The sequence below is a fragment of the Enhydra lutris genome, unplaced genomic scaffold, assembly GCF_002288905.1.
Source record: "Enhydra lutris kenyoni isolate GAN:26980312 unplaced genomic scaffold, ASM228890v2 scaffoldscaffold43, whole genome shotgun sequence".
Taxonomy (NCBI): domain Eukaryota; kingdom Metazoa; phylum Chordata; class Mammalia; order Carnivora; family Mustelidae; genus Enhydra; species Enhydra lutris.
Genome location: NW_019154127.1, coordinates 12,919,530 through 12,971,570, shown reverse-complemented (window position 1 = coordinate 12,971,570; position 52,041 = coordinate 12,919,530). Strand labels below are relative to the sequence as shown.

General features: G+C 56.2%; 1 protein-coding gene across 4 annotated transcripts; it reads left to right on the top strand.

Annotated features, from left to right (window-relative positions):
- Nucleotides 1-3,560: 3,560 nt before the first annotated feature.
- On the top strand, nt 3,561-25,844 carry LOC111155741 (WD repeat domain 4). Of its 4 annotated transcripts, none has more exons than XM_022516114.1 (12): nt 3,561-3,685; nt 5,339-5,404; nt 6,130-6,273; nt 10,244-10,400; nt 11,104-11,216; nt 12,737-12,797; nt 16,404-16,494; nt 17,211-17,215; nt 18,181-18,245; nt 19,311-19,494; nt 20,402-20,471; nt 22,995-25,844. In XM_022516114.1, the coding sequence occupies exons 1-12, from the start codon at nt 3,597-3,599 to the stop codon at nt 23,177-23,179; spliced, it is 1,230 nt and encodes a 409-aa protein (XP_022371822.1). In that variant the 5' UTR covers nt 3,561-3,596; the 3' UTR covers nt 23,180-25,844. The 4 variants fall into 4 exon arrangements, with proteins under 4 accessions (XP_022371822.1, XP_022371821.1, XP_022371820.1 ...); XM_022516112.1 differs by lacking the exon at nt 17,211-17,215 and adding an exon at nt 4,271-4,342 and having other exon boundaries at nt 3,587-3,685; nt 16,404-16,502; XM_022516113.1 differs by lacking the exon at nt 17,211-17,215 and having other exon boundaries at nt 16,404-16,502.
- Nucleotides 25,845-52,041: the final 26,197 nt, after the last annotated feature.

Sequence of the window (52,041 nt, the reverse complement as noted above, 5' to 3'; positions counted from 1 at the left end):
AGTGTGTAAACCTGGCGATTCACAGACCTGTACCCCTGGGGATAAAAAGATATTATATGTTTATAAAAAATAAAATTAAAAAAATAATAATAAATAAATAAATAAATATTAAAAAAATATATATGCAATATCTAGTGGAACATCAATCAACATTGTGGCAGCTTTACAATACTTTGTGCTGTATTAAAAGAAACATGGCAGTTGGAATATTAAATTCTGCTTTCAAATAAAAAAAAAAAAAAAAAAAAGAGGGCCACCTCCGAGGAGCCACATTCAACCCAGTATAGATCATGAGACCCTGCGCCTTGAGCCTGGTACTGGGATTGGGCGAGACTTCTGGGGATCTTGGGAGGAGGTGAGGTTTTTTTTTTTTTGTGTGTGTGTGTGTGTTTTTTTTTTTTTTAATGGAGAGATGTGAATATTGGGGCCAAAGGGTGGACTATAATGGATTTGACCACAAAAATGGCCTCAATTCTCCGCCCCTCCCTTTACTCACGCCCTTTGTAATGTGACTTTGATGCTCCTATCACCAAGTTGAGGGGTTTATCTCCTCCCCTCACTTTGGATCTTGTTGCCCTTGTGTCGTGCTTTGGCCAACGGGTTGTGTCGGACAGTACACTGGTTCTTTTTTTTTTTTTTTTTAAGATTTTATTTATTTGATAGAGATCACAAGTAGGCAGAGAGAGGGAAGCAGGCTCCCTGCTGAGCAGAGAGCCTGATGTGGGGCTCGATCCCAGGACCCTGGGATTATGACCCGAGCCGAAGGCAGAGGCTTAACCCACTGAGCCACCCAGGCGCCCAGCACACTGGTTCTTGACTATGCTTACCACATAGCTAAGCCCCAGTATCCTCCTGCAGGATCACAGGGTGTAGGGACAAGTTGTCCCAGGCCATCCTGGACCAGCTAGTTCTCTTCCAAGCAGGTGGCAGGCCACAGACAACATGAGCAAAGACCAGCCAACTAAGACCAGCCCAAATGGCCAAATCACAGAATTGTTAGCTAAGTAAATGATTACTGTTTCAGGTTACACAACTGGTTGTCATACAATACTTGTTATGTATTTATTAGTATTATTATGACAACAGAAAACAGATACAGTTACTAATAACAGTTGCTGAAACAGTTACTAATTACAGCTACTATTGACACAGCTGACTCCTTTGAGAAAATTACCAGAAGAAATGGTACAAAACCCAAATGGCTCTCCATTTTTATCCAAGCTGTAAACAACGACTATGCCCTCATCATTTTGTAAATTTCAGAGCAGTAAAAGCTCAGTTATAACCTTAGTAGCTACATTAACAAATTACAAAAAAACAAAAAAAAAAACCCAAAAAACCAAAAAATAACCCAGCCAAATTATACAGAAATGAAATTTGAGTTGTGGGCTTGGGGTAATAAGCTAAGAATATTAGACAGTAAAAGATCAACACATCATATTAATGCTGAAATATAGAAAGATAACGATGGGGAATGAGTCCCCAGACCACACGTTCATGGGCCTGTGTTAACATCTGATAGCACGCACAAAGTAAAAAGTAGCACCAGAGGAGACATGTGAAAATAAAAATAAGCTTAAAACCATTTCAATTCAGACTGGATTAAAATGAAAAAGTTTGGGTTATCCCGCAATTTACTGAGAAAAAGATCTTCAGGCAAATAAATCTTGTTGGCACAAGTACTGTAAGAATTCAGAGCATGAGGCACATGATTCATCACCGCAAAAAGATGAGAATGACCAGGCTGTGCTTAGTCTAATCCTTGAGCATGATTCTGTGTTTTCATTTACAAATGTTCTGCATCTTGTGATCTAATGGACGAGTTTCCTTAAATCTTTGCTATTCAGTCTCCACGGTTTAAAAGAAATTGTCCTTACTTCCCAAGGTTGTAACTTAAAACGTGAAGGCAAACTTCAAGGTCAGATCAAATAGGTATATTATAGCTTTGTCTATTCGAGTGTGTGTCATGGAACATTTTAGAAGATGTAAAGGACGACTGGAAAGGAAGCTGAATCTGTTCATGAGCCTCATGATGACTGGCCCCCGTCTGGGATCTCTGTGGTCTTAGTATCACTATCCTGCCCAGCACAGACACTGTGAACTCACTTGCATGCCTGAAAAACATCCCAGACCATGCGTATGGACTTCCACTGTCCCGGCTAGATCCGTCTAACAGAAATGTTTGCAGATTCATTCTCAGAAACTCTGGGAAGTCTCCTGCCTCCCCTGAAGTTACTACCCAGCAGCAACCCCTCTGTGGGTACTCCCTTGCTTTTGCCTCCTCTACCTCTTTTCCCCAAACTCTGTGCCCTTTGTCCTCCCAGCTTCCTCCATGAAAATCCTTTAGCAGCACTGCCTTTAAGGAAGTCTGGTTTTCTCCCATGCATTCTGCTCTGCCAGCAGCAGGCGCTCCCGATTTCAGGTAATAAATTCATCCTTGATTCATGCAGGAGGTGGGGTCAGGGTCAGCATTCTCCCGGTTTCCTACGCCTCCTGCCCATCGTCATTCCTTCACTTTTCCGTGACAGTAGCTGCTCATTTAAGAGAGTTACTTGTCCCATTCATGTGCTTAGCAAATCGTGATTGGGCATGGACTTTTCCCCAGGTATTGTGCTGCAAGCTGGGATGACCACAGCCTTCCAGATTAGGCATTTGTAGTGTGCAGAGGCATTAAACCAATCAGCATGAATACAAATAATGGAAAGGCAGGGAAGGCTTCCCTGACTGATGAGGCCACTGAAATGAAACTGAGTGACCATCATTAACTAGTTACAGCGAATGGATGGGGTGCTGGGGAGAACATTTCAGGCAGAAAGAATGGCATGTGCTAAGGCCCTGGGGTGAGTGCACCATGCCAGTGCGTGGGACGGGTCACCGCGTGAAGAAAGGGCCTGCCCCGAGGAGGCTGCGGAGCGGACGGACGGGAGCCAGACATAGGCAGTTGCTAGAGCATGATTAGGACTCCGGTCTTTGCCGTGGAGCAACGAGAAGCCCCGTCGGTTTTACGCGGGGGCGCGCGACGATCAGACTTGCGTTGGGCGAGGAGCCGCTGGCTTCAGCGTGGCAGCGATCCGCGGGGACAAGGGCGGCGGCAGGCCCGCCGTGGTTCGGATGGCGACGGAGGGAAGGGGATCTGAGTGACTGGGTGCACAGGATGGGGTGCGAGACCATCCCCGAGGGTGGGGGAGGGGAGGCCGCGGAGGGTCCCTCCCCGCGCCCGAGCTCCGAGCACCCCGGGGCTGCAGGGGGTTCACCCCGCCCGCCTCCTGCGGGAACGTGTACTGGGAGCCCAGCAGGTACCCGCAGGAGCACGTCGCCCGGCGGCGGCGGAGAAAGATCCAGAAGCGGGCCCCCCAACTCTCCGCCTGCCTTCCCTCGAGGGCGTCCGCGCTCCCCGCACCCGCGACGACCCACCGAGCAGACGCCACCGAGAGGGAGAGGGCGGAGAGCACCTTCTGCGCACGCCTCGGCTCCGCCACCGCGGGGGCGGGCCGAGGGACGTCATTGTGCGGCGCCGGCGCGTGACGTCACTGTGCAGCGCCGGCAGGAAGCGGGGCTCGGCGGCGCACGTGGGGGGTGGCGCGGCGGGCAGGCGCATGGCGAGCTGCGCGGGGCTGGCGCTGTGCGGGCAGGCGCTGGTGGTGCGGGGCGGCAGCCGGTTCCTGGCCACCTCCACCGCGAGCAGGTGAGGGGGCGGGGCCTGCCGCGGGGAGCCCGGGCTGCGGACGCGCGGCGCGGCCTGCACAGTCCGATCCCTCGCGCCGCCGGGGCGCCCCTCGACGGCGCCGTCTGTCAAGACCCGCGGTCTCGGCCGGGGCGGCGCCGGCGCTGGGGGGCGGGTCACGGGGGCGGCGCGGGCCGGGGGTGGGCCCTCCGCGGCCTCCCGTCTGGGGGCGGGCGGCGGGCCTTGCTGGCGGGCGCGGGGGGGAAGGCTGCTTGAGTCCGGGCGCCGGCCGCCTCTCCCGCTCTCGGGGCGTGGGCCCGCCCCCCTCGCCAGCCGGCCGCGCCCGCTCCTCGGGGCTCCGGGGATTCCCCTCCTGGTGCGGCCGCTCCCGGCTCAGGCTCCTCCCCCGCCCGGCCCGGGGTTCCGTAGGTGCGGATCCCAGAGTCCTGTCTTGGGCAGCGTCGGCGCCTCCGCCTTCTCCCGGTTTGGCTCGTGCTTGCAGGGGCCGTGCGTCCCACGTAGACGCGGCCTCTCGGCTCGAAGCCGGAAACCCCGCTCTCTTAGTTTTCCCCGAAAACTCACTCACAAACTTGCGGTGTGTTCCAGGGATGTGCAGAGGCTCGCGGTACCTCGTGCTCCTGGGACACGCGGTATCACACTTGATAGGACGCTTGATAGGTAACAAGTGCACTAAATCCCTCGTTTTTTTAAAGATTTGTTTTTATTTGTTAGAGAGCGCGCGCGCACAAGCGGGGGTGGGGGGGGAGGAGGGGACTCCGTGCTTAGCGGAGAACCGCACCGGGGGCTCCATCCCAGGCCCCCGGAACATGACCTGAGCCCAAGGCAGACACTTCATGGAGGAAGCGTTTTTTGTTGTTGTTGTTTTTTTTTTTTAAGATTTTTATTTATTTGATACAGAGATCACAAGCAGGCAGAGAGGCAGGCAGAGAGGAGGAAGCAGGCTCCCTGCTGAGCAGATGGGGGGCTTGATCCCAGGACCCTGAGAGCATGACCTGAGCTGAAGGCAGAGGCTTAACCCACTGAGCCACCCCGGTGCCTCTGTTTTTTTTTTTTTTTAAATACGATTTCTCCTTTGTGCCTCTTGTGGAAGTAGAGTGATGGTGGCAGACTTTGTGACTCAGAGAACTACTTTTTCCAGCACCACAGTGTTCCATGGGCAGAGTCCCAGCGCATTACTGCAGAGGCCATGTAGTAGGGAGGAGATGGGCATAAACTCGCCAGCGCTTAGGGTCTCACTCCTGTGCTGGCAGGTGCTTGACAGCCACAAGCTTTCTTGGGTAGTTGAGACATTTTTAAGCGGTGGCCGCTTAATTTGGATGCAGGAATCTTACCAAAAAACATGAACCATCTTGCATTGGTTTTCTAGGGTGTGAAAGAAGAATGTATTACTTCCTGTTGAGTTTTTGTCCTCGTTTGTTTTGCTTAACCGATTTTTTGGGTACGGAACCATGCCAGTTGTGTATGGCCCACCTGGAAAGATGAAGCAGGTAAAGCTCTGTAGCGTTTCTCTGCAGTACTGTGCCCGGACAATTTCTTGCCGTGGATAAGACCCTTACTTTATCGGGTATGAGAATATTGGTGCTCCAGAGGAAAAAAAATCTCACATTTTTACTCATAAAGTGCTCTGTTTAAAATCTTTCTGTTTTCTCTTAGTGACGATGACGTCCCTTTCACATATGATTGCAGTACTGCGGAAAAGAAGTCCCAGGAGAATAAAGGGTGAGATGATGGGGCAGACTCTTAAGGCCTGATCGTGCTCGGACTAAATGGGACGGGGTAGCCTGAGAGGTAAATTGTTGCACTGAGTAAGTTGCCTTGGCACCGAATTCTTCATTTCTGTGGATGAGTTTCTGCCCTGTGGATGAACCAAGTAGGACCACAGGAAGGAAATGTGGAGCTAAGTTTAAATTTGGCCTTAAGAATAGTAGGTTTTTTCTCAAGACCTCCAGTTTCTGTCCGTAATTAACTCCTGTGGACATCTTGAAATAATGCAGTGGAACTTGCTGTGTGTCGAAGTTAGCTGTAGTTAATTGAAAGATAAGGGAAGCAGAGTGTGATCATTTTGTATGGTGCCTTTTTCTACTAGAATGGTCTTAAAGGCTCAGTTTTTTTTAATGTGACTTAGTTCTTGACTCTGGTCTTTGATTCGTTCTTGGCCGTGAGGGAGTGGGCTGTGTGCTCTCTGACGGTCTTTCTGGCTCAGCTCTTTGGATTCCGGTGTGTGTATGCTGAGAGATTCTTCTGTTTAACTAGATTTATTCCTTAAAAATTACGGCTGTCCTGAGCCTCCCCTAGTCTGCTTAAAACGCGTTTGTATTCTGGCTCCCTGAACCTCATGCCGTTTTCTGTCTCTGCTCGTGCCATAAACGCACAAGGCCAGCTTGAAGGAGTGCGGCCTTGTTTACTCAGGTAGGCCCTAATGGTCCTTGTCCTCTTTTCCTCAGGGAGGACGGGCAGCCCGTGGAGAAGGGGAGTGACACGATCCTGGCGTCCGCCTTCTCCAAGTCTGGTGGTTATTTTGCTTTAACTGATGACAGTAAGCGCCTGATTCTTTTCCGTACAAAACCGTGGCAATGTCTGAGTGTCAGGTATGAAATGCTCACGTTGGATCATTACCATGTTGAACGCACAGCTTACACTTGCATGCCCACAGCAGTAGTGACCGTGACGTAGCGAAAGAGCAGCTCACACGCCGCCTCGGCCGTGTGCCAGGCAGTCTTGTCGACGCCTTATGTGTGTTGACCGACTGAGTCCTTGAAACAGCCGTCTGCGGGGGTGGGGGCGCTCTCACCCACACGCCTGGCGGGAGTCGGGGCGCTGATCCCGGTCCGTCAGCTCAGAGGGCAGACCGGGCCCTGCCCCTGGTCCCTCCGGGTCCAGTCGGTGTCCCTGGCCACCGTGGCATCCTGCTTTCCAGGGTCCTCCAGCCTTGCGCTGGCAGAAATGAAGAAAGTCAGCAGCCTTAGAGCAGGTGGGGGCTGCTGGGGCAGGTCCCGGGCAGGCGTGCACTTCTCTTGCTCCGACAGAGTCCCGGTAGTAAGTTCTTTATTTCCTCTCGTGGGTGAGGGCTGGCGTTACGGGACAAATACCCACGTGGAGCAGAGTCAGCCCGCATCCTTGCCTCCCCCAGGCCGCACGGCTTAGCTGTCCCTGGAGAGTAAGCGATAAACTCGCGCAGGTCGTAGTGTTTGAACTACCTAACAGCCGAGGTTAAAGGGTTCCACTTTGTAGCTGGCTCGCAGCTGTACTGCGGAGAACTTCCTCGTCTTACTCTCTAGGAGGAGAGTAAAAGGGGCAGGTGCAGGTGGCGGTCTGTGTGGTGTGTGCATGCGGCTTAGGGGTAGCGTTTCATCCTGCACTTGGGGCCAGCGGCCGCCTGCACAGCCTGCCGACTCACCCCTGCCTCCTGTCGTGGGGCTTGCACCTTGACCGAAGGGCGGGTGCCCGGGGCTCCTGGCGGGGCTCTGGCCCTTCCCCGAGCGCTCCTGGCATGGTGCAGGGTCTGCAGGGGAGGAAGCCTTCTCTTGACCAGCAGCGGGTCTCTGTGCCTGTCAGGCTGTTGGGGAACGCAGGGCAGGGTCTGTGGTGTGTGAGGCCCAGGATGGGTGTCCAGGCACAGAGTCCTGTGTGTATCTGTCCAGTTCCCTCCGCACCGTGGCCCATGGGTGTTTGAGGGGAAGATGCTGTGTTTTTGTTTTGTCTTTGGAAGGTAGTGTGTTGGCGACTTCGGTTGGAGATCTAGGAGCGCTCAGGGGGGGCATGCAGCGGTTGGCACCTGGTTTCTTCCCCCATAATTGGTTTTTACGTTGACATCAGCAGACCAGCTTTGTGTTGGAGACCTCTGCGTTGGGTGTGCAGGGCCTCTCGTGTTGCCTGTGGGGGTCCATGGTGCGTGCAGACACTGCTCTCGGGACCCCGGCAGCTCCCATCCCGTCTGCGTCAGCCACTGGATGGAGGGGTCGGGCCAGATTCGCGGGTCTAGGGGCTGCATTTCTCAGGTTGCCTTGTCCTGTGGGCGTTCACTGAGCTCAGTGTAGGGTGCGTGCTGCCTGGTCTGGTGGCCGTTAACGCTGGTCAGGGGCACACCCAGACGGACCCCTTGCTCAGATAAACAGCCACCCTCCACGCAGCTGACTCTCAGTTCAGCGGTGCAGGTGTCCCGGGCCCCCGAGATCCACGTGGGACCGGGAATTGCTCACAGCTCGCTGTCTGGAGGCTTTAATATTAATCACGCAGGGTTCTAAGGAAAAGCCCAGATGGAAACGGTGGGTAGCAGCACTTGGTTTAAGGTTTCTGTTTGCAATGACAAAGGCCCAGAACCGAGGCCAGGTTTTCCGAGTTAAAGATAGGGTACTTGGGGTGACATGATATTTTCTGCTGTGATGTGTGTGTTTGTTAGTGAAAAATGTCACGTAGGAAATCACAGCATTTCAGAAAATTGCCTGTACTGAAATGCTGCATGTGCGGAAGGGCAGAGCCCCAGGAAATGAGGTGGTTCTCCCGGAGCTGCTTGGCAGCTGGAGGTGTGTGGCATTGGGGAGCTGGGTGTCTTCAGTGCCCGGCAGGGCCTGGCGGGCCACACACTCAGTCCGTGGAACAAGTGTGGCTCTCCGGAGGGGGGCTTGAGTGGGCACTAAGTGTGGGGGATTTCAGGGCTCAGTTAGCTACCTGACCAGCGGCGATCCGCTTGGAGGTGGCAGAGGGGAGAGGGTCAGGCTGGCCCCGGGGGGTGTGAGGATGGGAACGCTGGGCTGTGAAACCCGTGACTCTGGAGGGAAGGGGGAGTGCAAAGATCCTGACAAATGGTGAGGCCCGTGTCTTCTGATGGCGCAAAGTGGCCAGACCACCTGCTGTCCAGTCTCATGACGTGCTTGCCCACGCCTGTGACCCGACCCCTCAGGTCCTCACCCCCACCTGCTCCGTGCAGCATCCTGGAATCCCCCCAGGACTGACTTGGCCTGAGAAGATGAACGTCTCCCTAACCCCCCCCCCCCCCCCCCGCCACTGGCAGAGGACAAAGGGCCAAGATTCTGGAGGGTGCTGGGGCGAGTGCGTGCTGCATCCTGCTGTGGGCCTGGCCCAGGCCGTCCTTCTGGATTGGTGGCTGTGTGGCCGCGTGAGTGCCTCTGAATGCACAATGGCGTTCAGTGACGCGTGCACGGAGAGGTGGTGAGTCTTGCCAGAGCCCGTGCTCGCTCTTGTGTTGTTTCTCCGTGTTAAGTTGCTCCTTGTCTTTCCGTCCGCTGTGCCCCGGCTCAGGGAAGTGCGGGAGCAGGTTCCACCGCTGGGGGTGGCGGAGCCTGGGGACACGGCTGCGGGCCCCCTGCCCTGGGTTTCCCGTCCTCCGTCCTTCTGCTCCCGAGAATGTGGGCGGTCTTCGGTCCTCGTGCTGGACATGTGGCTTCTTCTAGCTTTGGTTTCCATTTCAAGGGATGTGTGGGGCTCCAGCAGCGGGGAGCTGGGGGGCCCCGTGTGCACGGACACTGGGGAAGGTGAGTCCCCTTCCACACCCTCTGGGGACAGAGGAAGGCAGGGACCCCGCTTTCTGGAGGAGAGCCGCAGACGTAGGCGGTGCAGACAGGCTGCTGTTGATGGGTGAAGTAGGGTCACGCGTGGCATCTTCTGTGGGGTGAGAAGTTCAGGCCTGTTGCCCTGTGGAGACGCCAGTGGAAAAGAGGTGGACTGTGTGAGCGCTGCGGGCAGGAAGCTGCGTGGCCCCTGTGCCCTGCCAGTAGTGAGACCCGGTGGGATCGGAAGGGTCGCCATGTGTGTATGTCAGGGGCCGTAACTTTGTTTCTTAGGCTGGTGCAGTGTGGAAGCAACTGGCACATGTGACTGATCTGGTGAATCTGGCCCAAGTGTTTGTATTTAGGAGTGTGTTAACCGTCCCGCAGCCTGAGCCGGGACGTGGCCCCCTCAGCAGTGCGTTCCCTCGTGGTCGCTTGCCCTCCTCCGGAGTCGTCCCTGTGGAGAGGGACCGTGAGTGCCACGCCTGCCGCCAGGTGTGTTGCCCCATCTTCAGGGGCGTGTGCATGAGCCGCACGTGGATTCCCGCCCGGCTGCCCTCCCCTTCTCCTGGGCTGGGGCATGGACTCGGTGGTCCTGGACGGGAAGCTGTAAGGGTAGGAGGCCCTGCGTGGTGTGCGCTCTTCTGGTTCTGATTGGAGCACGTTGGGTGTTTGTGAAGCTGTCCTCCCCCGAAGGCACCGTAGAGGCGCTGGGGTCAGAGGGCAAATAAAGGGGAATTTTCCCGACATTTTATTATGACCATCTTCAAACAGAGCAAATGTGAGATGATTTCGTACCGGACGCCTGAAGTGTCCACCACCCGGATTCCGCTATCACAAAAGCAAAGATATTCCAAAGTTAAATTGGCCCAAGTCATTGGCTTTGTTTCCGTTCTCTTAATTACTTGATTTTTTTGACATCACCTGTGGTGACTGGAAGGGGCGACGTGGCGTGGAGCTGACCCGCCAGCAGCAGGACCAGCCTGCAGGTCTGTTGGCCCGCCTCGTGCCGACCTGTGCAGGCCAACGGCGGGCATCTCTTGCCTTCCAGGACCGTGGTGAGGAGATGCACGGCTTTGACCTTCACGGCCTCCGAGGAGAAGCTTTTGGTGGCCGACAAGTCTGGGGACGTGTATTCCTTTTCTGTGTCCGACCCACAGGGATGTGGCAGGCTTGAGCTTGGGCACCTGTCGATGTTGCTGGATGTGGTACGTGGGTGGTGGGCCCCGTTAAACCTGCTGCAGCCCGCTGGGTCCAGGGGCAGGGCGTCCGATGGGGGGTGAGGCTGGGTCTGTGAGCCCAGCTGTCAGGGTTCGGGCTCTGGAGCAGGGACAGCTCCGCAGATCCGTGGGCGGGGCTTTGTGGGAGCGACATTCGGGAAGGTGAGGCTGACAGGGTGAATGTCTGGGCCACTTGGGAGGTGGCTGGTTACTTCTGCATGTAAGGGACAGCCGGGTTGGGTGACCAGGTAGAGGGGGCGTGTGGGAGGGCAGTCACCGTCTCAAGGCCCAAGCTTGTTCCCAAGCTTTATGGGCCTCACCTGAGTGTCTTTGCAACCCTGAGCCAGGAGCGGTTTCCCCGAGAGGCCCAGCGAGGCCCCGGGCAGCCGGTGGGAGGTGCAGCTGGGGTAGGACCCAATGAGAGGCAGGGACAATGACAGAGGGGTCCTTGAAGGAAAGCCCCCAGGACTTGGTGACTGGCTGGCCATGGGGACACTTGAAGGAGGAAGGAGAGGGAGGGTGCTGGAGGCCGGGGGGTGCGGCAGGAGCAGGGAGGGGCCGCACTGAGTTGGGCATCTGGACGCCACCGTGGCACAATGTAGAGCTGGGGACAGGTTCCAGGGGTCGGGGTGGGCGGGCCAGCTGTGGCTTCCTTCACCAGCAGGTCTGTCCTTTCTGACCCCGTGTGCAGGCCGTGAGTCCTGACGACCGCTACGTCCTCACCGCCGACCGGGACGAGAAGATCCGGGTCAGTTGGGCTGCGGCGCCACACAGCATCGAGTCCTTCTGCCTCGGGCATGCCGAGTGAGTCCCCTTCCTGCCCCCCAGGATGAAGCTCGGGCTCGGAGCGCGGGTGGGCCGCTCGGCTTGGGCACCGGTGGTGGAGCCGGCACCACCTGCCCCTTGGCCAGGGCCTCGCAGGAGACAGACAGCCGGGCATGCGCAGCACTGCCCAGCGAGGCCCCGTTCGGGGCAGGGTTCCACCCGGGGCTGTCAGGACCCCTGCCGCGTCCTTCCCTTCCCTTCCCGTGTGTTTTGGGGAGAGGTTTCCTTGTCGGCACCGAGGTCTCGGAGCCCAGGGCGTGCCCACGGGAGCCAGCGTAGCCCGCGTTGTGAGAGGCCTTCACTCCGAGCCCACTGCCTCCCGCCCTAAGCACTCACCAGTGGTCCTCACGTTGGCCTCCAGCCAAGGGCTTGTTTCCAGAATGCTTCTTCCTTGGTGTAGACATCTGTCAGCGCCAGCGGTGGTGGGCAGCCAGGAGAGGGGTGCGTGCTGGGGGGAAACATACTTCAATAATTTGAGTGGTCTGGGACTTATCATCGCCTCTGAGTCTGGGCGGTGGTCCGTCCTTTATGACCTCTTCTGGCGAGCGGGAGCTGTTCCATAATTGAATTTTGACATCTTGCAGGGAGGCATTTCTGAGGAACACTGCTGTTCTCGGGCACGAGCCTAATTACAGCGTGTGGACGGGGGAGCCCTTTGTTTTGTTTGCTGAAGCGTTTAACGTTTAATTACTGGAGGCAGGGGAACACGTTGGAGAGACTTAATTTAATTCTGAGATTGCTTCTGAGTCTTTGGATTTGAATGGAATGTAAGGTGACCTCTGCGAAGGTCGCTGGTGGCCTGGTTTGTAGCTCCTTATGGCGGATGTGGGCGTTGATGCAGCTGTCCAGTAACCCAGCACCCAGACTTAGGCCCTGTGAACCTCACGGGCCTTCCATGAGGTGACTCACGGGCTCTGGAATGGCCGTCCCTGCGTCAGGGGAGTCCTTGGGCCAGCCGGTCGCGGGCCTTGCCTGGAGCTGGAGAGAAGCGGGGAAGGCTGGTCCTGCGGGGCTAGAGGCTGGCTCACAGCTGGCAGACTCCGGGGGGCTTCTGGGGTCCGCTGGGTGCGGGGCTGCCCTGGGGTAAAGGACAGGAAGTCTGAGTCTGTCTACGGGCCAGTGTTGCTGCTCGTCCTCCGTCCCTGCTCCTTCCTGCTCGTCTGTCCCCGAGGCTCCCTGCCGTCACGGACCTTCAGGGAAGGTTTCGGGTGTGAGCAGGGCCGCTGGAGTGAGCAGCACAGGCGCTCCGGGATCTCTCCACCAGCGTGGCAGGGCCACTCCTGTTTGTCACGTCATGGCTCTTGGGGCCTGGAGAATGACGTGGTGCGGTCCTCACGCTCGCTCGGTGCTGTCTCGCTACATGTGGGAGTCGTGGCCGTTTTTGTGGGGGGTCAGGGGTTTAGGAGGGGGCGGCTTCTCTCTCATGACCGGTGGGCCGAGCAGACGCCACAGCAGCAGCCTGGAGCCGGGCTCCCTCTGCGCCTCTCTCTCCACTGTAGGTTCGTGAGCCGCATCCTCGTGCTGCCCGACCACCCCGAGCTGCTGTTGTCCTCCTCCGGGGTAAGTGTTTCACTCTGCTGTGTGCACCTGCGGGCGCCTTTCAGCAGGGGAGCCGTGCGGAGCCGTGCGGAGCCCCGGCCCGCCCTCCACGAGCTCTTCTGGTCCCCGCTCGGGCGCTTTCACTCAGCGGCTGGCCACTAGATGGGGCCTGTTCTCCGAGTTTTGGAGCCGACTGCGGCTGGCTCCTCCTCAGGGCCTTCCGTGGAGGGCGCGTGCGTGCGTGCGTGTGTGTGTGTGTGTGTGTGTGTGTGTGTGTGTGTGTGTCACACACTGCAGTGGGGTGTGAGGACTGTGTCCTCAGAGCTGTCACATCCGTACCAGCATCATGAGCTCTGTTCCGGCAGTAGCTGGGAAGACCCCTTCTGCGTCCCGGGGACCTGGCTTCCGTGCCGCTCTTCATCCTGGCCCTCGGGCAGGGCCCCTGGCCTTGGTGGGGCTCTGATCGGTAGCGAAAACCTACGTGTCCCGGCAGTGGGGACAGTGGTTCAGTGATCGGAGACTCGGGCCTAAGGACTAATCTGTAAAACGATCGTTAAGCAGTAGCTCTCGCCGAAGCGAAGGTTTTGAGTTACTGATTGTGTCTCATTCTTTCATCCAGCTCTGTCCTGTCCCTCCTCTTGTTTTTCCTGTCCTTTCCCGTTTTATGGGACTCAGGTGCCTGGCAGCGGGGGCGGCGGGGTGCGCGGAAGCCCCCTCCGGACCTCCTGAGAGTGGGGGTTTCTGGGCGGGCGCTGTGGCCTCCCTGGGCCGCTGCAGGCGGCCGGCCACCACGTGGCTGTGCTTTGCTCCCTCCCCACGCCTGTGTCCCTGCAGCGTCTGCCGTCCCATGTGTGGTCCAGCGACAGCAGACCGGAGAGTGCGTGTGGCTGGGGCCCCCAGAGGCGGCAGGTTTTGTGGATTTTGCTGTACCTGTGTCTTGAAGTCTTTTTTACGATTAAGAAAATATTTAAGCGCCCAGAAAAGCAGAACAGACACCTTTGACTTTGGCACCAGTTTGGCCGGCTTGGGCATTTTGCTCGTGATCCTGTTTGAGGACGCAGCAGGGCTGGTGCTCAGGCCGTGGTGGGGCAGGGGGTGCGCTGCCCGCCGTGTGCCCGCACCCGCAGTTCGTTTCCGGTGGAAGCACCTGTACCTGGCAAGTGGAATTCTGCCATTCGGCCGGCAGCGGAAGATGGCCGTGGCGCCCTGCAAGGTGTGCCCATGGGCCCCGCGGCCTTGTAACGGCCCTGCAGTTACAGAGAGTATCCAGAGAGCAGCGAGAAACAAGAGCACATGTTTCCCGCGAGCTCTCCCGCCGTCTCCGTGGTGGGGACGCCGTCTTGCCCATCGTCTTTTTCTTTCCTGGTAGGCTGCACCTCCCCTGTTCCTGTTGATCCTCTGTGTGCCTGTCTGTCCTGCTGTGTCGGGAGCAGTGCCTCTGAAGGGGGAGGGACGGTGTATCGTGAGGCTGCTGTCCTGGGTTCTGGAAGTGCCCCTAACCCCCAGCCCTCGAGCCCGAGGTGAGAGCTCCTCCCAGCGGTTGGGTGGCTTCTCTGGTCGCTGTCTGTGCTCGGCAGGCTCCGTACTTGGGCTTGAGCATCTGTGGCCGTTCCGAGTGGGTTCTTGCTGCAGGATCTGTTTCTCCTTCTCTGGATGTTTTCGGGGCCCTCTCGCCCCGTGCTCTGAAGTTGGGGATGATGGGGGCCAGGCTCTGCACACCGGCTCACTCGGTCAGTGGCCCCTGCGGCTCAGGGTCCTTGGTCCCAGGAGTGTCGTCACTGAGCACTTCTCCCCCAGTCTGTGTTGTGGGATGTTGGGCTACGTTGGTTGCCTGGTTTGTTTTCTTTCCCTTGGCCTCTCTTGTGCTCTGCTCTGCTTCTGGGACTTCTCCTCAGCTCTGTTTTGCCGTGTCCTGTGGGGATTCCGTTTTGCTGTTCCCGGTAACCGTCAGGAGCCTTTTCTTGTCCTCAAAGTGTCCTCCTCTTATAGTGCCCTGGTCGTGGGTCCCGACTGCAGGACCTTTGCTCTCCCCGAGCTCGCATGTGTGTTTCCTTCCCCCGTGTGCTGTCCGCCTTGTGTGGTGGAGGTTTCCTACAGATATCCGGTGATCGCGTCTGTCCACGTTTGATGGGGACAGGGCACTGGCCGGCATGGTGGAGACTGGATCTGGGGGCCCGCGGTGTTGGAGTCAGGCACCCATGGGCCATCTAGGTCAGCTCTTCTCTGGTGGTTACTTGGCCCAGTCTTTGCCTTTCTGGGCATCAGGCGTGTCCCCGTGCTCCGGGACGTGACTGGGGAGGGCTGGTGGTGTCTCTCGCTCCCTGGTTCCTGGTGGTGAGCCTGTAGCTCTGCCAGCCGCAGGGGTGGGGAGTCCGGGCACTCTGACTGCTCTCCCACTGGGTGGCTGTGCCGCTGAGGGCCTGCTGGGCCCAGTGTGCTGTGTCGTGGCCTCCTGCAGCCAGTGCCTGCCTTCGTCTGCTCCTAGGCGGCCTCACGATTGCCTGTCTCATCACTTTTCTGTCCTCGAGTCTTCATGCTTTGGGAGCACGCTTTCCTGTCCCTGCAGAGGGACGTCGGGGCAGGGGTGCTTGTCTGCCGCTCCCCTTCCCGGTGTACTCGCGCTCCCGCCCGACCCCACATGACCCGCTCGGCCGCTCTGGGGGACTCGCTGTTTTTCCTTTTCTTCCAGGCGTGTGGGAACTCTGCGCGGTGCTGTCTCCCTGGTTTGCTCGGAATCTGGGCTTCAGGTGCGCGTGGGCTTGTGCACACCTGTGGTCCGCGATGGGTTCTGGTGCATGGGGTGGGGGCCCCGGGGTACCGGCCAAGTGGCTGAGCCACTAGGCTCTGCCTCCTTCCCGGTGTGTCCTGATTGGGCCCGCGGCCTGTCCTGGTGAGATCTGTGACGAGCCGTTTTTTTGTTTTTTGTTTTTTTTTTTAATATTTTATTTATTTATTTGACAGAGAGAGACAGAGATCACAAGTAGTAGAGAGGCAGAGAGAGGGAGGGGAAGGTAGGCTCCCTGCTGAGCAGAGAGCCCGATGTGGGGCTCGATCCCAGGACCCTGGGATCATGACCGGAGCCGAAGGCAGGCGCTTAACCGACTGAGCCACCCAGGCGCCCCCGAGCCGTCGTTAACACGAGCGCTCTCCAGTGTTTGTGCCTGTTTTTGGAGCAGTAAGGCTTTCTGCACACTTGCCTGTTTCCTCGTCTTCCCCAGCGGACAGGCTCACGGGTTTCCACCCGCTCCCGATCGGGGATGTGGGACAGCTGTCCTGCTCAGCAGCCTTGCCCACGCGTCTCCTGTGCGAATGCCTGACTGTTGAAGCATCCGTGTGTGTGTGTGTGTGTGTGTGGGCACGCGTGTATCTTCCTTGCGCGAGTACAGCGGCTGCGGTCTTTGACGTTCTGCGAGTGACCAGCAGCTTGTCTTGTGTCTCTTGCCCCTGCTGTCCCGTGGGGGCTCGGGCGTTCTGCGGATGATGGGCGCGGCCGCACAGTCGTCCCTCGCGGCAGAGCATGTGACCTGGGTGCCGCGGGGCGGTGACCCGGCCCCTTTCGGGAGCCCCCATCCTTGGAGGCAGTCCTGCCCCTCCGTGCGCAGGCTGACCCGTCCGTGTTGTGTGCAGGACTGCACCCTGAGGCTCTGGGAGTACCGAAGTGGCCGAGAGCTGCACTGCTGTCACCTGACCAGCCTGCGGGAACCGGAGGAGCCATGGGGTGACAAGGTAACGTCCCGCTTCTGGCTCGGGGTGATCGCGGCTTGTAGGGCGCCTTTCCAGTCCCTGGGGTCCTGGGAACAAGCCCACGTTTGTGTTGGAGACATTTCCTTGCCGTCAACACAGACGCCTTCCAGCTTGGGAGAGATCATGGGCTTCAGATTCTGAAGGTGCCCCGTCCCGTAAGGGGAAAGTAACTTTGATCTCCCCTTACTGCGTGTGAACGAGCCCGGTACAGGAGCGTCTCCGCCAGTCCTGCTCGGAAATGGGAAAGACCGTGGTGCCTGAGCAGGGAGCCTGTCAGGGAGCTGAGCACCCTTCCCACGTCTGTCCCTCCTTGTCTGCCGTGGATTAACCTCATGACCGCCCCTCATCCCCAGGACCCCACGCTGGCTAGTGTATCCCTGGGTCAGGTCTCCTGGGGCTTTGATGGTGAGAGATCTTCGGGGGAGAATGGGCTGCCTTTTGGGGTGCTCTGCATTCTGTCGTCATGGACACCCTGCTCTCTGGTACTCCTGGGCTGGTGCCCTGCACGCCTGAGGTCCAGTATGGTCACTGAGGGGTGACCCCACCCATTTTCCTAGAGGCCTCTCTGGGCCTGGCGGGGAGGGAGCATTCCGCATCCGTGGCTCTCCAGGCCCGCAGAGCCGGCCGTCGTGGTTTCTTGATGACCAGGGTCCTGGCTCTCATCAGGGACTTTTGCCCTTTCCTCTGGAGCCCCCGTGTGGCCCCTGCCAGCCTGCAGGAGGCTTGGCTAGAGTCGAGGGGCTCCTCTGCCTCGTTCTTGGGTTGGCTGCTGTCTTTCTGCTCCTGAGACTGCTCTGCAGCCGTCGCCCTCACTTGGCCTCAGAAGTGGGCAGGCCAGGCCTGACCGCGGGCCACAGCCTCGAGGACTCTGGGCCTTTGGCCACCCAGCCAAGTGATGCCTGGGTCCCCAGGTCAGCGGACCCTGCTGCTCTGGCTGCCCACTCATGGAGCCTCCTGCTTGGGCGTCTGTGGCCCTGGTGGCCCCCCCCCCCCCCCCCGCTCCCGCCCATGGCGCAAGGACGCCTGATTTGTTCTGGTAACTTTTTCACCCTCGCGGTCTCAGTTAAGCTCTTGGTGGGCTCGGATGGTGAGGTTGACTTTAGTCTCTTTAAGAGGCGGGGGCGAGCGTGCGGCAGAGAGGCCCACGAACCCGCAGGTTTCTGACCTCGGGCCCGGGACACGTGGCCTGCATGAGCTGTGGATGGCCCCGTCTCTTGGGCTTCTCAGTTCCTTCCTGGGAGCCCCTGGGGCATGGCCCGTGCTCCTCCAGCTGGGCTTGGTGAACACCAGGCCTCTACTGCCACTTCTCCAGGGTGTGTGGACCTTGCACATGCAATTGTGTCTTGTTAATGGTTCCCTAGGTTCAATGTCCTCTCCTGTCCTTGACCAGTTGGCTTCGGAGACGTTGGGAAGGCCAGAGCTACAGAAAGACAGGCCTCTGCTATTCGCCGTGGCACACTGCAGTTGTGAAACGGGGTGGCTGCTGCGCCTTTCTTCTGCTGATTTCCAGAAAGTTCCTGGACTGTTTCATTATTTTCCTTCCTTGACCATAGTGGCACCTGTCAAGCTCTGGCTGTGTCTGATCTCAGTGTGAACAGAACAGTCCTGATTCGGGTCCCTGACAGGTGACCATGTGGTCACGTTGCTCCTTTCCTTGCAGAGGTCCGCGGCGTCCAGGATCGCGTACTGGGGCCAGGAGAGCTGCGTGGCGCTGCTGTGTGACTGGTGGGTGCACTCGCGCGCGGATGGCCTTGTTCTGGGGGCCCGCACGCCTGCCATAGGAGGGAACACGCGGGTCGCTCCTGTGGCCCCGTGGGCCGTCTCCTTCATGGGGAGGCTTCACATACTTGTTCATACAGCCTGTCCCCGCAGTGAGTTTTACTCCGGGAGGATGGCCATTGCCAGATGGAGGTGGGTTCCTTTCCTTAGGGTGGAGTGGCGCACTGTGACTTCCTGTTTAAATGCACTGGCCTCCAGCTGGGCTTGGTGTGTGATAAAGTCCCACCTTCGTCAGCTCCACCCGAGGGCTGCTCACAGTGGGACCCACACTAGGGCTCCCGGTGCCACAGAGGAGGATTTTGGGAGCACGTGCCCCTCCCAGCCCCCCATGGTGGGTTCTGGAGCGTTGCTCCTGTGCTGGGTAGGGACCCTGTATTTCTACACAGCTCGTTTGTCCTCACAGCAAGCCTACAGTGGGCATCTTTGTTTTAAAACACGGCTGCAGGGGCGCCTGGATGGCCCAGTGGGTTAAGCCTCTGCCTTCAGCTCAGGTCATGCTCCCAGGGCCCTAGGATCAAGCCCCGCATCGGGCTCTCTGCTTGGCAGGGAACTTGCTTCTGTCTCTCTCTGCCTGCCTCTCTGCTTACTTGTGATCTTTGTCTGTTAAATAAATAAATAAATAGAACAAATAAAACGTGACTGCAGGTTAGAGCCAGGTGGGGCCTGGGCCCAGCGCCCCGTGCCGTCAGCTGCTGCAGGTGGGACGGCCCCCTTCCCCATGACCTGTTCCTTTGTTCTGCACTGGCTCCCCGTCACAGCAGGACCAGCTAACCCCGAGCTCCCTGACTTAGACTTCTGTTACCCCTCAGTTCCTGGGGCTCGTGGGCTGGGAGGCGGCTCTGCTGAGTGTTTCTGGCCGAGTCTGTTATGAGCTTTGAGTCAAGATGCTGGCGGCGGGTGGAGGCTGGGTCTTGTGATCTGGGCACCGTGCTGAGCTGTTGTCCGTTGTCCCGTCGTACCCACACAGGCCCCGTCGTAGCTCTAATCATTTTTCTCTCTCTTTGCGGAAAGCATTCCCGTGGTCTACATCTTCCAGCTCGACGCCCGCAGACAGCAGCTGGCGTACAGACAGCAGCTGGCTTTCCAGCACAGAGTGTGGGACGTTGCTTTCGAGGAGGGCCGGGGACTGTGGGTCCTGCAAGACTGCCGGGAAGCCCCCCTTGTGCTCTGCAGGCCCGTGGGCGGCCGGTGGCAGGTGAGACGCGTTGGGCCCCTGCCGCCTGTATGGCTGAGGTGGGGGTGTGCCAGCTGTGCCTGCCTCCAGCTTGATCGTGTCTTGGTGCTGGGGCTGCATCCTTGTGGTGGTGGCCGGAGGACTCGTTACGGGGGTTCGGGGAGCAGGGCTGCCTGGCCAGCTCATCTGGCGTCATGGTGCCTGCAGTGTTTCTTTGTGGGGTAGTCGCCCTCGTGGGCGTAGTTCTTTCTTGTGCTTGTCCCGGTCACGTGTCTTTTTAGCGGAGAAGCCAGCAGTTGGTCAGGCTTGGCTGTAGGTCCTTGATGTTGGCAGGCTTAGGGTGGCCTTGTATCTGGGGCACGGAATCAGGAGCAGAGAAAGGCGTGTGGGCCGTGGGCTGAGTGAGCCTCTCCTCCCCGGGACACATGTGAGCCTTACCCCTTCTCTGAGCTGGCTCGCCCGTCTGTAATGCCGGGCCGTCTGCTGCCCGTGCGGGGTCTCCTAGGACACTGCGGGGAGGGATCCGGGAACGCCCGCCAGAGTGCTGTGCAGACGGGCCCTCCTTTACCAGAGCTTGCTTGACTGAGGCTTTGGAGATGCCCCTGAACCCTTTGGGTATTTTCATCTAAAAAGTAGTGGCGAACAGAATGCCACTAGCCGGCGTGTGTCGCCTGCCAGGCTCCTCAGACAAGGTCACAAGTGACGAGTGAGGGTGTGGGACGCTGGCAGCCCACGCAGCGTGGGTCTGTGTCGTGACGCCATGTGGTGACTGCTGTGTCTGTTGTGCCAGCACGGCTGGCCGGCTTTGCCTGGTGCTCCCGAGGGCCCAGCCACCTCGACCACGGCCGACAGGTCTGTGCCTCTGCGCGCTGCGCTAGGGCGGCAGTCCTGCGTCTTTCCGGTAAATGTCTTCCATTTGTCTTCTCAGGCTGTTCCCGAAAACGCCGCCTTAGAGAAGGTCTCCGCCCATCTTCAGGGGAACTGGGCCATGTTGGAAGGTGAGCGTGTGGGCACGGCCTGCTTTCTGGGATGATGTCCAGAATTGGCCGTGGACGGGGCCAGCTTACAGAATAGCATACGCAGCAGGAACCACCTCCGTGGGTGCTAGTCCAGGATGTGTGGCATGTGCCCATGTCCCTGTCCAGAAGGCCAGCAGCTGGTTGGGGCACCGAGGAGCTGACCCGTGCCCGGGCAGTCCGCGTCAGGATGATTGAGCTGCATGGGGACCGGGGTCAGGGTTGGAGTGCCACCCACCTCTCTGCCTTCAGGGCGAGGGCCCTGGGAGGGGCCGGTACTTGGTGGGCCTCTGGACGGAGTGGCAGGGCAGCTCACGGGCTCTGACTGTTGGCTCTGAGCAGCCACAGCATGTGGTTCCTAGCCACAAAGTCAGGCGTGGGGACCATCAGTGGACTGCCCGTGGATGTCTAGGGCCCAGGGCAGGTCCCAGTAGGAACACCAGGCTGAGGGAAGAGGAGAGATTGTGGTGAGAAGGCGAGTCCCCTTCCTTGTGGGACCATAGTCCGCGAGGAGAGCGACCAGGCGATCGGAGCCACGTGTCCTGGTCAGCAGAAGGGCCCGTGGTGAGCAGCTCGTGCTGCTGTCCCGTAGTCCTGCCTGAGACTGCAGAACGGTGAGACCTTGCTCCGTTTCTTTTTTTTTTTTTTTAAGTGATTTTATTTATTTATTTGACAGAAACAGACACACAGAGAGGGGGAACACAAGCAGAGGGAGTGGGAGAGGGAGAAGCAGGCTCCCTGCCAAGCAGGGAGCCCGATGTGGGGCTCGATCCCAGGACCCTGGGATCATGACCTGAGTCAAAGGCAGACGCTTAACGACTGAGCCACCCAGGCGCCCCTTCTTTTTTTTTTCTTAAGAGATTGTATTTATTGGAGCGTGTGGGTGAGTAAGCGCATAGAGCATGAGCGGGGAGGCAGAGGGAGAGGGAGAAGCAGGCTCCCCTCTGAGCAGGGCTCAAGCCCAGGACCCCAGGACCATGACCCGGGCCGAGGGCAGATGCCCAGCCAGCTGAGGCACCAGGCGCCCTGACTTCCCTCCATTCGTTTTCATAGAGGAGGGGGAACCTGTAGTTACAAGCCTCCAGAGACCCAGCGGTGTTTTTTTTTTTAATTTTTAAGAGTTTATATATTTATTTGACAGAGACGCAGCAAAACAGGGAACACTAGCAGAGGGAGTGGGAGAGGGAGAAGCAGGCCTCCTGCCGAGCAGGGAGCCCTGCGCGGGCTCGATCCCAGAATCCTGGGATCACGACCTGATCTGAAGGCAGGCGCTCAGTGACTGAGCCCCCCAGATGCCCCCCGTGATGCTTTTCTTGAGCAGAGACCTGAAGCGACTGTCAGAAGGATGACTGGCCGCCCAGCATTGGGAGCCAGACGCTTTCATTTGAGTAAAGGAATTACTGCCTAGAAGACATCTTTCAAATTACTCCCCAGGGAGAAGGCAGAGTTCTCCGAACTCGAGAGATGCAGACGTAAATTCCGTTTCTGTTGACAAGTAGCAGTGATCTAAACGTCTCGTGGAAGGCATTCTCGTGTGATTTGTTGGTTCTGGGTCCCAGGGTAGCTTCCATCCCTGCTTTTAGGGTGAAAGTCCCAGGGCAGTGACAGGGCTGCGTCCTCCCCAGCCCGGTGCGCGTTTGCTTGTCGAGTGGACCTGTGTTAGGACTGCGTGGGGGACACGAGCGAGCCTGCTTCACCGGGCACGTGCCGCCCTCCCTGCTAGGGCCTGGGGCCAGCGCGTCCTGCTGTGGCTCACCCGGCGGGGCCGGCGGCGGGCTTCACTCCCCTGAGCTTCTGCAGGTAGAGCCAACCGTCCGCCGTGCAGGGGTGGGGGAAGGTGCGAGGCGAGAGAGCCCGGGGAAGTCAGGCTGGCTGGGCCTGAAAGTCACAGGAAGGGTAGGGACGGCGGAGTGAGCGGGGAGGTCACTGTGCAGGGTACAAGCATGGACATTGCTGACGGTCCCTGTGGAGTTTGTGGCCAGGGTGAGGTCCACCCCGTGGGGCTGGTCTGTGGTCTTTATGCCCCCAAAGCTTGATACTTTGATCAGTCCGCACCTGTTAGGTTGCCCTGCGGTGAGTAACCTGCACTCGGTGGGTGAAAACACTACTTTCTGTCTTGCGGCGTGTGTGGGTCCTGAGGCTTGGTGGTCCCGGTGCCTGCCCGTGAGGACCGGGGGTGGGATCCGATGTCGGGCACCCGAGTGGAGGTTGGCGGTGTCCTGGTCCCTCGCTGGCTGCTGGCTGGAGGCCACCCTCAGTCCCCATTTCAGGGACCCCCATGGGGCAGCTGACGGCATGGTGGCAGCCCTCGTGCCTCGTCTCCCAGCAGTGACCTGGCTTTTGAGTCCAGCTGGCGTGGCCGCCAGGAGACGGGCCCCGTGGGGGTGCCTTGGAGCAGGCGCTGCCAGCCCGTGCCGAGCCCCGGGTCAGTCCCACTGTGGCGGGGCCTCGCCGGCACAGTTTTCCCTGTCCCACCTGCCGTCTGTTCTTGTTCATCCCGCACAGGCTTGGCTGGCGTGGACGCGGGCTTCAGTGGTCTCTACAAGGCCACCTTTGACAATGTGACTGCCTACCTGAGGAAGAAGGAGGAGAGGCTGCAGAAGCGGCGGCAGCAGAACCCACCCCCGGGGCCCAACGGGCAGGCCAAGAAGATGAAGCCGGAGGAGGCTTCCCTGAGGTGCTCGTCCTAGCCGCCCCGGCTTGGCACGCCCCCTCCCTGCCGGTGGCCCCTCTAGGAAGCGAAGGGGCGACGTTGTTCCTGACCCACACTAGGTGACAGTCCGCTCTGCGCCAACTCGGCACACATGGGCTGTCCTCAACTAGTGGGTGTCCTGGGCTGTAGAATGTTCTGCCGCTGTGCAGAGGCTCCCCTGCCTGGAGTCTCAGGCACCCCTGGCTGAAGGGAGGCTGTGCCGCGGTGATCCCGCTGGAGAGACTACGAGCAGCGCCGGTGCCCCGCAGCGCTGGTGCTTCCTGTCAGAGGCGCTCGGACCCACGGCGCGGTGGTGGCAATGTGGCGGCGCTCTTCCCGGGACGCCAGACACGTTTGCCTCTGGGGGGGTCACGCGTCAGATGTGTTGCGGTAGCGCGATGGACAGTCTGCCCCCGTGTCTCCCTCTCGACGGTGCCCGCGCTGCCCGGCACAGGGGCCGCTGGCCTCGCGGGGGTGGAGGACCCTGGCCCTCCGTCCGCACCTGTGTTGTGTCCCCGCGTGGTGCCCGCACAGGGAGCACAGCTGCCGCCGTGTCGCGGGCTCGCTGGGAACACAGGGCACGGACTCGGCTGCTCTCAGGCTGTGCGAGGACCCGGGAGCCCCGGCAGGAACTGTTCTCCAGGGGAACGGTGGAGGCTGTCCCGCGTGTGTGTGATTTCCCCGTGAGCTGTGCGCACGCGACGCGCAGACCGGGGTGTCCGCTGACTCTGATCACCGATCAATGAACGTGAGCTTTTCGCAGCTTCTGGAAACGTGTAGCAGCCGCATGTGGAACTGATTTCCAAATACACTGAGCAAAACCACTTTGGACGTGTGTACAGTTTGTGACTGAAACGCTGGCCCCCGACACAAAGCGTTTTTGGGTGGTTGGGCTCTGGGGACGCGGCTGCTGCTTTGCGTACTGAGCTTTTAGCCACTTCCCAGGGCTTGCTCTCAGGTACGGGAGAACCGTGTGTGTCCGCCAGGGCTCTGGGGAGGGGCTTTGGAGATCCTAGAAACAGGTGGTTCTGTGAGTCAGAAGCTGGAACGCTTCAGCTTTCCCCCAAGTGCCTTGCTTTGCTCCGTGCGCTGATGCCGGGACGGTGCTGCGTGTGAGCTGCTCGGGGTCCCTTCCCACAAGGGCAGGACTATTTTGTTCAAGGGGCAGAGGGGACGGGACTGGGGGGGCTGGGGCCGGGGTCCTCCTGGAGGAACCTCGTTAGCACTGCGCTGGGGTGCCGGCACTGTTCTCACTGACAGTCTGCTTTGGGATTCTGGGTTTTAGAAGAAGTTTGCCGCTGCCTGTTTTTGTAGGACCTGTGAGCTCGGAATGGCTTTTATGTTTCTATGTGGTTGAAAACAAGAAAAATAGTATTTCACGGCGTGTGAAAATCATGTGCAATTCAAATTCCAGCTTCCTTAAATAACATTTTACTGGGACACAGCCGGCCCGCTCGTTAGGTCTCCGTCTGTGTTGGCTCCAGCCGCAGAGCGGCCCGGGTGCACAGACGCCACATGGCCCACAGAGTCCGCGTATTTATGATCTAGCTCTCACGGACGACTTTGTCGATTCTTTAAAATCCCTTTTAAATCTGTGTAGTTTTAAAGCGAACTGGTTCATTTTTTAAGAAATGGAACAAATCCTGTTCTTCTGTGTTCGTGTTGACATTCTTTCTCACTAAACATTTATTGCGCTCCCCTTGGGAAGGTGTCTTGGAAACAGGGTCAGGTTGGGAGGGGTCCCCAGGTCGCCGGGTCAGAGCTGGAGGGTGTGTGACACAGGTCCCCGGCACCTGACGGGGAGACTCCGATGTGCCTGCCTGTCTGAGGCCGTGCCGGGCAGCCGGGCAGGATCAGGATGGAGCTGGGGGACCGCGGCCGTTACCGTCTGTCCCGTGGTTGCTTTCAAAATGCTTTGATTCTTGTCACGGTCACACGTGACCGAGACCGAACTCTCCTGGCCAGCTGATTGGGACGGACACCTGCTCTGCGCCCTTCTCCCCCGACCCCATTCCTTCTCCCAGCTGCTGCTTTCAGCTCATTTCTCGTGTTCAACTTGCCGCAGCCCATGTCCTCTGCGAGCCCGAGCGCTGCCGACAGCAGTGATCGCGCAGGCGATGGGTCGCGCTCCGTTGGCGCACACGGGTGTCTCTGTCCCCCGTCTGTCCCAGCACACGCAGACTCAGGCTCTGGCCGGGGTGGGGGGGTGGAAGGAGGCAGCACGGGGCCCCTTCTGCCGCAGCAGCGTCCCCGGGGGCTGCACCCATTTGGGGCAGAAGTGGTCTCCTGGTCCCGAAACCCTGCCGACACCTCTGGAACGAGGCCCTCTGTAAGGTGAGGGAGCCGTGTTCCCGGGAACCCTGCTGGTAGCTAACTAGTCTGCACCCGGGCCCCAGCTGCTGCGGGCGTTTCTCTGTTGGTCAGTCTGAGCTGCCACCGTGGTGGCCGCCTGCGGTGTTGGGGGGTGTCTGGTTCCGCCTGCGGGCCTGCTGTGGGGGCCGGGGACCGAGCTTCCGCACACACCTCTTTAATTGTGCTTACCTCCCATTTTCCGTTCTTTCTTAGTTTTTGTGTGTTTTACATTTTGGGGAGATTCCTTGGGTTTGTTCCAATTCATTTAGTTTAAAAGATTTTATTTTTAAGTGATCTCTGTGCTCAGCGTGGGGCTTGAACCTGAAACTCTGCGATGAAGAGTCACACGCTCTACCGACCGAGCTAGCCAGGCGCCCCCAGCTCGTTTACGGATTTAAAAAGTCTGGTCGTCATGGGGCGTTTGGGTGGCTCCCTCCGTTGGTTAAGCCTCTGACTCTTGATTTTGGCTCCTGTCATGATCTCCGCGCCGTGAGATCGATCCCCGTGTTGGGCTCTGTGCTCAGCGGTGAGTCTGTTTGGGATTCTCTCCCCCATGTCCCTGGGCCCCTGGAACTGCAGGTGTACACACGCTTGCTCTCTTCCTCTAAAATAAATGAATAAAAGCTTTTAAAGAAAATTGGGTCGTCATGTTACTTAATGCTCAGCACTTTCTGGTCCGTGTGCCTTCTGATTTGGCTCCAGCCGGAGGTTCCCATAGAACATGCCCCAGATGGTCCCCGGCTGAACGCACGCGTGTGCCGGGCCCACCAGACACAGCCGAGGGCCACCCCCGACCCAGGCCGGACCAGCAGACAGCTTGCCTTGTCTTGCTTCAGGGGTCCTGGCCCAGCCCTTCTGGTGACCATGCCCTGCCCCGTGGCATCGGGTCATGGATGGTTCGCGCGCTCCCTGCTGCGCAGCGTTCCCCAGCGGCGCATCCGTTCTGCCAGCGCGGCTTTGGATAGCGTCCAGATTCTGGCTGCGATGAACGTCCTGGTCCTCGTCGCTGGGAACCTACGTGTACGCCTGGGCTGGGTGTGTGCGTAGGACCCGTCGGCTCGCAGTTCAGCACATGTTCGGCCTCGACGGTCCCTGCCTGGCCTTGTTGCTTACCCTGCCCCCACCCCTGCGGACTGTCAAATTCCGTGTGTTCTCGGCCCTCAGCGTTTGGGTTGTGACGGTGTTCGGTTCTGCAGAGGCACCGGCTCGGGTGTTGTGGCCCAGGTGTGGGAGCCGGTGAAGCTGCTGCCTCGTGTCCGGACTTGAACTTGGTCTTGGTCTCGGCGAGGGTACCTGCTAGAAACACTGGGCTCCCGCGCTCCGGGGCTGCCGGCCACAGGCGATGAGGACACTCGACCCGCCTGTGAAGGGGCCGACGGGACCACGGAATCAAGGCCTCTCGCCGGGAGCCGGCCCGCCCGGTGGCCCGAGTGGCCGTTCCAGAGGCGCCGTGCCCTGATGCTGCTGCGTTCTGGTGACGCCGTCGCCCGACTCTGCGTGCTGACCCGTACTTTCCTAACTTCCCTCGTGATTTCTTGGGTCCATTGGTCATTTGGAAGTGTCCTTTTGTTGTCAGACGTTGGAGTTTTTGATCTCTTGTTGTTTGGATTTCTTGCTGTAATTCCGCTTCCGCTGTGGTCTCGGTGTACTTGGATTTCGTTCCCTTTACAGCCGTTGAGCCCCCGGTGCCGTACGGGCCGCTGGTTCTCGCTCGCTGCATGACTGACGAGAGCGCGTGTCCGTGGTGTCGCCGGAGGGCCGGCGCTCCGGTGGCGTGGCTGTGCCCGGCTGCTGATGGCCTTGGCTGTCCTCCGCTGGAAGAGCCCTGGCCTCGCTTCCGCGTCTGTCGCTTACTGAAATCCGTCATTCAGCGTGGGCGTGTCGGGTTTTCTGCGTCCTGGGCTTCGCCTGATCTGTTTAAAAATTCTGACATTCCTCCTCACCGAGGACTGTGGCGTCGTCTTACTGGGTGACCCCGTCCCGTTTATGAGACGTCCCTTTCCGTCCCTGGGGTGTCTCGTCCTCAGGTGCGGAGACCGATGCTCACACGGACGCTGCCCGTTTCCTCAGCGAGTGTTGTCGGCGCCTCTTCCCTCAGATGTGCGGGTTTATATTTCAGGTGGGTTTGTTGGGGCGCCTGGTGCTCGGCCGGTTAAGCGTGTGACTTCCGCTCAGGTCGTGATCCCAGGGTGCTGGATCGAGCCCCGCGTCGGAAGTCTGCTTGCCCCTCCCTCCCCTCCCCCTGCTCATGCTCTTTCTCTGTCTTGCTCACACACACTCTTCAAAATAAATAAATAAAATCTTTAAAAAAAAATAAAGTCGATTTGTTGCAGATGTTTTTATGTGCAAAATACTGGATTTGAGCGCAAATACGACTTGAGCCACGTAAGTAATTTAGAAATTTCCAGTAGTCACCCTGAAAAGTTTCTAAAAAGCAGGTGAAATTAATTTTGAGAATACGGTTTATTTCACCGAGCACAGCAAAAATACCTCCGCGTAGGCTCTGTGTGGTTACTCCTGAATTACCTTATTTTCTGTTTTTAATCCTCCTTGTTGGCCGTCTCGTGTGTATGTCACAGTCCAGCGCTCCTCCAGCCGTGGTGAGCCGCGTCCCCATGCCGTGCGGTGCCCGCATGGCCGGTGTGTTCCAAGGGGACGTGGGCCGTTGATGTCTAGTTAACCTTCACTGCCGTGGGGTCTGCTGCCATCCTGTCACCTGGTGCCCCTTGTCCCGAGCGTTTTGTCCCCTTCCCTCTTTCCCAGCTTCCCTGGGTATGAGTGGAATCGTTCTTTAACGTCCCGCTACTGTTCTCTTGGGTTTCTTAGCCGTCGGTCGGTTTTCTCCTTCCAGTCAGTAATGTGGGCACGTGCAGCTCCCACTTCCCACGGCCTTCCAGGGGCCCTGGGCCGCCTGCGCGGAGCGGGGAGCCTCTTGATACACTCTCTGCGCCGCGTTCCCCTCCTGCTCTCACGCTGTCGTGGTTGTGCGGCGGGCTCACTGGCCAGGGTGGTGCTCGGCCGGCGTCCGGGCCCCAGAGCAGGGACACCCGCCCCCGACCGAGGAGGGGCTCCTGGGCCCCGGCTGCCCAGACGGTGTGCTCCGTGCCCTTTGGGACGGCCCAGGTGTGCAGCACCTGCTTCCCTCCGGTGGTCTGGAGTTTTCGCACGTGGCGGCCGGAGGCCCAGTGAAGACGCCGGGCACCGGGTCTCAGGCGTGTCTCTGGCTGTGACCCTTTACGCCTTCCACCTGTCTCTTGGCACGAAATGCATCCTGTGTCCCCGGAAAAGGACCCTCGTCAGCGGTGCTGCATGTCCCTGGACTTCATCTCATGCAGCTTTTCTCTGTGCTGACGGTGCTCTGTGTCCTTTCTCTGGTCAGTCCCAGCCACGAGTGTGATGACGGGCGGGGCCCGGGGTCCTTCCGGGGAATCCCCAAACCGGGAGGTGTCTTAGGGACCCTGAGAGCATCGTCACACACTCGCTCCAGGTGTAAAGTCTGCAGTACGTTCTAATTGTTTCTGCTCCGTCCCTGTCCCCTACGGCAGGTGGTCTCACGGGCAACTGTTTAATTGAGGTGATTGAAATTAAGTGAGACTTGAAATTCCCTTCGTCGGCCGCACCAGCTGGGCTCCTGTGCTCGGCAGCCCCGTGCGGCGGGGCCCACCACGCAGGGCAGCCCGGGGAGGGCGTTGGTCCCGCTGCAGGGAGTGCGGCTGGACGGCAGTGTCGTGTCAGCCCCGCTGCGGTTTCCAGTGCCCTTCGTGGCTTTGTGCTGGTCCATGTCACGCAGCTCGCCAGCTGAGGAGTCCTAGAAAACCCAAAACCCACCTCTGTCTCACCACTTTATTTTTATTTTTTTTACTCGAGAGAGCACGCGGGAGCATGAGCAGGGGGAGGCACGGGGGGGAAGCAGACTCCCTGTAGAGCAGAGAGCCCGATGCGGGACTTGATCCCAGGACCCTGAGACCATGACCCGAGCCGGAGGCAGCTGCCCAACCCACTGAGCCACCCAGGCGTCCCCTCACCTCACCTCAGCTCTAGAAATCTTTTTATTTTGAGATAATTGTGCCTTAACATGCCATTGTTAGATTAAAAAATCCAGGAGGGCCATCTTCTGTCCCCGTTTCTCCCAGTTGAGGCCCAGCCAGGCGGCGGCCGTGGACACGGCCTCACATCTCCACTCGGGTTTCCTGGGTCCTGCACGTGCCCCTCTGTGCGCAGCGGACGCGCTCTACGGTGTTCCCGCACGTGGCGGTTCGTGTGCTCACCACGGTGGGGGTACGGCAGCGACGTTCCCATCCCCCAGGTCCCCCGCGCTGCTCCCTGTCTCCATCGCGCCCCCTGCCTGCCCTGCCCCACTGGGCAGTCCTCCGTGTCCGTCATCCAGTCTTTTCAGGGCCTGGATCAGGGTGGGACCGTACAGCGCACGAGCTTCTGTGATCGGCGTCTGTCCGTGCGGTTCCCTGAGGCTCATGCAGGGCGCGGGTTCCATGGGCCGTCGGTTCTCCCTCCGGGGGCTCCTGCGTGCCTGTGCCTGGCGGGGGCCTGTGGGCAGCAGGTGCTCCCCGCGCCCGTCTCCCGCAGAGCAGCTGTTTCCCCGCGGGGTCGTGTGAGCCTGTGAACGTGGGTCCGTTTCCCTGGGATGAACCCCAGAGTGGACCTGTGGCTTTGTCAGCACCACGCTGTGTCCCCGAGTGGCCGCACCGTTTGGCGTCCCTCCCGCCTGTGTGCGGCTGACCCAGTTTCTCTGCTTCCCCAGCGTTGGGCGTGTCCCCGTTTTTAATTTTAGCTGACGGCGTGTTGTGTCACCTCACCGTGGTTCTAATTTTCATGTCCCCGGTGGCGGCGGTGCCAGCCATCTGTGGACGAGTTCGGGTGTCCTTTGGGCATCCTCAGGGCGACATCTGTTCGCGGTGCGTGTCATTTTCTTGCTCTTTCTTTTTTTAAATGTTTAATTTAAATTCTGTTGAGTTACTCACTTTGGGGTAGAGTTTCGTGATTCATCAGCCCCACATAACACGCGGCGCTCATTCCATCGCGGTCCCTCCTTACCGTCCTCTGCTGTCATTTTCTTGCTGAGTTGTGCAAGTCTGTTAGTGTAAAGGTCTTTGCCGGATACATGGTTTGCCAACGTCCTCCGCGCCGTGAGATTGGCCTTTCCATCTTCCGCAGGGCGAACACAAGGAAATCTGCTGGGCCCCATTTGTCTGGTTTTCCTTTGGTGGACGGTGTGTTTGTCAGCAAGTCCGACTCTGCTGAGACTTAGATCCTACAAGCTTTCTCCTAGGAATCTTCTAGAAGTCTTGTGATTTTTACATTCTACGTGTAAGTCCCTGACCCATCACGAGTCCATTTTTATGGATGTCCTCCTGCCTGGCGCCGTGTGTTAGGAGGGCTGGCGCCTGCTTCCGGGGCCTTCACTGGGGACAGGGTCGGTGGTTCTCCTTGGAGATGGTTTGAGGTGGAGAGTTGAAGAAACATCTCAATGCCAGTGTTGCCACCTTGTCTCCCAGACTGTAGTCGCTCTGGTGCCCTGTTTGCCTCTCCCCATTACTGACGCGTTGCCTCCAGGGCCTGAGTGTCCTGCTTTGCCTGGCTCCGTGACCCCCATCTGGCCACCGTACAGTCCTTTTTTGTGACTTGGCACGATGGCAGGCATCAGTAGAGAGAGCTGGGGGTTCAGTGCCAGAGGCCAGGCTGCTGGGCTGGGGTCAGGTGCTTCCTTTCCAGGCTCCTGGGGTGTCTGCCTGGCAGAGCCGGGGGGACACTCCATGACACCCAGGCAGAGGGCAGCTTCCCGGTGGGTCTGTGTGGCTCCTCCGTGGAGGCTTCCGGCCTGTGTCCTGGCACCCTCAGCTCCCAAGCGGGTGTCCCAGCAGGCGGCTTCCCAAGTCTTGGGGTACCCCGGCAGGAGCTTTCTGCTCGCCAGCCCTGGTCTCCCGTCCCCAGCAGATTCTCCCGTGCCCCCGCCGGTGCATCCCAGCTGCACCTTCTGGCAAGGCTCGGCCCTCGGCCTCGGTGGGATGCTGGGACTCTGACCGAGGGCCGGTGCTTCTCCCGGTCTGTTCCTTTGAGGACCCTCTGTCACAGTCCTAGAGGTGGCGGCTGCTCGCAGACCTCACATTCCTGTCTGCTCTGCGGTCGGTGTGCACTGCAGGGGGTAACCTGTTACTGTTCAGTAGTTTTTATATTAGTTTTTTTTCTTCTTCAGATTATGTGTGTGGTTTCTATCTCTTGACCGATACATTTCTTTTTTTCCCAACATAAATGAAAATGCATCTTTTTTTTTTTTTTTTTTCCTGGCTGCTTTTAAGGTTTTCCTCTTCATCAGTGGTTTTCTGCTAATCAGCTTTGGGGGCGGTGTTTATCCTGTTTATGGCTTGGTGACTGTGTTAGACTGTGGATTTGTAGTTTTTATCAAATTCGGGAATTCCAGCTTTTAGTGTTCAGATATCTCTCTGTCCCGCCTCATGCCTTCTGCAGTTTGGGTTCCTGCGTTTCGGATGGCTCGGGGAGCACACACCCTGGTCAGCACGCGCACGTCCTCCGCTTCGGGCTGTCTTCTGTTTGTGCCTTCTTTCGGGTACGTTCTGTTTCCGCACCTTCAGGTGCCCTGATCTTTTCTGCTGTGGCATCTCCGCTGCCGGGTGTTCTCTGTATCAGATACTGTGACTTTCCTGCGCACCCTGTGGGCTCAGCCAGCAGAGCGTATGCCTCTTGCTCTCGGGGGTGTGAGTTTGAGCCCACGTTGGGGGCAGAGATTACTTAAAAATAAAATCTTCAAAAAAAGAAAAAGATACTGTAATTTTCATCTTTGTTAGCTTTCTTTTGCTTTTTATTTTCATTTATTTAATTTTTTAATTTTGCTTTTTAAAAAATGTTTTCCGGGGCGCCTGGGTGGCTCAGTGGGTTGAGCCTCTGCCTTCGGCTCAGGTCATGATCTCAGGATCCTGGGATCGAGCCCCGCATTGGGCTCTCTGCTCAGCAGGGAGCCTGCTTCCTCCTCTCCCTCTGCCTGCCTCTCTGCCTACCTGTGCTCTCTCTCTCTCTGTCAAATAAATAAATAAAATCTTAAAAAAAATGTTTTCCGGGGCGCCTGGGTGGCTCAGTGGGTTAAGCCGCTGCCTTCGGCTCAGGTCATGATCTCAGGGTCCTGGGATCGAGTCCCGCATCGGGCTTTCTGCTCAGCAGGGAGCCTGCTTCCCTCCCTCTCTCTGCCTGCCTCTCTGTCTGCTTGTGATCTCTCTCTGTCAAAGAAATAAAAAAAAAAAAAATCTTTAAAATAAAAAAAAAATGTTTTCCATTTCTCTTTTCATGTTCATTAAAAGAAAAATTCCTTGAACACTGGGGCTCGTTTGGAATAATTATTTTCCTTTTCTCCTAATTCTGTTGTGTTTGTCGCTTTGGGGTCTGCTTCTGTTGACTGTTTATCTTCTGCCTGTAGGACACCTTCTTCAGCGACTGAGCATGTTTTTTTTAAAGATTGTATTTATTTGAAAGACAGAGATGACAAGTAGGCAGAGAGGCAGGCAGACAGAGAGGGAAGCAGGCTCCCTGCTGAGCAGAGAGCCTGACTCGGGGCTCGATCCCGGGACCCTGAGACCATGACCTGAGCTGAAGGCAGAGGCTTAACCCACTGAGCCCCCAGGCACCCATTGACTGAGCATATTTGCGGAGTTTCCGACTGCCCGATGCCCGACGCCGTCTTTGCAGCGGAGTGCTGAGATATGTTCTGTTCCTTCAGAGAACAATTCCCTAGCTCTGGCAGGAGTGCGCCGACATTCGTTTGAGCCCTGTAGGGTGACTCTGGAGCTGTCCCACCTCTGGGGTGCCATCCACCTGCGAGTTCAGGGAAGTCCATGCACTGGCCGGAGGGGACGCATGCAATTCCCGGGTTTGGGGCTTGTCCTTCATCCAAACTCAGTTTCCCTGGCCTCAGGGGAGTGCAGCCATGTGTGAGGGCCCCCTTCTCAGGCGCCCTGGCCCAGCTCAAGGTGCCTTTCCTGGGTTCTAGTCTCCCCCTCCACTCGGGAGCTCATTGCTCTGCCTGTGCGGCTGTCAGCGAGTTACTTCTAGGCGCAGATCCTTGAGGATGTGGCCTTTGGCCTTTTGTGGGAACTGGAGGGCCCACGCTCGTCTAGTTGGTGATGATGGGAAGGCGGTGGTTCAGGCCATGCGCTCCCTGTGGTGAGAGGCAGACGTCTTTACTGCAGTTTTAACTTACATTTATCTGGGGTGAGTGAGGTAGAGCGTCTTTATTTGATGTAAATTATCTTTGCCCGGTTGTTCTTCGGTGTTTGTGGGGGAGAGTGGGGGATGATTTGACAGTGATCTTTCTAGCCTTTCCTCTGTTGTATGAATCGCAGATGTTTTCCAGTTTTCCTTTTAGCTTTTTTTTTTTTTAAGATTTTATTCATTTATTTGACAGAGAAAGAGAGCAGGGGGAGCAGCAGGTGGCAGGGGTGTGGGGAGAAGCAGACTCCCCACTGAGCAGGGAGCCTGATGCGGGGCTCGATCCCAGGACCCTGGGATCATGGCGTGAGCCGAAGGCGGCCACTTAGCCGACTGCACTAGCCAGGTGGCCTCCTTTTGGCTTTTTAAATGTTGTTTGTTTTTTATTTTTATTTTATTTTTTTTTAAGATTATTTATTTATTTCACAGACAGAGATCACAAGCAGGCAGAGAGGCAGGCAGAGAGAGAGGAGGAAGCAGGCTCCCCGCCGAGCAGAGAGCCCGATGCGGGGCTCGATCCCAGGACCCTGGGATCATGACTCGAGCCGAAGGCAGAGGCTTTAACCCACTGAGCCACCCAGGCGCCCCTGTTGTTTGCTTTTTAGTACAGATTTATACATATTTTTTTGTAGCCAGATTTATCCATTTTTTCATTTAGGTTTCTGGGTGTCGTACCATATTCAGGAAGGTTTTCCATCCTGGGTACCTTTGAGAGAGTCTGTTTAGGAAGGGGAGATGGCGGTGCGGGCCGGAGGGCGGAACCAGCACCCCTGCCGTGGTGTGGGCCTGGGGGCCCTACTGGAGCCGGGTCAGAAGCTGTCACGTGAAAGCTGTTCCGTTCCCCCCCTTCCCCAAGCCTGGCTTTTCACTGTGAAATGGAAGCAGAGTGGCACTTTCGAGGATTTTCAGTGTGGTTTGCCAGTTTTTGAAGCAGAAAATTACAAGCCCTACATTTGGTGTGAGGCTCTGGTGGTTCCAATTTTGTGACAAAGAAATGAAAAAACTAGAATAATAAAGCCGTTTTCATGGCTCCTCTGGTTTTTGCTTTTTGGCTGGCTCGCCGGGCGCGGGAAGCAGTCTGCAGGGGCACGCACCTGCCAGGGGTCCTGGGAGGCCTGCGGGGTCAGGGATCTGCACCCCTGTGTCCCAGCGGGCGGCTGGCGCAGGTCAGCACGTGCGGACACAGCGACGACAAGACGCTCCCGTGAGCCTGCAGTTCCAGGGCCGGTCCTCTCAGATCTGTGCTCTCCGAGGGGACAGCACGCGGACCATCCATGGGGGACCCCGCAGAGCGGGAAGCCCACCCCACAGGCAGCGTGACGCACAGCCTCTGCTCCTTGTACGAGATACGCTGATGGAAGAGAATGGAGTGGATCGCAGGCCCCAGTGCCAAGTGCTAGTTCATACTCTCGGCACCAGCGGCTTGACTAAGCAAACAAGACACCATCCTTCACTTATGGTCCTGTGATCGTTTGCCTCCGTTCTCCAGCTTTCTTAATCTGACCCCAAGAGCAGAAACGGCTGGTCCCCCACATGCTGGCCCTGTGCCCGGTTAAACTGGCCAGATTGAGCAGGGGCGCAGCAAACTCACGGTCCCCAGGGCGCTGGGTGCTCGAGGTCCCCATGGCGCTGGGTCCTCGAGGTCCCCACAATGCAGCGAGCTCGCGGTCCCTGTGGCACTGGGTGCTGATGTTTGTTCCTCACGCTGACGACCCCTAGAGCAGCGCAGGCTCCAGTCCTCGGGCGCTGCATGGCCGGGGTCCCTGTATTTTGCCAGTTGGTTCCCGGTGTGAAACTTATTTTGAACCTAACAAAGCGAAATACCCAGAGGTCCGTAACGCCAGCACCACAGGTGTCAACAGTGCTTGCTGGAAAGCGGGTCCCCGCACACACTGTGAGTAGCACGACGTTAAACACAAGTCTGCCTACCGGTAGGGTTGTTAGGAACGCTCCCAGAAAAACCACGGGCCCAGGACATCATCAAGGAGTTCCACTCAACTGCAAAGACCAGATCATTCTAGTGTGTCATAGAACATTCCAGGGTTGAAAAGGAAGGAAAACTTCCTAATTCCTTTCAGGGAGCAAGTGTACTTGGTTTCTTAAAGCAGCTGAAGACGGTATAGAGGAACATAAATCATGTGCCGGTACCAGTGATGAGCGTCAGTGCGAACATCGGCACTGTTAGCCGCTGCCGTCCCGCGCCACACACGAGTAACAGCCCGTGATTGAGTGGGATTTAGCCTCAGAATACGAGGACTGGTTCAAAGTTAGGAAATCTATTCATGTAGTGTATGAACACCTCCGAGGAAAAATTCCACACTTATCTCCGTAGATACCAGTCTTCTACAAAACTCAGCGTCCTTGATAAGACCGCTCAAGGAAAGGGGGTTGAGGGATACTTTGTAACGGCCGGTGGCGAAGCACAGACGGGATCTGGCACTTCGCCACGTTCAAGTGTGCAGCTCAGTGGCATCGAGCACACTGGCCTCGTGCAGCCTTCTGGGGATACAGCCTTGGCCCCGTGACAGCCCTAAAGCCTGCTCTTACTCTGGTTAGAGACCGGGGGCATTTCCATGGAGAGCAGGAACAAGGGAGAGTGCTCGGCCCTCTTCTGTCCGCGTTGCCCTGGGAGAGTAGCCCGTGCGGCTGCCCAGTGGGGAGCGGTCCCAGGTGTCACAGTCAGGGAAGAAGGAGGAAAACCGTCTCTGTGTGCAGATGACACAATGGTGTATCTGGAAAACCCCAGCGAATCAGTGATCTGACTCTCCAGAATCCAGTGAGGTAGCTAGGTACAAAGTTAACACAAAGTAGCCTTCATACACAAGAAGCCGAAGACGAAAGAAAAATCCCATTTACGATAGCAACAAAGGAGACATGCTTGGACGTGAAATCCAGGAATGTGCAGACCTCTATAGTGACAATTTTTAAAGTCTATGAAGAACTCTAAGATAGACTTGAACGAACAGAAAGACAGCTCTGCTCTGGGATAGGATGGCTAAGCTTCATAAATATGTCTGTTTGCCCTAAGTTTATAAATTTAACGTAATCCTCATAAAAATATTAACTGTTTTCTGGAGTTGCCAGGTGGGTCATGAAGTTCTTGTGGAAACTCAAACATACAGAAATAGCCAGGGAAGCCGGAGGAGAGCGGGAGAAATGACGAGGGGACTGACTCCTCGCATGAGCCCGCGTGGGTCTCTAACCATAGCTGTGGCACAGGCACCTGCATGAACAGAGCCGCTGAGGGAAAGAACCTGCAGAGTGGCCCCAGCGTATATGGGCGTTGGGCATATGACAACGTGGTGTCTCAGACAACTGGGTTATGAGGATTTTTTTTAAATGGCGCTGGGACAGCTGTATTGTCGTTTGGAAGAAAAATTAGATTCAACCTTAGTCCATACTCAAGAGTGAAATCCAAATGGTTAGAAAGTTAAGAAATGACACCACACAGTGAATTTCTTGTTAACCAAGGTAGGGAAAGTCTAACGATGACTCAGGATCCAGAGGCGATAAGAAAAAGGACTGATAAATTTGACTCTGTACAAATAGAGACTTTTTCCCATGGCACAAAAGACTAGACACAAAGCAACAGCGGAGAAAGTGGGAAAACATTTGCAACAGCCACGAAGAGCTGACTCTGTCCCTTGGTGATTACCCATGACTCCGAAGACTGTTAAACAGGGATAGGACCCAAAACTAGGTGAAGTGGGAAGAGGACATGAAGAAGTGATTTACAAAAAGATACAATAACGACTTCAAACATGAGAAAGAACCTAGACTCGCTCCTATCCAGAGGGATGCTGGAGGAAAGGACACTGGAGCCCTGTTTCTCACTGGATTCCCGAAGCGGACATAGAGCGGGAATGCCCCGTTGGTGAGCCTCTGGGGCAGCAGGCCCCTCTCCGTGTCACTCGTGGGAGCGCAGCGGCACAGTTCTGGCGGGAAGCTGGCAAGACCTGAAGCTACACCTGCATCAGGCTTCTTGGGATCTGCCCCGGGCGCACTGGTCCACCAGCATGAAAAGACACCATGAGGTTGTGAGCATGACTTGGCATCGCAGCATTGGAAACCGTGCAAATGCCCGTCTGCAGGGGAGTGGGGACGGGAGCTCCGGTGTGCACACCGTGCTCAGGCGCGGCTCTGACCGCGGCAGTGGGGGGTGGTCTCTGTGAACCAGCGGAGGGGTCACTAACAGGACATTTCATGTAAGGGTGGCGGGCACAGGCATGTCTGTGGCAGGCTCCCTCCATGTGAGAATGGTGGCGGTCAGAGAAACGCACAGCATCAGTGCATTTGTGCAGGAGAAATGCAGGAAGGAGGAACCGGCAACTGAAGGGAACGGTGGGGTCAGCGGTGGGACTAGAAATGGAGGAACAGGGATGAAGGCAGACCGTGAAAAGCAGGCAGGATGGCGGGGAAGCAAAGAGAGGAGGCTAGCTCTCCTGCAGGGGGCACCGAGCCCTCTGAATGGGGTAGGGAAGGAGAGAACCACGGGGTTTGGACCGGGTGCTGAAGTTGAAGGATGCGAGGGACCCGCCGGAAATACTGTGCTGGAGAAAGTTTGCGGCACACGGGGGTGTGGTCAGCAACACTGAGGTGGTGTGCACGCCAGGCTGGGGTGGACGTGTGAGTGCATGGTGCACGGGGGGCCGGGTTCCGCACTGTTGGAGCAGGAAGTGACGAGTCGGGAAGGGCAGGGCTGCGAGGGGCGGGTGACGGCGGACTGCAGCCTGCTGTCGGTGTGAATCTGCTTTTAGTGCCCATGTGCACTCACACAGGATTAGGGACGTGCGCGTGTGCTGTGGTTAGGGGGTGTGTGCGTGTGCGTGTGCGCGTGCGTGCGTGCGCGTTCCAGCCCTTTGCTCAGCGACACTAACGTCCATGCTCCACGAGCACCCCCTCCTGGGACCCAGATCCTGGCTTTTAAGCATCGTTTTCCAGCATAAGAAAGCAGGGACCTTTGGAGAACTGGTTGACGCTGGGCGGGCGCGGGGACATCTCGTGGAACCAGAAGACGAGAAGTGCTCGAAAGAGACGGATGCTGTTGGAAGCACCTGGGAGCCCGCCTGAAGGCACTCCCCGTGGTTGAAGCTGGAACGCTTTGGAGACGATAAATGATAGAATTGGGCTGTAACCCGGGCATGACAGAAACACCCACAAGCCCCTGCTGACGGAAAGAAATCACCGGATTTCTAAACACCTGGTGTGGCAGGGACAGTTCTTTCCAGCTGAGGAGTTCCAGCTGACATGTAGGGCGGCAGAGTCCCGAAGTCACCCAGACACTGCTGCAGGGATGGCTGTCGGCAAGACCGCCGGAGGCCGGTCGGCGCTCAGGGCGGCAGCGGGACTCCTGCACGGGTTGGAACATTCCTCTCAGGTGTCTGTACATCACAGGGAAGACGGATGGAAAAGCCCAGCAGACCCTCCCCTCGCCTAGCAACCAGGGTCGACATCCGACCTCCCATCAGACACCCGGACACCGCGTCCTGCTGACTCCGTGCGCCCGTGCCCGGGAGCCCGCCTGTCCCCACACCTCCCTGAGAACGTGTCCATGAAGCACAGGAGGACGGCCAGTGGTGCTCACCCTCCACGGTCCCGGCTACTGTGAAGGGACAGTGTGGGGTGCGAGCCTGGCCTGGGGCCTGGAACAGGGAGAGGACGTAGTGGGAACAGCTTTTTTATTTAAAAAAATTTTAAGATTTTATTTTGTATTATTATTTTTAAAGATTTTGTTTATTTGACAGAGATAGCAAGAGAGGGAGCACAAGCAGGGGGAGTGGAGAGGGAGAAGCAGGCTCCCTGCTGAGCAGAGAGCCCGATGCGGGGCTCGATCCCGGGACCCTGAGATCATGACCTGAGCTGAAGGCAGAGGCTTAACCCACTGAGCCCCCCAGGCGCCCCTAAGATTTTATTTTTGAGTCATCTCTGCACCCGGCGTGGGGCTTGAACTCACGACCCTGAGAGCAGGAGTCACACCGCACTCTGCCAACTGAGCCAGCCACGGGCCGCAGTGGGGACGCCTCTTTAAATGTGGCATATGCATGGCCCGTTGGTGGGAATGACCAGACATACGGAGCCATCAATGGGGGGATGGAAGGATGGGCATCCACGGAGGGGGAGGGGCCGCCCTTCTTGCCCCCGAGGGCGGGGCTGTGTTTTGGGATTGGGGTTACTTTATCCGCAGCAGGATGACGGGGATGCTGTTGGATGAGGACTGGAGCGCTTCCGTCCCCCCAGAGACTGCCTGGCCTCCTGATGGTGCCTCCCCAGGACCACACCGGGCCCAGGGTCAGGCCCACAGGGTTAGTGAACAAAAATTTATTGGCAGCCGTCCTCGGGGACCCCACACACTGGGGTGTCTTCCTCGGCGCTTTCCAAGTCCTTCTGGTCTTGAGAACAGCTGATCTCCACGTTTCCCTTTCAGGGTACACTGAGCCTCTGTACCCCCACCTCCCAGGGTCATCCAGTCCGTCCCTCCTCACAGCTTGAGTGTTGTGTGTGTGCGACTGCACGTGTGTGTGTGTGTGTGTGTGTGTGTGTGTGCGCACATGCATTCCTAGCCTCTGCCTGCCCTTCTGTGTTCTAACACTGTCCACCTCCCATGGAGAGCACCCGAGGCGGTGGGGTGGTGGTGGCTGTCCTTTGCCCCCTGTGCCCCGTGGCTGTCTCCAGGACAGTTACCCATCTCCTTCGCAGACACCCTGCCGCCTGGCAGGCATTCCTGGGGGTGGCCGCACCCTTGCTCCCATGCCAGCGACCTTTGTCTTTTCTGGCCTCCCATCAAGGAGATGTCACGCTCGCCCTGTGAAGAAAGGGACAGACCTTCCTATTCCAGTGGGATGTCCCTTCTTGATCCATGCCCAGCCCTCTCCTGTCCCCTTTCCTGCCCCATGACTGGCTGCGTAGAAGGCAGGGATGTGGGCGACACTGAGAGCCCTGGGCTTGCCAGGACCCCTGGGAGTCCAGGAGCGGGCACAGCTGGAGGACACCGTCCTACAGAAAATCAGTAGCAGTGAGTCCAACGCAGCCGGAAGACGGAAATTCCTGTTCTCGTCTGCATCTGTGGTCCCATCCGCTACGGGTGTGAGAGCCCTTGGAAGCCCGTATTCATGGCGTCGTGAGCCGGCGTGAGACAGTGGCCTTAGGGCGCTCAGAGGCAGGAACACCGAGCTCTTCCCACGCGGGCAGGTTCCAGAGGGCCGATGCACCGCGACTGACAGCCCTGGCCTTGGAGTTAGCCGGGCCGGCGTGTACGCCCGGGAAGGGCAAGGAGAGAGGCCACTCTCGTGGGACGGTGACCTTGTCTGCCCTGTGTTCTAGGTCTGTTCCACTATGAGCCACAATGCCTCTGTTGGACCCAGGAGGTTTGTAACACACTTAAATAAAATCTTATATGCATCAGGGCATCCCCCGCAAAAAAAGAGAGGAAATACACAGAGATTTGAGAATTCCCACGTATGTATAATTTACGTAATAACACGTGCGTGTGCCCGGGCCCCGCACACCTGTTGGCAGCTCCGACTGCCGCCCCCGCCGCTTGGTTCGCTGCTCGGAAGTCATGTCAGCGGAGTGAGGCGTCCTGTGGTCACGTGCGTCTGCCTTCGTCGGCTCTGCCTGAGGTCCCAGGACTCGTCCACGTTATGTGCGATTAGCCCCATTCGTGTGAATTGCGTGTCTCCCTCTGTGTGAAAAAGCGGCCCTTTGAGTTTTCAGGGACGTGGGGTTGGTTTTCAGTTTCTGGCCACAGGAAATGAAACTGCGAGTGCATCTGCACGGGCCTTTCTGTGGACCCGAGTGTGTTTTGGGGCAGGGTCGGTCGGGTCCGCCGGCTCTTCCGTGCATTTGGAACTGGGCACAGCTGCCAGTTTTGCGAACTGCTCGCATCATTTACGGGCCCGCCTGTGACGCGTGGTGGTCCCAACCCTCCACGTCCTTGAGAAGTGCATGTCCACAGTGGGAAAATGAGAAAATGCGGAGATGTTGTAAGGTACGAGTCTGTTCAGGCTTCCCCCGGGTGGAGTCCCGCAGGCCGGGCGACAACGCACCTGTAGTTCTCCTGCTTTGTGAGGCCGGGAGACCAGGATCAAGGTGCCGGCAGATTCGGGGTCAGGGAGCCCCCTCCTGCTTCACAGCTGGTGGCTTCTCGCTGGGTCCTCACGTGGGGGAAGGGCGAGGGCACTCTTGGGGCCTCTTCCCTAAGGACACTGGTCCCAGCGTGGGGGCTCCCCTCTCGTGACCTCTAACCACCTCCAGTGGCCCTGCCTCTTAATGCCGTCACCTTGGGGGTTAGGTTTCCACATGGGAATCGTGGTGGGACGCAAACACTCAGTAACAGAGGCTGCGATCCTGGGAAGTGACGGAGCTCGCTCGGCTACAGTCTGGTCTGCACGACGGGGGTAGTAGGAACACTCACCCCCTGGGGCTGTGAAAACGCCGTGGGGAAGGGAAGAGTCCACGTGGCTTCACCTCTGTCTGGCTTAGAGCAGCGCGTGGTACGTGATACGCCCTCAGTAAACGGTAGCCGTTCTGTCCGGAGTGAGAAACGTGGGTGTTGTCCATGCTGCTGTACCTAGAATTGTAAACCGTAGGGCTCTGTTGAATCACTGAAGAAATAATTCCTGAGCCCCGAATGTGTGCCAGGCTCTGAGGACACAGAGCTGATCAGGAGTAACGAGCTTTAAAAAATGATTGTTATTGCCGTTTTTTAAGCTGGCTCTTAACGTACATGTATCGGGGGAACGGAAGTTTCAATAATAGCGAGCCGTCAGCAGATGCAAGGACACGTAGCAGCAGGACCCCATTTGGCGTCTTGGCCCTGCTGTTTCCTCTGCCCTTCTACGGGGGCTGCTGGCTGGACAGCTGGGGGGAGGGCTGCGCGGGTAACCACAGGTAGCCTGCGGAGGGCTGGGGGAGGCCGGTGGTTCAGCGCTCACGATATGCCACCGGGTTTAGGTGGGCCGTGCCGCGGAATGGACGGGAATGCTCAGCAGAGGCCGGCGCTCTGCATCTGTTCTGAAGCTGGTCATGCCTGTACCATTCGTATCCACATCAGCCACCAGAGCCCTTGGCACTTCCCGCATCCCACGCGTCCTCTGCCTGTCCACCTCTAATTGCAGAGACAGTGGCATCCAAGGACATCCCTCCGGGACCCGCCGAGGCTGTGGGCAGCGAGGCTGGCTCTCGAGCCCCGGTGGGTGTTCTTCAGGACGGGCCGTGCTAGGACTCAGGCACCGCGTGCGGGCAGAATGCTCTTGGCTTCTAGTTCAGAACAGCTTGTGCCCATCAAACCCTGCTCACCATTTTCTATTTTTATTTTCTAACCTGAACACGTGAGTTTACCAGCCTGGTGGGGGAGGCTGTCCGCCAGTGTGCACAGACCATCCATGCACAGTGCGTGCCTTTGTGTGGGAACCCCACGCTGGCTTTCTCACTGTCCAGACTGCTTTTATCCACTGCTCCTGGGTCAGCAGACAGGACGGCAGCGGGTCGTGGAAGCCCCTTCCCCTGGAGCCTTCTTGTGCTCCCGCATTCCCTGGTAGCTAGACCCTGATGGCTGACACTGTGTATCGGGTTTGCCTGTGTTGTTGTTGTTATTGTTTTCAGAGATTTTACTTATTTAGAGAGAGTCAGCCCGAGTGGGGGTAGGAGCACAGGGAGGGGCAGAGAGAGAATCCCAAGGAGACTCCCCGCTGGTCATGGAGCCTGTCGTGGGCCTTGATCCCACGGCCCTGAGATCATGACCTGAGCTGAAACCAAGAGTTTTCAAGTGGGAATGTGCTGGAGCCCCTGTTCAGCTTGTCCGTTTTACTTCCCATTGGCAGATTCAGTCTGTCCCTCTGATGGGCCCAGGGCACACTTGTCCGACCGTCAGCACAGTGGTTCCCATCAGGGAGGTCACAGCAGGAGGGGCCGTCAGTTGTGAGAGGTTACTTGAGTAATATAAAAAATGAGATCTTGGGGCTTGGGGGAGATGGATTCGAGGATGTTGAGGGCTGCCTCCATGGAGATGGGAAGGAAGGCATTTCCTAAGTACTGCCAACCAGCTGATGTCTTCATTGGCCATCTTGCTGGATTTCCACAACCATTACCATTATCCCATTTTACAGATTAGGAGTCTGCGGCTCAGTACCTTCCCCCCGTGGAGGGGTTGTGGGAGGCCAGGCTGCTGCTGCTCAGGCGCTCGCACATCTGCAGACGCGCAAATAGCCCCAGGGGCGCACACAGCCTCAGGCGCACGCCCGCAGCCGCAGACACGCCCACAGCTGCACAGGCTCACACTGTTGTAGGTGTGTGCACATAGGCAGGTGCCAGAGCCAGGGACTGAACCGGTTTAACCACTTCCAGAGTCCAACCTTGCCGATGTGCCAGGTCATTGTCTCCTTGAAATAAGACACTGTTTTCTTTGTCTTTATGCTCAAGCCTCGTGCAGCTCCCCACACAGGAGAAGACACTCAGAATCACGTGGGTGGATTCTGGGAAGCTGGTGGAGCCGGAAGCACCAGGAGATCTGCCTCCCCAGCTGGACGGCTGTTGCCCTGGCACAGTCTGATGTACCTACTTTGGAGCACTGGAGTCCACCGGAGGCTGGCAGCTCCCAGGGAAGGGCTCGGATGGGAAACCGCGGTTAACTTTGGTCACTTTCAGCTTCTAGCGCAGCGGCACCTGTCCCCAGCCTTGTGGCTGTGTTGGGGGCAGCGTGGGTAAGGACTCTGTTCTGCAAATATTGGGGATCCCGCTCTGATTGCTGAAGAGGGCAGCCAGTGAAAGCTCCCCTCCCTCTCCAACTGAAGTAGCTTAGCTTCCAGGGCATTTAAAGGGCTAGTGCCCTTTTTTTCTCCCCTTCATTTTTCACTTTGTTTTCCCCTTTCAGGGGCCAGAAATTAAGGACTAGGACATTTAAAAACAACTGTATATGTGGGGGAAATTAGAAAGAGACTGTGTATGTCCAGGTAAGCTTCAGAAGAGAACTGAGATTTTGAGTTTATATGTCAGGTTGATCCTTAGCACAGAGACAGTCTACATCAACCCCAAAAACAAAACCAATAGATGAATCAATTACAAAACCCTAGTGAAATTAACAGAGCAAACTTTGGGGAAGGGGGGAGACCCTCATTTTCAGAATTACCCCATTATTAGATTCAGATGTCCAGTTTTCAAAAAAAAAAAAAAAAACAAAACACACAAGAAACAATAAAGTGTGACCCATCCAAGGGGAAAAAATAAATCAACAGAAACTATCCCTGAAGAAGAGACTTGATGGCAGATCTATTAGACATAGACTTTAAGACAATGGCCTTAAACATGCTTAAAAACTAAAGGGATATGGAAAGAGAGTCAAGAAAATGAAGTGTAAACAAAACAGAAATACCAATAAAGAGAGCTAGAAACCAAAAAGAAACTCTGGGACTTCAAATTAACAACTGAAGTGAAAAATGCATGGGGTGAAATCAGAGGCAGACTTGAACAGGCAGAATGAAGTACCAGCACACTTACAGATAAGACCACTGAAATGGGGTGCCTGGGTGGCTCAGTCATTACGTATCTGCCTTTGGTACAGGTCATGATCCCAGGGTCCTGGGATCGAGCCTCGCATTGGGCTCCCTGCTTGGTGGGAAGCCTACTTCTCCCTCTCCCTCTGCCCCTGCTTGTGTTCCCTCTTGTGTCTTTGTCTGTCAAATAAATGAATAAAAAATCTTAAAAAAAAAAAAGACCATTGAAATGATCCAGTCTGACAAACAGAACGAGAAAAGATTGAAGAAAAGTGGACAGAGCCTACGGGGCATGGACCATAAAATGCACCAAATACAATTTTGTGGCATCTGGGCACAGACAGAGCCATAAAGGAGCAGGGTGTTTTGTATGTGACTGGAAGTTAACCTGTTATAAATTCAAATTAGGGGTTACAACTTTAGGATGGGAAATGCCATCTCCATGGTAACCACAAAGAAATTAGCTATAGAATATACACAAAAGAAAACGAGAGAGGAACTTAAATACATTATGACCAAAAAAAGTCAGTCAAACACAAAAGAAGAGAGTGTTGCGGGAAATTAGCAAAAAGCTATAAGGCATGTAGAAAACAATACCAGAACGGCAGAAGTCCCTCTTTATCAATAATTACTTTAAATGTAAATGGATTAAACTCTCCAATCGAAAGACAGAGATTGGCAGAATAGATAAAAAACGCAGCCAACTACCTGCGGTCCACGTCACCTCCAAAGTCACAAAGATAGTCCATGCGAATGGTGATCAAAAGAGAGCAGGAGGGGCTGCTAGTATCAGACAAAATAGACTTTAAATCAGAAAAGGTTAGAAGACATGAGAAGGATGTTCCAGGTTAATGAGTTTAGTACAGCAAGAAGATACAACAATTGTAAACATTTACCCACCAATGACAGAGAATCAAAATACGTAAAGCAAAAACTGAGAGAATTAAAGAAGCGCTTGTCCAGTGCCAGTAGGAGACTCCAGTGTGCACTCACAGTGAGAGCAGGATGCGTCCAGCGCGGTACAGCGATCACCCCAGCGGCACATGTGGAACGCTCCCCAGCAACTGCTCACACGTCCTTCTCTCGTGCACACGGACGTGCTCCAGGATGAACCACGTGGTAGGACACAAGTCTCAACATATGTAACAAGATACACGGGCTGTGAAGAGTCTTCTCTGCACTGGGATGACGTTAGACGTTCCTGACAGAGGGACCGGAAGGCTCACAGAACTGTAGAACTTGCACAACACGTTCCTGAACCATCAGTGCATCAGAGAAGAAATGACAAGGGGAATTAGAAAATAGTCAGGAACGAAAGAAAATGAGAACACATGAAAGCTGATAGGATGCAGCGACAGTGCTGCTAAGGGGGAGTTTGTAGCTCTCAGTGCCTGCATTAAACACCAAAGATCGGGGCGCCTGGGAGGCTCAGTCGGTGAAGCCTCTGCCTTCAGCTCAGGTCATGATCCCGGGGTCCTGTGATCAAGCACCGCATCGGGCTCTCTGCTCAGCGGGAGCCTGCTTCTCCCTTTGCCCCTGCCCCTACTTGTGCTCCCTCTCTCTCTTTCTCCTCTCTCTTTCAAATAAATAAATACAATCTTAAAAAAAAAAAAAGGTAAACGCAAAGCTGGCAGAGGGAAGCAAGTAATAAAGATTAGAGCGGTGATAAGTGAAATGGGGAATAGAAAACCAGTAGAGAAAACTAACGACATCATTATAGCTGGACAGACTGAGAAAAAAAGAGAAGACTCAAACTGTGAAAGCAGAAATGAAAGTAGGGGCTTTGCTGCTGATTCTATGGAAATAAAAGGGACTATAAGGGAGTGCCATCAACAGTTGTGCACCAATGAACTGGCCACGTAGGTGGGCGAATTCCTAGACACACAAAACCTCCTAAGACAAAATCACAAAGAAATAGAAAATCTGAACAGACCTATAACTCGTAGGGATATTGAAGCAGTAATAATAATAAAAAATCTCCCAAGACAGAAAAGCTATGGACCCTGATAAATTCTACCTGAAAAATTTCCCTGGTAAATTCTACCAAACAAGTAAAGAAGAACCAGTGTTAATCCTTCCGAGACATTTTCAGACAATTGAAGAAGTGAGAGCACATCCTAACGCATTCAGTGAGGCCAGTATCCCCCAGATACCAAAGCCAGACACTGGGGGGGAAAAAAACTACAAACCAATATCCCTTGTGAACGTAGATGCAAAAATCCTCAACAAAACACCAACAAACCGAACTCATCTTGAGAGGATTATACACCATGACCAAGTGTGATTTAATCCTGGGATGCAAGAAGGTTTAACATGAAAACTGATCAATGTCATAAACTATTGAGTGGAGGGAAAAACCCCACGTGATTATCCCAGTGTGGAAAAAGCATGTGACAAAATTCGACACACTTTTATAATAAAACACTCAACAAACTGGAGATAGAAGGGAACTCCCTCAACACCATAAAGGCCATTTGTGAAAAACCCACATTGAACATCGTACTCAGTGGGGAAAGATTAAAGCGTTTCCTCGAAGACCAGGATCAGGCGAGGAGACCGTTTTTGCCTCTTTTATTCAACTAATACTGGAAATTCTAACTGGAGCAGTTAAGCAAGAAAAAGAAAAGTATTGGAAGTATTGGAAGTATTGGAATAAAAATTGGAAAAGAAGTAAAATTATCTCAGTTCACAGATGTATGGTGTTATATGTAAAAAACCCCAAAGTTTCCATAAAGAAACAAAAACAAAAAAACAACTGTGGGAACTAAAAAAAATGAAGTCAGCAAAGTAGTGAGATAGAAGGTCAACACACACGAGTCAGGTGCATTTCTATACTCTTACAGTGAGCAGCCTGAAAAGGAAGATACAAAGGCAATACAGTTACAGCAGGATCAAAAAGAGTAAAATACTTAGGAGTGTAACCCGGAGAGGGAGAGACTTGGACAACGAAGCATTTTTGAAAAGAACATTTTCATCACTTGAACAAGAAATTAAAGAAGACATAAATAATTGGGAACACCGTCTATGATCATGGAGCGGAACATGTTAATATGTCCGTACTATCGTCTACAGAACCCAGTGCAGTAAGTATCAAAATCCCAAGGACATTTTTTGCAGAAATAGAAATGCTGATTGTAAAATTCACATGGAATCTCGGGGGACCCTTCCTAGCCAAAACAATGTTGAGAAGGAATGGAGCCAGAGGACTCACACTTCCTGATTCCAAAACTTCTTATAAAGCCACAGTCATCAAAATGCTATGGTATTGGCATAAAGATGGACACACAGACCAATGGAATAGAATAAAGAGCCCAGAAATTACTTTTGCCAGAAATGACCCTTGCACTTATGGTCAGATGATTTCTGCCAAGTCCATTCAATGGGGAAAGGACAGTCTTTTCCACAAATGGTGCTGGGAAATCGGACATCCACGTGCAAAAGAAGGAAGCTGGACCCCTATCTCACACCATATCCCGAAATTAAGTCAATATAGATCAAAGACCAGGAAGTAAGACCTGAAACAATAATGCTCTTAGAAGAAGGCAGTGGGGTAAGATTTCGTGACCTTGGACCTGGCAGTGACTTCTTGGATGTGTGTCAAAGGCATTGGCAACAAAAGGACAAACAGGCAAATCGAAGTTCATGAAAATTTTTATTTTTATTTTTTATTTATTTATTTTTTTAAAGATTTTATCTATTCATTTGGCAGACAGAGATCACAAGTAGGCAGAGAGGCAAGCAGAGAGAGAGGAGGAAGCAGGCTCCCTGCTGAGCAGAGAGCCCGATGCGGGGCTCGATCCCAGGACCCTGGGATCATGATCTGAGCCGAAGGCAGAGACTTTAACCCACTGAGCCACCCAGGCGCCCCAGTTCATGAAAATTTTTAAAAAAATTTTTTATCAAAAGACACTGTCAACAGAGTAAAAAGACAACTACTACAATGGGAGAACATATTTGCAAAACCAATATCTGATAAGGGATTCCTATAAAACGACCCAGTTAAAAAATGGACAAAGGACTCGAACAGACGTGTGTGCGGAGAAGACACAGACATCCCTCCGCACATGAAAAGACGCCCCATCACTCATCATTAGCGAAATACAGATCACACCTCCCCGCCGTTAGGATGGCTGCTCGAAAAAGTAAGTGTGGGCCCCGGAGAGAGCCTGGTTCTTTATCGATTCGCTTCTGACGTGTCCCATCACTCTGAGTGCTCTCGTACTATCCTTACACGGAGATCTCAGGCTTATCTGCTGCCTCCCCTGCCCAAGCCCTAGTGTCAGTGTCTCTCCAGGGAGGCTGGTTCCGTAGGTTGGGGATGGGCATTTGGAAACCAAACCTGGGTTTCACCAGGGTCTGAGCCCTGCCCTTCTGTGGCCGCATGCCCTAGGCTCCGCCCCAGCCCTGCCTGCTACTGCTTCCTGATGGACTGGTAAGGGAGGGAAGGAAATGATGAGGGTCTGTTAATTCCTTCTTGTATTTTGGCTTTACATGCTTTTTGGAAAACGTCACCGAGCTGTTCACAGGCTCAAGCTGTGCGTGTCATTCCTAGGAACTGTTCCTTTGCTACGACTGAGGCATTCATGATCCCCGGTAAGGCTCTTTGCCTCCAAGACAGCTTGACCTGGTCTCACAGTGGCCGCGTCACCCTCTCCTGTATCCCCCCGCCCCCTTCCTTACTCCTTCTTGCTTCCTTATGTTTTAGGTGCGTCTCCTGTAAATGGCCAGTGGCTGCAGTCTTTTCTTAAGAAATCGGTCTTGCCATTGATGAGCCAAGTATGGTTCTCTGAACTGCGATTACGGTCTGCCAGCCCCAAGTTGAGCCCTCTTGTCTGTGTTTTCTGTTGGCTGTATCCCAGGCTGTGGGCGCCTCCTCCCATCCCACCTCCTTCCGGGGGACGGTGCTCCCCTGGCTCCCTTGTGCTCTGCCCCCTGTTCTGCCGTTCATATTCGACTTGACTTCTCTGCGCCGCAGTCTGGTAAAACAGAGGACGCCTGTTACAGACGGAGACCATACCTGGTTAGCAAGTTCTTCCTGGATGCGAGTGATCACTCCGTCACCCTGAACCTGGGGTGACCGCCGCCCCCCGTAAGCCCTGGGTGGATGGGATAGACGCGTGTGGCCAGGCTCAGCCTCAGCAAACCTCTCCCACCGGGCGCGCCCCTCCACATGACAAGGACGTGGAAATCGATCTTCTGCCTCCCCCTGGAGTCGGCCTTGGAAGCTGGATGAGGCTGGGGATGGCGTGGGCTTGTCTGCGGAGAGGGTGGGAGTGCGTGGGTGTGGACCGGCACACGGGATCGTTGCTCCAGCATCATCTTCCTGGGGGAGAAGGAACAAATGGCTCAGGGGCCAGATCCTGATAAAGCGGTGAATTCACTTGTTTTAAAAAAGGTGCTTTTATTTGTCAGTGAGCGAGCGCTTGTGAGTGCACAAGCAGGGGGAGCGGCAGGTAGAGGGAGAAGCAGGCTTCCTGCCCAGCAGGGGGCCTGATGTGGGGCTTGATCCCAGGACCCCGGATCATGACCTGAGCCGAAGGCAGACGCTTCACAGACTAAGCCCCCAGGCGCCCCGCATGTTTATTCTTGGTGACGGAATCTTGTTTTCAGCCGGGCACATTTTCCACACGAGAGGAGTGTGTTCTCTCTTCCTTCCCGGCGCGCGGTGCTATGGCTGGCGCTCCAGCAGCTACCTTGGCCCATGAGGCACTGCACAAGGATGGCAGAGCAGGAAGACGCTTATTTAATAAATACGTATCTGGGTCCCTAGGTGGCTCCGTCGGTTAAGCATCCAACTCCTGACCTCAGCTCAGGGTTGTGAGTTCAAGCCCCATGTTGTGCCTGCTTAAGAAAACAACAAAACATAAATATGTGTATCTTATTATGGGGACTGTTGTTCTCTGGACCACTTCCTTCCAGCCCGAAGTAACTCACTGAGCTACAGAGAAGAGCCTGGCAGGTGGAGGCAGGGGCACACTGCCCGCCCCTCCACCCAGGTCTCTGCCCGTACCACCTTCCGTCTCCATCTTTTCTGTGCCAGCTCCCCTTCAGATGGGGAATGTGAGTCCATCTTATCCTTACGTTCGTCTCCCATTTCTTCTCTTGCCTGATCTCTGCCTGAAGCTCCACGTGCCCCCTGCTTCCACTTGCCAATTGGGAGACAAAAATAAGATCCTAAAAGCACACAGAGAGCAAAGCTGAATGTCGTCTTAGCTGTGGGCTAGCAGCTGGTTTCTCTGGGGCCGTGAGGACGGTGGGGATGTGGTGCAGCGATCGAGGTGCAAACCAAGGGTTGGTAGACGTGGCTCAGTGATTGTGAATGAAACACAGACATTTTCGAACAAGCAAAAGCAGAGGGGGGCTCGGCAAGACCGGGACGGCGAAGCCAGAGCAGGTGGGGCGCGGGGCCACGCGTGTTGGAGGACCAGGGCAAAGGCCCGAGCTGTTCGCGGGCTGCGGGGCGGAGCTCGTGACGTCGCACATGCTGAATCTAAGCAGACAGTTACAAATATACTGGTCCCACTGGGAAACTAGGGAGAGGACAAGGGTATGACTCTCAAAGAGTAGACAGATGGGAGAGAAAAACTTTTAATCCAGAAAATGAGAGAAGGACACGTAGAGAAAGCCCCCTGTGAGGAGGTGGTGGGAAGAGCTTTGAGGGTCTGTGGGCGCTGGAACGGCCGATGCTCTGTCTTCTTACAGACTTAGGACCAGTGACGGGAGTCCGTTGGCCCCGGGCTCAGCGGATGCTCTGTTCTCCTGCAGACTTAGGACCAGTGACGGGAGT

Bases quoted from the DNA above. Each gene is read 5' to 3' on its own strand.
- LOC111155741 (XM_022516112.1), top strand. From the start codon at position 3,597: ATGGCGAGCTGCGCGGGGCTGGCGCTGTGCGGGCAGGCGCTGGTGGTG. The intron at 4,343-5,338 runs GTAACAAGTGCA...GTTTTCTCTTAG, and splicing joins CTTGATAGGACGCTTGATAG to TGACGATGACGTCCCTTTCA. The intron at 5,405-6,129 runs GTGAGATGATGG...TCTTTTCCTCAG, and splicing joins AAGTCCCAGGAGAATAAAGG to GGAGGACGGGCAGCCCGTGG.